The sequence below is a fragment of the Gymnogyps californianus genome, chromosome 5 (genome assembly GCF_018139145.2).
Source record: "Gymnogyps californianus isolate 813 chromosome 5, ASM1813914v2, whole genome shotgun sequence".
In the NCBI taxonomy this organism is placed as follows: Eukaryota; Metazoa; Chordata; class Aves; order Accipitriformes; family Cathartidae; genus Gymnogyps; species Gymnogyps californianus.
The window spans coordinates 36959694-37031782 of NC_059475.1; positions in this window are offsets into that span (position 1 = coordinate 36959694).

A 72089-nucleotide genomic window follows, 5' to 3' on the forward strand; every position below is an offset into this window, starting at 1 on the left:
AAATCCTTGACTTAGTATAAACACTACTTAGCAACAACTAAAAACATCAGTGTGTTATCAACATTATTTTCCTACTAAATCCAAAACACAGCACTATACCAGCTACTAGGAAGAAAATTAACTCTGTCCTAGCTGAAACCAGGACAATAGTACAACTCCAACTTAGTCCCAGTGGATAATTGAATTGAAGACAGGTTTTAAAAGGATAAAAAGGGTCAGATTTTAATTTTTACTGATGAAAGATGATGGGTGAATTCTGCAAATCGAGGAGCTGAACACACAGGATGCAGAAGCTTGCTTTGTATCTTATTTTCAGCTAAGGAGCCTAGAAATAAAAATAATGCTTCTTTCTTCTTTTTTTGAAGAAAAAAAAGCAAAACAGCTCTATTTTCCTCCTAAGTTATGCATTACTATCATACGTGTCTTTTCTTTGTTCAAAAAAAAGGCTTTTGCCTTTTGCCTACATGCCTGATTTTCAGTGCCATATGTCAAAATCTTACAGGCAACTTTTGATTTTATCGCCTATTCAGTACACATGAGAAAAACAGCAATTATTTCAAGTACAGGGTTTGTGGATTTTTTTTCATTTCCATTTTAAAACCTTTTACTCCAAATCCAAGCCTTCCAAATTTGGCAACACATTGTATTTTCTGATGTCTTGCAATTAAATCATTCTGATTTCATATTGTTGTGAAATCAGCCACTTGGAGGAAATATGTAAGAGTCCTGATTTGCCTTTCTGAATCTATTTTTCACAGTTCCAAAGTCTGGTCAAATAAATTAAATTACTGCAGCAGTATGTAACTAATTTTATGTAAATTAAGGTGTTAATGTTCTGAATCGCATTCCTGAAAATGGTCTGTTTTCTCTTGCAGCTTTTCTTCATTAATGCCACAATGGAAATCTAAAAATTAATTTCTACAAGATTAAGTGTTGCTCCCTGACCTCTAAAAGAATTAAATTTATAGATAGTCTTAATGGTCAGCTGACACTTCTCAGTAGCCCACCCGAAGAAATCAAGACCCCTGCCTGTGTGCCAACAGAATGGTCTAACACGAATTCAGGTTTATTTAAACATCAGATGATCTATGCAAGTTTTAGTCATGTTGCTGGGTACGTAATTATTGTAATCTTTTAACCTCTGTTTATGGCAGTCCCCTAACACAGGCAAAACTGACGCTTCAGGTTATCAAGAAAATACAAGATTAGCAGAATGAAAATAAGCATAATTGGAAGCTGTAGGAATACAAAGTCAGAAACAGCCTTATTATTTGACTAGGAAGGTTAAAGTAACAAATATATTCAGACAGACACAGGAGAGGCAAATTTAAAAAAAGGTAGCTAAGACCTCAATTTCCAGCTACCAGTTTCCACACTTTGTCTGTCATCATGTCAGATTAAACTGGGAGAAACCATGATTTTTTTTTTTAATTGTTCTTGCAGGCAGGTACAGATTGGTTCTATGTTAATTTCTTTGAGATATATTATAAATGATCATCTGTAGTGTTAAAATAAACTGGGTCATGTTCTTCAAACATTGGACAAGAAATTATATTGGATTAAAGAAACACAATCTCTGCTGCTGCAACTTTTCTGCATATACCTATGCTTTACACAAACAGAATATCGTATACAGGAAGGTAATTTTTCCAACTTACTCCATCAGCTTAATGCGCACCCCTTGCATCATCACTGTAAAGGATGAAGAGAGGAGAAGAGACACTTGCTTTGTATTTCTAAAAATCAATTTTCCAAAGAAATTTTCCTACCCCAGTTATTTCACCTACACAGGACTTGTTTCTCCACTTGGCACAATCTATGAAAGTTTAGTCATTGGCCTCAGTGAAAAATCTGATGGTTTTGCGTAGCCACATACCTCTGAGAATCTCACAGTATTATATAGTAAATGTTACCAGTTCTCAGAAAAAAATTGTGTTCTTCCTAAAAGGTCTTAATCTGAGATTAATATATGAGAATCTAATTCTTTTAAAATAAAAAACATAAATATTAAAAAGTCAAAATCCAGACTGCCAATACAAGGAATCTTGAAGAATTTTTTAAAAAATTGGAAAAAAATTTTGGCAGTCCAGATTATTTTTTGTTATGTAAGTGTGATTAATAAAGTTATTTGTATTTTACAGTTATGTAAAAAAAAATATAAAGAAGATATAGTTCACTTATTTTCCATAGTGTGCAGATATTTAGGGTGATTGACTTGGGCTTGCCTGAATTCCTAAAGATCTGTACCTCCCTTTTATCCAGCATGACTTCAAAAAAGAGGTCTTAAATTTTCCCAAACAAGTCACTTCATGAAACTGGCTGAAACTTAAGAGTGACTTAAGTCAATATATTCTAACAGCAACAGTTATGCTTCTGAGCCTTACAGGTTAATCAGTTACTACAATGCATCAGCTGAGCTGTGGTGGCTGTTTATTCATTCTTTGTTTGTGTCAAACACAAGGTAAAACACATTAGGTTAAACTTTAATGAAAGAAGGTTATGCTAATGCACTCTACTTTGGATTTGCCAAAGGCTAAGAGTTCACATAGTAGCTCTTAAAGCAATGGTAACTTGATCAAACGGCTAAGCCCTGAATAACAGAGATTAGAATAGAATCCAGTTCCCCTGATTTCTGGTTCTCTGTTGTAATCATTAAACATAATTCAGATTCATAGATTTCAAGGCAATTTTTATTTGTGCAAGGAAGTATGTTGTCAAAAAGTTGAGTAGCAGTGAACTTCATTCAGTCTGTAAGTACAGTGAATAATCACCATCTCCCTCCTTATATTATTTCTTTAGAAATCGAGATCTGGGCCTTCATCCACCTTCACATGCGTGTCTAGACTTTAAATAAAAATAAACTTCTTCTGAAAGCCAGGGCAATTGAGCCTTGTGTATATAAGCCACTGGAAGGGAGGCAGTACTTGTTGCAAGGTGATATGTGAAAAGGAGTGGCTGGAAAGGCAAAAATAAAATAAACTAGAGAGCAGCCATAAATAAAGGTTTCCCTTTGAAAGTTATCAGCTGTCCTTCTGAGAAATAGAAGACAAATGGATTAAATCTACTCCAGAACGGACAAGAATTCTGGAGGAAAATACCCTTCTTGCCAGCATGGAAGCTTATATATCCTTCAACAGGGAGGAATGGGAAAAGCTCACAAATTCATAATTTTTTCTGGAAAAATTAAAGAATTTTCAAAGAAAATTTCTTGATATGAAAAGTTGCAAAAGTTGTCGAGTTTGGCTTTAACATATACTCTACTGTCTGATTTCATTTGAAATATTATTTCTTTCATCTACTTTTGAGAAAAACTGTTTCTTTATATCAGAAGGTCTGACGAAGTCCATTACTAGATTTCAGGTCCACCTCATTTATGCATACTCTTCTAAAAGTCAGGGAGTCAGCATAACCACTACTAAGTTAGTATTGCAAACCTTTGTTTTAGGCATATGATTATCAAAAGTCGCAACCCAATCAACATTGAAAGTCAAGCTTCATCTCCTGGTTTCTGATTCAGTAGATTTCTTGTACAGCTGAAGACGTGTAAGGTATTCTCAGCCAGGCCTTTCACGGAATCACGGAATGGCTGAGGTTGGAAGGGACCTCTGGAGGTCATCTGGTCCAACCCCTTCCTGCTCAAGCAAGGCTACCTAGTGCTGGTTCCCAGGACCATGTCCAGACGACTTTTGAATATCTCCAAGGATGGAGACTCCACAACCTTCTTGGGCAACCTGTGCCCATGCTTAGTCACCCTCACAGTGAAAAAGTGTTTCCTGACATCCAGATGACAGGAACTGTGCCTCTTGTCCTGTCACTGGACACCACTAAAAAAAGCCTGGCTCCATCCTCTTTGCACCCTCCCTTCAGGTATTTATACACATTGATAAGATCCCTCCTGAACCCTCTCTTCTCCAAGTCAAACAGTTCCAGCTCTCTCAGCCTTTCCTCATAGAAGAGATGCTCCGGTCCCTTAATTGTCTTAGTGACCCTTTGCTGGACTCCCTCCAGTAGCTCCATATCTCTCTTGTACTGGGGAGCCCAGAACTAGACACATCACTCCAGGTGTGCCCTCACCAGTGTTGAGTAGAGGGGAAGCATCACCTCCCTCAACCTTCTGGCAACGCTTCTGCTAATGTAGCCCAGGACACCGTTGACCTTCTTTGCTGCAAGGGCTCATTGCTGGCTCATGTTCAACTCGCTGTCCACCGGGGCTCCCAGGTCCTTTCCTGCAAAGCTGCCTTTAAACTGGTCGGCCCACAGCATGTACTGGTGCATGGGATTATTCCTCCTCAGGTGCAGGACTTTGCACTTCCCTTCATTGAAATGCATGAGGTTCCTGTCAGCCTATTTCTCCAGCCTGTCAGGGTCCCTCTGGATGGCAGTACAATCCCCTTTCTCTTACTAATATGGCAAATCTTCCTCCAGATCATTTTCCTAACCTGGGATTTCTTACAAGTACTTTTCCCCGCAGCCCTCTCTCTCAGTTTCTGCCTGAAGGGAAGCTGAGCGTAGCAAAGGGTGTTTTTGAAACCAAGATTCTCCAGGGGCCAATTCATCCTTTGACACCAAGTAATAATATATGTGTAGTCATACAATATATTCAATGCAGTATAAAGTAATAACGTTTGAAATTGTTTTTGCATCTAGTGTGAACAAGCCAGACCCTTGAAACAGGTATGAACTTAGGAGAACTAGTGCAGCAACCCTTTTTTTTTTTTAGGTGGCAATGCAGAAATGCAGTTTATTGTAGAAGGTAAAATCTTGACAATTGAGGTCCTGTCTTCTCTATAACTCTATTGGACTTCGCACAGCGAGTTTCAAATGAAAATAGATATGCTTCAGCATTCTTGTTCAGTATGTCCCTTCTCCATAGTGCCTTATTATTATTACAATTTAAGGTAGTGGCACCTAACTGGCAGAGTCAGGTTATACTCCAGTGTGCTAAACAAACATAATAAATGACATGACAGTCCCTGCCACAGTACATGGGCTTCACCCTGACAGGGCTAGATCCAGTGAAGGAAAATGCAATGATCTATTCTGACAAGATTCTGAAGGTATTTAAAACAGATGGAAAACCCTAGACTCTGTATTAATGTCCTCCTTAACCATCTTGAATCAACATGAGGCAGTTTATTTCATACAGATTGCTGTACAGAGCCAGACCAACAGCATGGATTTCCATACCAAAGTCTCATGGACAAGTATGTAGATCCACATACTATGAGGCAGCATAAACACTTATTCTCAAAGTATTTGACTTGCCTGGTTTTATACTTTTAGTGGCACTTCCTGAAGTTCACAGCTAAGCTGTCTGTGCTGTCCAGTTTCAAAGTCTGTCTAATGACAAACAGATGTGACCTGGTCATGCCAAACTTTTGGTTGCCTTTGGAAAACAGATACAGAAATTATGGCTGCAGAAACCAAAGGGCACACTCTAGTATGGAAGCAGACAGTCCTTTCCTGGTCTGCTGAAGAAATAATCACATTTCAGACTGCTATAGTCTTTAACCTGTGATTGCTATTTTCTACTACATAGAAATAAAATTAAAAAAAAGAACTGCTATAAAAACATCTTTAATTAATATGCATATGCCTTGCCCTACTTAGAGCCACACCATGCACAAGGATGTTCCCTGCTTCCATCAATATGGATAGTCTGAAAACCCAGCCTAATACCAGTATACAAGACTTGCTCTGTATTTCTTCGTATTTTCTTGTTCATGTTCTATGTACGGTATCCAGCTGGTCATGGACAGACTTCATAGTCTTAAAATGTGGGACATTATTTGTAACTGACTATAAGTGTAAAGCACTGCTATTACTACTTGTTAACATTAGGGAAAATATGTGTTTATGTCTTCATACTGATGCATTTGGTAAGTAAATATTACAGAACATAATATTATATGCATTAATATTATATAAGACCAAGAATCTTTAATAAATTTGCCTGCTTGGATACTGAAACAAAGAATTGCTATTATGAACAAGAGCATAGCACCTGCATTTTTCACTGAAAAAATATTTTGCATAATGAATTCTCTAGATTCTGCTATTGTTCAGTGAAGTACACTCCCATGCAGAGAACTGCAGGATGGAGATTTCAATAGGAAACTAAGTTAATTTATGACAACAGTTAAGTAAGAAAAGAAAGGCATATGAAAAATGTGGTAAAACCGTGTCTGAGCACCCTGGCTTTCAAAGACATGAGACTACAAGACAGTATAATGTTCTGTGTTTACGGGGATTCTGGTTATGGTGATAGGCACTAGTGTAAAAAACCTACATTAGTCTTGTCAGTTATGTTAATCTTACATAAGATAGAGTGTGCACACTCATATTCTTATGGATCTAGATACAGTTCTATGAAAATGAAGCCAGGTTCTGCTCCATACTTGTGCAAGACATCCTTCCCCAATGAAACCAACACCATACATTTTTAATTGTTCGTAGTAGTTACAATGGGTTATAAACCTTAAACTTTGTACAGACCTTAAATGTCACCAATATTACTGAATGCAAAGTTAAACCAGCTTTCACACATGAGAAATGCCTTTAGAATAGCAGTAGTGGAATTTATCCCACCAGATGAATTCCTGTTATATGATTGCAAAATGAATCTATTTTTTTAAACGGGTAAAGGGAAGGGACAGTCAGTCTGAGATTTACACCTGATTTGTGTTATAGTAATCTTTGAAATTAAGAAGTGTATCCTTGCATTTCATTAAATTCTGGCTAATGAGATAACTGTCTTCCCAAGGAGGGAGTGATGAAGTACTCATGCCATAAAGCATAAATTAATGCTGCAAGGTTAAACACTGGAACTAACTCATGTTTCAACAAAAGCCCCTACCAGCAGTTAAATTAACTGACATAAATACCATAAAATCTGTCTTTATTTTAGTCTCAGATGATGCTTCTTTTTACACCCCTGCTTTCAGTTTGTATAACTCATTTTTGCACATTATTGCATGCATCATTTGCCGTTTAAAGAATCAGCTACAACTGAAAAAAGATTTAAGGAATCAAATACTCAGGGAAAAGAACATGTAGGTATGAGGAGTACCCCTATCATACTGTATTTTGCTAGTACTCTCTAAAGAAAATACCACAATAGACAACCACAGTTCAAAGAAACAGTTAATTATGTTGAGAATAGACGAAAGAAATCTACTTTTTCAGCTTTTTGATAGACATTTTGAAAAAAATGCTAAAGAAAACCTGTGGTGATAATAGGTTTGATATATATTCTGGCAAAAATTATATCACATTAATGAGGTGGCTTAAAGGGCTCATGCATTTTGTAGGAGGCATTTCAATGTATTAGTATAATTAGCAGTGATGAGAAAACTGTTTGGAACTGAATTACCTCTCACGAGTTCATTTGAGCTATATGAAATTACACCATGCAAGAAGGAAAATTATGGAGCCATCCAGAGAGAGTTCATGCCTGATTTGATCATAGCCACTAATTGGATGATCATTTTCGTAAAGCTTTTCAAATGGTTGACAGTTTCTGCCTCTCATTTTTTTAATGGACTAGCTCTTTATTTCTTGCACTAAGCAACCAAACATACATTTGTTCAAGATTTTGGTGTTTCTACAGGGACCTACAGGTGTAATTGTCACAATCTGAGCAACCTTTGTCCCCTAATTAGCTGCTTTTTGGGGACCCCTGATGAGAGTTGCTGTTCTTGTTAACAATCTTAGAGAATACCTGATGAGTAAGACTCTCCAAAGTCTGATGCATGTCAGCAGACACCATATGACAGCAATTTAATGAAGTTAAAAACTGACCTGATTCTGATGGCTGGAGTAGCATCTGTGTTGTATAGCTTTTGATTTCTGTTGGTCTATTTTTTTTTTAACACGAATTGGGTGTTCTGGTGAAGGATAACAGAAAGGTGAAGGATACAGGAAGGAAAGCTTATTAATGGAAATACTTTATGAGCTCTCTTTCTGTCCTTCCTAATATCCAGTAACACTGAGCAAATTGAAATGGTGCTAACCTTCTTCATATATTTTAAATGAGATGCCTAATATATAAAATACTTGATTTGGGAGTTGTTAAGCATTTAACTCAGATCTGTTTTACTGGTTTTTTACTAATACTCTTAGCAGTTTTTCTGTTGGTTTTTTTTTAATTATCCTTTCCCTTTATTTAATGCAAACATTTTGCAGTAAGATTTAGACTTGGTGTCATCCCAAGTGTAAATTATTACTTAAAAACAGTACTTTCCACAAATAATACATCTGGGTTGCAAAGTCAGGAAGGAAAACAGAAAAAGAAGGGCTTTCCAGTTTCTTAAAAGAAAAATGGAACAATAAGCTTAAGAATACTTTACCTCAATGATAAGGTATAATTCAATGTGGATAACCCTTCTGAACTACACAAGTTCATATATAGTATTTGTGTGGACTGTTCCTGGAAATTTTTGTGCAGCCTCTTGTAGGAACAGAGGCTCTTTCTGACTTTCTCTATTTACTAAAAATTTTCATAAGCCTTCTAGCAAGCACTTACGGAGAGAACACTAGCACTTATTTAGAGGTTATCAGTAGATAAATATAGATTTAAGCAAAAATGTTATCATCACATAGAGTATTCTATTTTCATATAGCTCTCATGTTCTATCAGACTTTACAGAAAGATATACAAAATATTATTTAATACCTTTAAACTTTATTACATTCACTGAATTTTCCTGCAGTGAAGAGATGTCTTCACAAAAAATCTGAAGTCTCAGAGAAATCTCTAGAAAAACAGTGGTTCATAAATGTCTCTTAATTGAGTCACGGTTTGAAACACGATGTTTACAAGAATTTTTAGTAAGAGTCTGGTTAGCAGGTTACAGATTGCAATCATTCAAAAGTCTAGAAGAGACTTACCACTGATCCAATACAGGAAGAACATACGTGTTCAGAAGTATGTTTGAAGAACATATACACTATGCTAGTGCTCTCACAGTAAATAGAACAACAGCTGGCAGTGCAAATGCCTTAGTTTATGTTGTTCCTCCCTCTAATCCAGCAGACAGTTGTTCTAGCGATGCACTCCATAATCCTTTGGCCACATTAATGTTGAATGTCACATGGAAGACAAATGCAGCATGCCCTTTTACATCTCAAAATAATTAATACAAGGAATTCACAAAAGTTAGAAATATGGAGAAGTACTATTAGATCATTGAGGTCAAATGCAGTGTAGAGCCTCCATTTCCAAATGAAATCGTACTCTTAAAGGACACATGTCAATGGTAATAATATTATAAGAATGTTCATTTAAGTAACTTTCTAGAGGGTGTTATCAACGTAAAGTAAAATTATTGTCAATGATAAAAGATTATTTTTTTAACTGCAACCTCATAATAGGGCTGGCAATTTTTATCCATTACACAGCAATTAATCAAATAATATTAATATCATGGAGTTTTACAGAAACTTGGCAACATGATACAATTGCTCCAAAAAGCCACTTAGAGATTATTTCCACTTCACAGCCTACCCTCCATAGACATTCATATGGCTGCTTCACTGCAGTTAAGTTGGGTTAATTTTTCACATGCAAGAATCTTGTGTCTTTTTGCACATGAAACTAATTGTTTTTTCTGAGGTAACTTTCAACTACCTGAGGGTACAGAACAGCATTGCTTTGCAGATACTTTATGCAAGAAAAAAATCAGCTGAATCAAACAGAATATTGAAGCTAAGGTTTTCCTAATGGGAGAGGTTTATATGTTAAGCAAAACAAATGAAAGCTCTATGACAGATGTTTATTTCATTAAGAAATTAAAGCTGGCAGGTCTTCAGTTTGATCATAGCTGTATTGGTGTAAACTCAGTTTCTGTAAGTTATATTACTTCAGCTTTTATCGTTGTAATACAAGAATTCTGCAAAGATACTTCTGCTCATCAGTCTCATTCTGAATGTCTCAAGTACTGTGTACACATAAGCAGTTTGGGAAAGAGTTGTCATTGTTTTATATTTGTAACCCTGGCTATTTATTCTTATAGAGAAAACATACCATAATAATAATGAAGATAATAATTAGAATAGCAATGAGACAGAGTGAGGATTACAAAAGCAGCAGGCTCAGACACTGAAACTTCAGAACTTTGTTATTAACCTCCTTTCTAAGAAGTGACTTGATATATCAAAGTGTAAAATGCACACAGAAATCAAAGTTAGGGAAGGTTTGTTTATTTCTGAAGAACAGTTTAAATTCTTCCCAACGTTCACACTGTGAAGACAGTGTCATTGTATCAGGAATGGGCTTAACGCAACCTTTGTAGTCTTTCGGGGGGATAAAATGAAATCAGTAGGCAGAAGTGGGGCAGAGGCCTCGGATGTAAATGATATAACTATACTTCTAAAATACAGATTCAAAGGCGGTAGAACCATGGCCATGAAAGAGGCATATAGTTTGGAAGATTTAGCACATCATTTCTCTGAAGTACATATTGCCTATGCCATTTTTGTCAATGAGAATTAAAGTACCGTAATTCCCTTTAAAAGTTAAAAATCAACACATGCACATTTGTTGGAAGATATACCAACAAATCAGACACTGTCAATACAGTCCCCGTAATCTATTAATATAAGGCATTGGAGCGCTCTAATTTGTGTGAAATAATAGAACTCCCCAAGGACGACAGTATGGCCACTGCAAATGTGTGAAGTACACCGTCCTTTGTCCAGGATTTGTCCTTTGCTGGACTTCTGGCTAGCACTAAAATCTGCACAGTAATATTTAAGTAAAATTTTTAAATGTATTGCTCAAAATTTGTCATCCAAAGATTATGAATACAAAGATCTTTTTAATGATATTTAACTTTTAGCAGTTACTTATTCTTCATGATAACGAGCTTCCCTGTTTCACAATTTTCACCAGAAATGCAACTTGTTTCATTGTTATCATCACAACTCTAAGGAATGCAGAAATTAATAGGAACGAGATGGTAAATGGCCCTCAGAACCAATCCGTCAGACTTCAAGTCATTTTATTTATGGGAGATCTTTAAATAAACCAGAGAAAATAGTATCTTGCTCCCTGGGAATATCTTTCTTTTACTGAGAAAATTATTTGCCTTTTTTTTTTAATCATCATATTTAATGGGGGTTGGAGGGTAGAAACAGATTCCTTGAAGTCAGCAGTAACTCAAAGAAATATTCCTGAGAAAGACTTCGAGGAATTCCCTAAGCAGCCTGACCCAGGATATTAGCCCTGAAGGTTTTTGCGCAGCCACCGGTTTCACCACTAGTGGAGACAGCTACACTTCCAGATGTTGACGTTGGAAAAAATCTGTTCCCAAGACTCAGCATCTGCTTCCTGAAATCAGCTAAGTCTTCTGTGAATTGATAAGAATATTCAGCAAAAGAAAGCAAAGAATAATATTGCTTTTTATAGAATAAACCCCACAATACTGGCGTTTATACAGCTTCCTTTCAATGACAACGTTTAATTCAATGAAAGAAATACAAAAGACCTCTCAAATTTGCAAAGAATGTCACCTTACAGGTATTAAAACATGGGTATAGAAATTAGGCCGAGAAAGTCTCAAAGATATAGTTGTATACTTTGCAGATGCTTTTTACAACTTAAAAAGCTGCATTTGAAAACTGAATTACTGAATATATGGGATCTTTTGCTAAAGGAATACACTTTCCCTTTTTAAGGTTAGGCATTTTAAAACCTCATTGAAGTGAAGAGGTGGGCAAAATGGGTATGTTCATTTTCCAGTCAGGAAATTTATTGGATAGATATTACCTGTTCCCAGCCACTGGTCAATTTTATAAACTAGGTACTTGACTGTTTTTCTAAATAACCAGCAAATGTATTCATTTCACCCATTTTTACATATAGAAAATGGCCTATCACTACTTTTTCCAAAGATTCTGCTACTGGAGACATTATATTATCAAGTCTAATATCTTCCTCACTGAAAGGTGCATTACATTTAGCATACTAATCAGAAGGAAAAAAAATTGTGCACTGCATTATTTTTAGCCCAGCCAGTGAAATCTCAAAAATTTGTGAAATCTAATTCTCACAGCATACAAAGTCAAAAGTGATAAAAGACAACATTCATCCCCATTAATAGCTCCAATGACTTCAATGGAATTACAGCAAGAACAAATTTGGCCCAGTCTCCTCGGCACGACAGACTGTTCACATGTGCTGCAGAACTCCTTCTGGGTCTGTGCCACAGCTCTTTTTTTCTTTTTTTTTTTTTATGTAGACAAAAACTTAAAATGAGGAAATAAGAAGTGAAGGATCTACTCGTGATCAGGTATCTTTTTTACACATTAATTAGAATATTCTTCTCGGACAACAGAAGGAAACAGGGACTATGTTTAATTGCGTGCAAAATGCCAAATTCTAGCAGTTTGAATGTTAGCGTTCATGGCACCTATGAACATGTTTGCAGAAGACTAATCCACAGAAAGAAACAACCATGGTCTTCTTAATACAGATGTTATATTATTCTGCTCATAATATTCCAGAGCCACTTCTGAAAAAATCTCAAAATTCCTTTTATTAAATAGAAAGAAAGAGGATTTTGCCTTTTCATCTCATGCAGTTTGTTTGCCCCATGTATAAAGCCTTTGCTCAGAGTCATGTTAGATATTCTACAACTGTTATTGATCTATGGGTTAAACTTCTTTATTTATCCCATCTGAATGTTTTTATGCTAACAAAAATGCCATATTGCTGAGCAATGACCATAAAAAATTGACCATCACCCCAAGTGTTTCGCTTTTCAAACATTCATTAGCTCTCAGTGTTGATCTAATATTGAGTAATGCCAAGATCTAGTCAAGAGGGGAAAAAAATTGTAAAAATCACACACTTCTAAACCTGCATTATACTTTCTTTAGATATTATTATACTATCATTATACTATTATAGAGTAGTAGCCATTCTTGCATAAGCCTAGATGCAAAGATTACTGAAATCAATTGTATTTCTATTGATTTTCACGAGCTTTAGAAAAAGTCCTTAAGTAGTCAAACCTTTATCATACAGTTTTTAGTAGAAGTTAGTTTCATATGCTAACTGCTACAAGGTTTATTCAAGCAAAAAAAAGTCTTTTTGCAAACATGTATTAGCTACAGTCAAGAATAAACTCTTTCCTACTCCAACTACAGATCAAAAACCCTACTCAATTTAAAGCCACAGGAAAAGTAATTAAATGTAACATACACTGCATCTTCTCTACAAAGATACAAGCTATGCTCTGTGAATTAGTATCCTTGCAGATGTGTCATTTGACTGTGCATCAGTTCATACTTAAGCTGATGTTTATATGTGTGTCTCACTTTGTCTTTTGCTCACCGTGTATAACCACATCTGCGTTGTGGAATGTTTGTTTTAAAACGTGACTATATAGTGGGATATCGAGTCCCCATTTTATGTAAGTTTATTTAGAATCTTTAATTAATTGTATAGTGCTATATTACAACATTTTAATGGGTTTGGCTCTTGGCTAATAACATGTATTCTCAAAGTAGCTTCTGGTAAGATGCATGTCTGAAAGCTCAAAAATAAAAAGGTCTAGTGCCAATGTAATAGAAAATAACTGCATTCCATTGCCAAGCTTGTTTTAGATCTCTTCTTCCTTTTGGTAGAACATTGTTGGGCACAATATCAACAAAATGATCTGATCGTGCATGAAAATCAGATTGCATTTAATCTTTAGACAATGTTGCACTCATTGCTCTGTCAATTCAAAGGCTCATCATGGTATCACAGAAGAAAACACATACTGGCATTTCCATTAAGGATTGCGAATGCTGGGTCTGACTGTGCATTGTTGCATGCAGTTTGTGATATAGTTGCCCCGTTTGTAACTTCTCTGTGCTTCTCTACTTTAGCACTGTAGGGTGGCAATATTTTTGCTATCATATGTTAAAAAATATTTTACAATGTCTACGTTGATTAGAACAATTTATAAAAACAATACTGGGAACTATTTGAACAATTTTAAGTTTGGGGGAAAAATTTGTGCTCACACTGAAGTGATATTGTCATTCAAAGCCTCTGACATTGGACTAGATGAAGGGGCTTCTTTGTTTTCCTTCCCAGAGTCATCTCCAAAATACCATAGACAAGGGACATTTCTAAGCCTGGACAGAGCTTCCACTTCAGACATTTGACCAACTAGCACTTTCTAACAGAGTAACTTCAACTCAACATTACTTCCGTTATGTGACAAAGAAGATTTACAAAACTAAGCATTATCCATTTTTAGTCATGTAGGCCACTATGTGCCTTCTTAATTTTGTTTCATTTTTCTCTAGGAGTGTACCTTTGAGTGACATTTGGCTCTTGGCTGATGTGATGTATACTTGTTTCACTTGATTTGTTCCATGAGACTTTAGAATACCTGCCTAGCTGAATATTTTTTTGTATCTTTGCAAGTTTTGGGCAGTACCTAAACCAGTCTCTCAATATTTGCACTGAAAAACAGGAGCTTCCTGATATATCCTCCAACATAAACATCCCTGGTTTAGTCTTCCCTTGACTCATTACCAGGGCCTTTTCTGTCTCCTTTCACTGTAAAGGAAAGCAGGAGATCTCCTTCATGGTCCAGCAATGCATCCTGAGAAAACTATTTCTTCACAAGCCCATTTGCAAACTCGGCTTCTGCCCTTTTCTTCTGCTATCTTTTCTGTCCTGTTGCTCTCAAAAACTGCTCTTCAGAGAACTCTCTTGTAAGTTGGAGGATTTTCCATTCATTCTCTAAACAGACTCCCAGCAATTGCTTCCATGAAATAACCATACACATACATATGTACATGCATAAAACCAATTCTAAATCTTTAACACTTATTACTTTATTTACTAATGCTATTCAATATTTTTTACTCTTTCATAGTGAAATGAGGACCTTTACTCAAACAAAAAGTGTGCTTATGAATGGACTTTCAGTGTCATGGCAAAGACTTCCCTCTTTCTTTTCCTCAGCAGTAGTAGCAGGACTTTTTTTCAGTCTCTTCACTTGGAAAAGACACCATTACCTAATGAGAGGGCACCGACAAGAATTCCACATTCCTACTGCTAACTGAAATCTGCCAAGACTGGCTTGCTTCTTCGCTATATATTCTCTGCCAGAATTTTCCTGATTCTTTTTCCAATTCTTCATGAATCTATGGTGAGAACAAATGCAGAAAAAGCAGCATAAGGAAGACGTTTCAGCCTTGCTAAGATTTGGCTTAATTATCATGAGTTTTCCTTTTTTTCATTTACCCTCCTGCTCCTTCTCCCCAAAAGTACAAGTTTTGGGTTTTGAATATCTCTCTATCTCTGAAAATATTTCGGATCAGTTTCAAGCTCCTCATAACAGTCATAAGAATTAGAAACTTTCTTTTTGTTTCTTGAACTGAGAACTTCTTGACTTCTTGAGGCCACCCTTCAAGCTTAAGCGATGCTCTCCACACTGGAGCTCAGTCGCAGTAACTGCAGAGACTGTGGTTTTAGCAGCACTCTGATGTTTTACCATGCTAATATTTAACATCTGCATATTAGCAGTGCTGAAAATACAGGGCCTACCTATAGATTGGAACCAAGTGAAGGGCTGCTGTGAAAGACATACCACATTTTCAGACTCAAGCAATTTCATATAACCTTAACCCTCTGTAATGTTACCTACATAGAAAGGTACAATAATAAAATAAGTCACAGACGCTTATAAAAAGCTAACATTTTCCCAATATTCTGTTAATTTTTCATTTCAGAGAAAGTATTTTTAATCATTAGAAATACAAGCAAAAGTCATGGGAGTAGAACAGAAGCAGAGTCCCCAGAGACATCTAAATGACAGGGAGATAAAGTATTACTTGTACTGAATATTCTCAGTTCACTTGGAAGACAAGGGCCACATCCTCAACCTATGTAAATAAGCATAATCCAAATGAAGTCAATGGTGCTACCGCCATTTACACCAGCTACAGCTGTAGCTCAAGATACATTCCCCAATTCGTTTATCATATACAGATAAAACCTCCTAATGTGCATTTGTAACAGGAGGTAAAAATCAATAGACACTGTGACACTAACTACACACAAACACTGATAATGCAATATATTTCTTTTTTCTGCCTGGAAGCACTTAAGAGAAAAAGGAAAGCACTTAAGAATATTAATCATTTGTGGACCATTTCATTACACTGCAAATGTTATGGTGAAGTGACGTGTGAGTAGCTTGAAACTATTGCATATTATACAATGATTTACCATAACTATGCTCATATTCTATTTCATTACTCTCTGCTTTCATAAGCATACATTTTTAAAAGGTTTACAGTGTTTGATTTGTATTTAAAAGAAAAATCAAAACAAAGCATATGTCTCTTTGTATTTGCATGTCAACAGTACTATCACAGCAGAAAGATTTGTGCCCAGTATTTACTGGATGGTGTCACATGCTACTTTAACTTAAAACATCATGTGCGTTTAGCTGCCAGAATCAGTCCTTTTTATCTAGGTGCCATTGCCACAGAAGTATAACAGCAGGAGCTTCAGCTATGTCTCAGGCTAGCATATTCCAATAAATAGTAATACTCCAGTAGCATGGGTGTCATTCTTATCTGAAATTTAGGCTGCATCTCCATGAGGAATATTTAATGCCATTGATATTCTGGTTTCAGCTATACTGTTGATAGCAATGGTGAGAACACCTAATCTTTCAGATACAGAACCACCTTTCAAGCACAGTTATTACTACTAAGGCTCATTTTTTATTCTGAAAGAGGCAAAGCAGAAATCTAGGCATCCAAATCAAGCAATGTTTGCATAAAGTATCTGATACTTTCATGAGCACCTTTACAGTCGTTCTGTGCCTGCCTTGTGGTTACTTGTCTGTCATGTCCAAGCAGTTTGGTCAGAGCCACTGCTTTAACTTGCCTGCTAGGCCTCAGCAAATCCCACACAAATTTCACTCAGAGAAGATTTCTAAGCGGGGTAAGAAAGGTAAAATTGTAACATGGTATCCCTATTTGTAATTGAAGTAATATGTTAGCCTGCACTTGCTATACTAGACAATAAAGACAATAATATTTTCCCTAGAGAAAAGGCTAAATTTAGACAATGGTAACTCATGCATTTATTTACATTTCTACAAATCCAGTTCTTCAGGTATCTTTATCTTTGCACTGCTCTCCAACTTAACCCTGCCGAATACCAATTCTGTGTCCACACTGTTAGACAGACATGCGCTGGTGAGGAAATGACTCCACATACTGACCGGTATTTAACAGAAAACTGGAAAAATTCCCTCTTTCCCCTGTGTGCTCTTGGATTTCAAGTCAGTAATTAAGCAACAGTAGTTGGAAAGATGTATAAGAGTAGACCATTCAGAAGTTTTACCAGGAACCTAAAGAGGTTGCACACATTAATGCAATTGCTGAATATCCCTGTTTGGCCTTTTGCACACTTGGAGTCAGTATCAATAGAGCTATATCACCTGCCGGTTCAAACCTGGGTCAATGTGTCAGGCATGATATGAAATGCAAGGAATCAGTGCTTTTTTTTTTTTTTTTTCTTTTTAAGAATTGTGTTGAAAAGAATACTGTGGATACAGGAATGCAAGAATCATGCAGCTGAGAAAGGCCCCACACAAAAGAACTGGGCAAGAAGGAAAGCAGTGCTGTAGCACAATGTTGAAGAAGTGGGAAGTGGTGATTTGTGTTCTTTCTTTTGTTCAGCCCTTCAGTTTCAGCACCTGGAAATCTTTAAAGGTGAGTGATGAAGTACTGCTACTGAGTTTTTGGTATCAAAGCTGACTGAAAAAGTAGGATTTCTGAATTGTTTTCCCACCTAAGCTGATAATTAGAAGACAGCTGATTTGGAATACAGTAGTGGTATTTAATTTTTAAGAACTCAAGCCTCTTGTTGTGTTTCATCTTTGGTATTTAAAATAAACATGCCTCATCTGTATGTGGCATTCCACCACTGCTACTAACAGAGGGATAAAAATCAGCAGCAGAAATGTAATGATCTGAAATTTAAAAGCCGACTGTAGAAAGGGTAGGATTTTGCACAATGTCGTATATTTAAATATAAAATAATTGGCATTTCAGTTCAATTACACAGCTTTACAGTCTAAGAGAGCACAACATCCACAGGAACCAAGCAAAATACTTATTTTCTCTATCTGAAGGTCAAGTTAAAAACCCTGACTGCCATTATTTTGATTTTAAACACCTCCTTGCCCCCAAAAAACCTCTCAAGCAAACAATTATTGTACATTTGTGAAGTTTTTATTGCTCAAAACCTTATTTACATTTCATTATGGTGAACACGAGCAGCTCCTTGAACATGTGCTCTCTGAGATTCCATTAGATTATAATTCATTTAATAGACTTTTTTTAAACAGAGTGAGATAGTTTCAACATTTGTTATTTTGCCCAATCCATTGAAGACTCTGCTGAATGAATGGGGTGCATGACAACAGAAAGCCAAGGTGACAGGCTTAGATTAAACTAATACACCAACAATAGTATAATTAGTCAAGTACTAACAGCAAACCACACTTGTATTGAAACCTAGAAATAGCTGAAAGTAAAAGGAAATCCCATAACAATGCATTGGTTTGATAATAGCAAAGAATGATTTAATGAAAGAATAAACATTCAATATGCATTCACATTTCATGTGAAGTGCTCTTGGCTGTTAAGAGTCAAGAGCTCTTCACATGAAAGTAACATGTTTCTAACTCTTTCAGAGATGATCAACTGAAGGAGCCTTATTAATAGCTATACAGGGCTGTTGCATTGTCCTTCTGAGTCATCTATCCACTTGAATTATTCTCAATTGACATATAAGTCTGCATTTCCCTGCTGCTGCATTAACCAGCCTGAACACAATGGGTCAGATGCTCGGCTGGTGAGAAGCAGAAGCCAGTTTACACCAGCTAAAGAACTGGCCCATAACATTCAAAAGCTTTTATTTAGTTAACTATAAGTATAGAGTTATTTAAATACAATTCACTCTTCTGGTATAAATTTTAATGCTATCTACTGTTCCCTCTCAATGCTGAAAACACTTTCATACAGGTGTGGAATAAATGCCGCAGAAGGACTGCATGAAGTGATAAACATGATACATTTTACCTGTAACAGAAGGTACCCCGTAGAGAATTTTGTCAGAAATGCATCAACAGTGAGATGACAAGAAACAGCTTCCCAGAAACTGATCATAAAAGGGGCAACCAGTTAGCAGCCCTTTGCAACCCTCTGCTGTTTATATTCCCCAAGACAACTTCTCACAGGTTAGTACGCCATCTTAACAGAATAGCAGAAGCTGGAGCCACTGTATTATATGAAGGTGACAATTAGGTACATTTATACCCATTAATTCTGATTTTTTATGCTTTCTTATCAGCACTGGTTTTCAATTCTTTTTTCTCTTACGGTTAGTTTTAAGGATCATGCATCAAGGGCCAGATTTTCATGTATTAGACTTCAACTTATAACATTAACTTCAACCAAGCAACACCAGTTTACTCTCCTCATAAGGAAGACATACCAGACATGCGGTATAGGTGAACCTTATAAATAATCTAGATATGAATTGGCTAGCACTTTCAGTTGCAAAAAACGCTGTGGATTCTCTTTCTTTGCAGCTGGCTTATGATATTTGGCAGGGAGAAACTCCTCAGGCTGCAGACATGCCGCCCCTATGTCCCACTTAATTTCATTTAGTTTTAGCTGACATATAAAATGATAAAAAGGAAAAAAAATCACCATTTTCCTTTCCTTACTTGCATTAATAAAGAAAATTCTGACAGTCAACCAAAGTCACTGAAAATCCTCAGTAAGTTTTCCCATGCAGTGGAAGGACATTGCTGGGAATTCCTAAGAGCAAGCAGAAAAGCTGAATAAGAGGCAAAAGGAAGGTCTTCTCCTGATAATATCTGCACATCCAGCACATGACTTCAGCACCCTAAGCCTGGAGGCAATATGCAGGACACAAGCATCCACAACTCTTGGGTGTAAGGGGCAGAAGAGAGAACAGGAAGCTACGCTGCAGTTGTAAACTCCAAGATCAATAGCTGTCCATGTCTTCATTTCTTGCCTGAACATTTCCTAAAGTGTTTGAGCTTTCAGTGAAAACAAACCAACCAAACAAATACAGACTTCTGAGACAGAATTTGGTTTTCAGGTTTCTGCTTTTCATCCTCTGGATTTAGTGTGTTTGTGCTTTAAGAGGAAATCAGATGTATTTAGGAAAAATAGACAAAAATCCCTTTCATAAAGTTAGCAGAATGTTTTAACGGCAGTAATAACAATCTTCAAAACTCCAATTACATACTGCTTTTTCCACCAGGTCCTTGCCTTATGCATGTCATAAAAGGGCCAAGTCAGTAGATCTAGTATTTCTCTACACAGAAACTCTTCATTTTCTTACATAAATAATATTACCTCTGTATGTAATACTCAGATGAGTGCATTGTTTTGAATGTCAACAAATTCTGATGCCTACAACAGGGTCCTTTCCATTCTTTTTCCAAGGTTTTATGGGTCCTGCCTACACCACAGATCTATAGGAAAACTTTCCCATCACTGCAAAGATTGCTGCAACATTATTAATTGCATCTTTACTATAGCCTAGGTTGTGATAGTTTTTGACACTTTAACCATGGTATAGCTCAGAGCAAGGTTGCTATTAACAGCCAGGAAATACTGGATTTGTAACTGCAGTAGTGTTTTTACTCTTGCTGCTGCTGGTAGTGGAACAGCAGTGAGAATTTTTTTGACAGAAAGCTATAATAGGCATACACCTAACAAGAGCTGGTTCAATGCCTTTATCAAGTCTTAACCCTTGCTGTGTGGCAGTTGTTTCTGAAACAAGGCTATCTATGGGAACATTACAGTGTTTGCTAGAAATATCAGATGCCCAGACCAGGTTTAGTCCTTTGTTCTGGTTCTGACCATGAAGACTTCCAAGTGCTTCAGGAGAGGTATAAGAAATCCTGTGGTAGAACGTGATAAAAGAATTTGCCAGCATGGAAAATTCTCCCTAATTCCAATGAGAGTGGTGTACACTCTGAGATATGCAGATCTAGTTATTTGTCCAAAAGCTTTTCGATTTTCTTTTCTCATTTTCCACCCTTCTAAACCCTCTTTTTCAATAATTTCAAATTGCATCATTTCAAAGAACTATTTCTAGATAGTAAATGCATCTAAATAAATTTTTAACCAACATAAATCTCAAACACTTTGGGAAGTAACCAATGCTTTTACTACAACATCAGATCTTTGGAAGAAGAGCACAGAAGACATTCAGTTCTATCTGATTTTTACATATATGCTGTTATTACATTTATAGAGTTTATATTTAAATATTTATTTTATATCTTTTTAAATTTTTAAATTATTTTTTTAAATCCACAAACATATTCAGGAACTGACTAAAAAAAATCTGCAAAAAGGGAAGGACTGAATATCCCAACAGTTTCATATTGCTAACATAATGCAATAATTAACAATCACAGAGAGGAAATAAAATGAAAAAAAGTTAAGATAAGCTATAGAAGTTATTTTGAAAGAATTGTGTCAATTTTCCTCAAAATGAAAAGAGCTATTTTTCTGTAAGACTTTTCTGGCCGTAACTGAAATGTATATATTTTATAGGTTTACTTTACTTTCAGGGTGAAATTGCTTTTACGATTGCAGGTGCATGAAGATGAAAATATGGCCCAAATCACATGCCAGTTCTTGAGATTAGTGCATCTTTTCATGGACCGTTGAACTTGTCTTTCATATATATATATATATATATATGTTTTATAGCAAAGACACAGGGCACCTCCATGTTATATTCTAAATATTCAAAGTGTTTGCACAGATAGTGATCTTTTCAACTTCTATTAAATACAATCACAGAGTCACAAAGCTGAAAGTGTAAAATGGATCTGAGCTTTCATTACTGTTTTCTATCAGAGGTTCTTGGTGCCAGACATTCTGCAGTACTGCACTTGCTTCCATGGAAATAGTTTTCCGTATGAGGAGATGTATGTCCTATACAAACACCTCCTGGGAATTTTCTTATTTCACAGATAAGAATTAGGTACCAAACTCCTCTTTATTTCATTGATCAGACTTACTGAAAAAAATTAGGTGAATCTTAGAAAAAATCTTCAAGCCCTAATCTGATAATCTGTTGTGCATGATTGAATTCAGCAGTAGGAAGGGGAGGAAAAGAAAGGTGCTTTTAGCTAATCTTAACAAACATAGCAAAATGCTGTTGAAGAGAAGATAGTCTGTAGTTTTTGCATGTCTCTACTGGCCCCAGAAAAGACTAATCTATACCAGTGGATTTATGTTAGTATAACAACAGGAGGTGGGAATCTTTTTTTTTTTTATTATTTCTTAGAAAAAAGAACAGCTTTGTTTTTCTTAAATATACATTTCACTGTACACTAGCTAGAGGGCTAATTTTGAAGGCCATGGAAAAGAGGTGCAGAACATCTGCATGGGAACCTGGTCTCTCTCTCTTTTTTCTTCCTTTTCCCTAATTTGCATCATGTGCAGTGGAAATACAGTACAGTGGAAGGCTTCCTTCTGGGAAAATGAGCAAAGAGTCTGTAAGTGTGTATATCCAAAGGCTATTTTAAGAAGGTTGTAGTGAATGGGTGCATTCTAAGACCATCTGAGAATAACCCCAACATGAATTAAACATGAGAAGTAGTTGTTTAAAGTTTTGCTGGTATTGCAACAGAATGTGAATGATTGCTGAGTAAAGTATAAAAGGACAGCAGATTATTGAACACGAGCAGGCTGGATAGACCCCAGAAAAAAATACTAAACCTTATGAACAACAACAATACAGGCAGATGGTAGTGGCTGCAAAGCACTTTCTAATCAGTGATAAGACTTTCATAATACTGCTATGTATATTTAATGCAACTCAGAACTTACAATGCTTTGGCTCTGTCATGTTTCCCTGTCTTTATCGTTTGACTCCCTTTCTTTTACTATTCTATACATATAAGTAGCTGGTCATAATTTTTCCTGTCTTTGATAGAAAAACAAAGATTAGATTTCAAACAAGACTGCAGGTTACAATGTTAGAAACCAAATTGTGTCTCAAATCTTGAAAGAACGTAAATTGGTTACACAGGCAAGAAAATGACTATCACACTATTTCAAAATGATCTTGCATTTCTCTACAGTTAGATCTTTCAAAATATTAAGAAACTGTCTGTGCATTTTTGTTACATCTGAAAATACAGAGACGTTCAGAGATGGAGGTGGAGCAGAGGTACCCTTATGCATGCTTAAATAGACTTTAGTGATATGAGCAGTTGTAGCAACTCACTGCAAAAAGAACTGTGTCCCCATACGGGCAAATAAAAGGAATAAAAACATGTTTGCTTTGGCTGCTATTTAAATAAAATAAGTTTAGATGTATTAAAAAAAGGCAGAAGCTGAAAAATATTTGCATGTCAGTTCCATATGTAGGAAAAAAAAGTCATTATACATGTACTATCTTTCTCAGTTGTATTATAAACTTATCATAAATACCCACCTACCCAACACACTCTAACCAGTGTATTACTTGCTCTTAATTTCTTGATGCATCTAGAGAGAGCTTATTTTAATTTTTATAAAAGAATTCTAACATTAAAATTTACATATGTAAATCCTCCCCCAAACTGGGTCAAAACATGTTGACTCCTAAGAGGTCTTCTGCTTCATAAGAACACCATGAGAAGTATCCTACCCTTCTCCAGACCCAAAGTATGGAGGCTGAATATGAAATATCCCACTGGTGGCAAGCGACAAGGGTAGAATGGGCAGTATGTGGAGACCTGGCTCTGGTTGCTTCCCCATGCTGTGGTAGGAGAGCAAGGCCTAGCCAGAATATGTGACACAAAGAGCAGTAAGGAGGACAAGGTCCCTTGAACTTCTTCACATTAATGTGGATCTTTCTTGTGTTGCAGCTGGACAGGCGAGCAGGGAGCAGGGGTTAAGTCCAGTTCTTCCTTCTGCCTGCAAATGTCAGTGGCAAAGAAAAATAAGCCCAAAGGAAACTGGTGAAAAGAAGCATGCTATACTCAGAAGGAAAAAAACTTCAGGAAATCATTCTCTTCCCCTACCATCCCAGTCTTTCTGAATTTCATGATGTGGCTCTACTCTTCTGTAATGCTTTTTTCCAGGGCAGCACAACTATTTGCCTTGCTATAACCTCACAGTAAACCTAAACTGAATACAGGTAACTGTTACTACAGTAAACCATGTCAAAATAATGACACTTGCAAAAGCTGTGCCCGGGTGGAGGACCTCCTGCAGCAGGTGGCTGAGCTGCAGGAGGAGGTGAGAAGGTTGCGTAACATCAGGGAGGCTGAGAAGGAGTTAGATAGCTGGTTCCAAGCGCAGTCTACAGTGGACCCACAACCCACAACCAAACAGCCAAAAACTCCCCCACTGGCACACACAGAAGGGAGGGGGGCCAATAATGCAGAAGAATGGAAGCTTGCAACAGCAAGGACCTGCAGGAGGAAGAGACTTCCCCCAAAGCCTGAGGTGCCCTTGCAGAACCACTTCACCACTCTGCAGACTGAAAAGGAAAGACCCGTCACATCAGGAGAGACACTGGAGCTGAGTAAGGCCGCCCAATCTGCTCCCCGTGTAACAACCAGCGCAACTAAGAAAAGACGACAGGTGATAGTAGTAGGCGACTTTCTTCTCAGAGGTATGGAGGCACCCATTTGCCTACCTGACACTCTCTACAGAGGTGTGCCCCTTACCGGGGCTCGTATCAGGGATGTCACAGAGAGACTACCAAGCCTCGTACAGTCCACTGCCTATTATCTGCTGCTGTTGTTTCACGGGGGCGCCAGGGATACAGCCAGGAGCAGTCTGAGGAGTATCAAGAAGGGTTACAGAGCCCTGGGAGCGGTGGTAAGGGACTCTGGAGTGCAGGTAGTTTTTTCATCAGTCCTCCCGGTCAAAGGGAAAGGATTTATAAGGGCCAGTCGAATCTGGCAAATCAACAAATGGTTACGGGACCGGTGCCGCAGCTAAGGGTTCAGCTACTTAGACCATGGGACTTGCTTTGAGAAACCTGGTCTACTGGGGGCTAATGGGGTCCATCTGTCAGAGAAGGGGAAGAGCATCTTCGGTCATAGGCTTGCCAAGCTGGTGAAGAGGGCTTTAAACTAAAGTTGCCGGGGGAGGGGAACCTCAATCCATCCCACTCCTACCAGTTTGATGCCAGTGCCAGCAATAGATGCCCAGAGCCTGGAGAGGGATCACAGGTCAGCTGGAGAGCACCTGAAGAGCAGCACAAAGGAATTCCAGCTACTCCAGCCAGTAAGTCAGCTTCATCGGGCGCCCAGCTTAAATGCGTCTATGCAAATGTATGTAGCATGGGGAATAAACAAGAGGAGTTAGAGACGTGTGCACGCCTGCAGGGTTATGATCTTACTGGCATCACGGAGACGTGGGGGGATGGCTCCTCTGACTGGAGTGTTGGAATGGAAGGATACAGGCTCTTTAGGAAGGACAGGCAGGGGAGACAAGGAGGGGGTGTTGCCTTCTATGTCAATGACCAGCTGGAGTTCATGGAGCGCCACCTGGGGATGGATGAGGAGCCAACCCAGAGCTTATGGGTCAGGGTTCAAGGGAGGGCAGGGACAGGTAACATTATAGTGGGGGTCTGCTACAGGCCGCCCGACCAGGAAGACCGAGCAGATGAGGCCCTCTATAGACAGATAGGAGCAGCCTCACGTTCACAAGCCATGGTCCTCATGGGGGACTTCAACCACCCTGATATCTGTTGGAGGGACAACACAGCAGGGCATAAGCAATCCAGGAGGTTCCTGGAATGTGTTGATGACAACTTCCTTCTCCAAGTGATAGAGGAGCCAACGAGGAGAGGTCCTATGCTGGACCTTGATCTTGCTAACAAGGAGGGGCTGGTGGGGAATGTGAAGCTCAAGGGCAGCCTTGGCTACAGTGACTATGAAATGGTGGAGTTCAAGATCCTTAGGGCAGCGAGGAGGGCACACAGCAAACTCTCTACCCTGGACTTCAGGAGAGCAGAGTTTGACCTCTTCAGGGATCTGCTTGGTAGAGTACCATGGGATAAAACCCTGGAGGGAAGAGGGGCCCAAGAAAGCTAGTTAATATTCAAGGGTCACCTCCTCCAAGCTCAGGAACAACGCATCCCAACAAAGAGGAATTCAGGCAAAAACGCCAGCAGGCCTGCATGGATGAACAAGGGGCTCCTGGACAAACTCAAACACAAAAAGAAAGCCTACAGAGAGTGGAAGCAAGGACAGGTAGCCTGGGAGGAATACAAAGAAATTGTTCGAGCAGCCAAGGATCAGGTTAGGAAAGCTAAAGTCCTGATAGAATTAAATCTGGCCAGGGATGTCAAGAGCAACAAGAAAATCTTCTATAGGTACGTTGGTGATAAAAGGAAGATTAGGGAAAATGTGGGCCCTCTCCAGAAGGAAACGGGTTACCCAGGATATGGAGAAGGCTGAGGTACTCAACAACTTTTTTGCCTCAGTCTTCACAGGTAAGTGCTCCAGCCACACCACCCAAGTCACAGTAGGCAAAGGCAAGGACTGGGAGAACGAAGAACTGCCCATGGTAGGAGAAGATCAGGTTCGAGACCATCTAAGGAACATGAAGGTGCACAAGTCCATGGGACCTGATGAGATGCATCTGCAGGTCCTGAGGGAACTGGTGGATGAAGTGGCTAAGCCACTATCCATCATATTTGAGAAGTCATGGCAGTCTGGGGAAGTTCCCACTGACTGGAAAAAGGGAAACATAACCCCTATTTTTAAAAAAGAAAAAAGGAAGACCCGGGGAACTACAAGCCAGTCAGTCTCACCTCTGTGTCCAGCAAGATCATGGAGCAGATCCTCCTGGAAACTATGCTAAGGCACATGGAAAATAAGGAGGTGATTGGTGATAGCCAACATGGCTTCACTAAGGGCAAATCGTGCCTAACAAATTTGGTGGCCTTCTATGACGGGGTTACAGTGTTGGTGGATAAGGGAAGAGCAAATGACTTCCTCTACCTGGACTTGTGCAAAGCATTTGACACTGTCCCGCACGACATCCTTTTCTCTAAATTGGAGAGACATGGATTTGACAGATGGAGCACTCAGTGGATAAGGAATCGGCTGGATGGTCGCACTCAAAGACTCGCAGTCAACATTTCGATGTCCAAGTGGAGAGCAGTGACGACTGGCATTCTTCAGGGGTCGGTATTGGGACCGGCGCTGTTTAACATCTTTGTTGGCGACATGGACAGTGGGACTGAGTGCACCCTCAGCAAGTTTGCAGATGACACCAAGCTGTGTGGTGCAGTCGACACGCTGGAGGGAATGGATGCCATCCAGAGGGACCTTGACAAGCTTGAGAGGTGGGTCCATGCCAAGCTCATGAAGTTCAACAAGGCCAAGTGCAACAAGGCCAGTTCAACAAGGCAAACATAAGAAGGACACGGACCTGTTGGAGAGAGTCCAGAGGAGGGCCACAAAGATGATCAGAGGGCTGGAGCCCCTCTCCTATGAAGACAGCCTGAGAGAGTTGGGGTGGTTCAGCCTGGAGAAGAAAAGGCTCCGGGGAGACCTTATAGCAGCCTTCCAGTACCTGAAGGGGGCCTACAGGAAAGCTGGAGAGGGACTTTTTACAAGGGCATGTAGTGATAGGACAAGGGGTAATGGCTTTAAACTGAAAGAGGGTAGATTTAGATTAGATATAAGGAAGAAATTCTTTACGATGAGGGTGGTGAGACACTGGAACAGGTTGCCCAGAGAGGTTGCAGATGCCCCTTCCCTGGAACTGTTCAAGGCCAGGTTGGATGGGGCTTTGAGCAACCTGGTCTAGTGGAAGGTGTCCCTGCCCATGACAGGGGGGTTGGAACTAGATGATCTTTAAGGTCCCTTCCAACCCAAACCATTCTGTGATTCTATGATTCTATGATTGAATTGATAACTCATTCTTACAGAGCATCTGATATTTATAAGTAAGACTTAGATGAATTCAAGTTATCTATATTTAACAATCAAAAAGATTTTGTTATGTGTAATGTGCCATATAGTATGAATCACAGATTAAATTACAGATGCACATGGCATACAGTTTAGACTAGTCACCACAACAATAAGTCTATGCTCACTTTTTATGATCAATGAAAATGAATCACCAATCCACTAAATTTCAACTTCTAGCATGTAGTAAGATTGTAATTAAGCTAAACTAATTAACATTTTATCCTCATAGTAAGAATGCATTCAGTCTGTTTATGTGGGATTATATATATCTATCTTCTATAGAACATCTGCAGGATCTATTTTAAAATTTAATCTTTGTTTAAGAATATTTTCAGTAATAAATATCAAATTGCTTTATAAGACATTATTTACTACTTAAAGAAAAAAATCTTCTGAGGAACAAAGAAAAATTATACTCTCAGCTAACTCCAGCCTCCTGGTCCAAGACTGATAATTGTTTGCAAACCATATATTTGATATCTAAATCATGTTCAGTGGCTTTCATTCATGATTGCAGATTGATACAGTCCTCTCTGAAAAATATATTTATCTTTTGCAACACTCATCAAACACTAAATACCTAACTAGGTTGCAAGAAGAATCTTTAATTCCATCATTTTGCTCTGGTAATTGCTTTTGCTTCCTTATGTTTAACTAGAGTAAATGAACTATAATTTTAAATTTCTCTTGACACTTGCTATCTGACATTGTATAAAACACGAACAAGGTTGTGAATGCTGAAAAAGGTAACTGTAACAAGAGGAGATTAAACTACAAGAGTATATTTTAAAAGGCTGATGCAAATTCAGAAAACAGTCAGAATTTTATCCCTAAATCCGTTTCCCAGTACTGAGGTGCCTTATATTGTATCTGGATATTTGAATAGTAACAAAAAAGTTATTTTCAAATAAAGTGAAAACTTCAGCATGACTAGAAAAAATGTGTTTCCTCCATCTCTTGCTCTTAGCAGAGTCCCACACTGGGAAGAAGAAAAAATTCTTCTTCAAAACAAGGGGCAAGTGACTCTTGTCTCTATAGAAGACTGTTCCTTTTTAAAATGCCCATTGCTGACATAACATATACCCTAAGAAGTTAAGCATTCTCATCTGACTGACTTTTTTTAGCCTTTAATTTCACGGGATTTATGTACTGGTCCCCTGAAATGCGTGAAGTGTTGAGGGTCTGAGAAGGGAAAGCCTTTGTTTGCGTACTCAAAAGCAGCTGTACACATATGTTTTGAACACTATCACCTGCATATATAGTTGCTAGAATTTACACTTGTGGACCTCATTAGGCCAGGTGTTCTCACACACAAAGGGAACCTCTGCAAGGGTTATTCTGAAATCAAGAATATGGAGGTTTACCTGTGAGAGTTTTAAATGCTGGCAACAGTCACAACACTGTGTAGGGTACTAAAGAATTACCTTCACCGGATCTCAACAATAGCAAAAAAAAAAAAATTATCCATTTTTGTCAATATTACTTTTGTCCTAAACAACCTATGCTTTTAAACAGGTCTTGGGGGGGGGGCGGAGGGAGAAGGGAGAAGGGGAAGGATTCATTAGTACTTTGAAAATGAATGAAAGAATAAATAATTAAAATAAATACTACCTACTCTTTCCACCAGCTTCTGTAAACAATCTTTTTAACAAGTTTAAATGTATTCTGCCTCCAACTGGGATGAATATTTACTGCTTGATTTTAAAACACAGTGCCGAGGGATTATATTCTCTTCTAAGATACAAATGTGCAGCTCCCACCCTTTACAGCAGAGCTGGCATACAGAGGGCAGAATACGCCCTAGAGGATCACAAGGATCATTCTCTGTCTTTACTGGAGGCTTGCAACAAGGAATAAAATACCTAAAATCAGTCTTAGCTGCATAGGTGAAAAAGGTAACATCTGGATATTTACAAAGCCTCAAAGGAAGTGACCTAATTTGACCAACGGTAGTGTAATTATGCTCCATACATACTTAGAGAAGACAGCAGGCATTTTCTGAAACTAAGTTATGGACTACTATTACTAATTAATATTGTCCTTCAGGCAATAGAGTTCTTACATTGTAATTTTTTCTAGGTAAATATTCATTATTAATGTTTGAAACTGCTTAGTCCATACTGAAAACACATTTTTAAATAAACAAATGGTATCTACATTATATTTTTACTGAGACCTTCAAAGTCAATATCTCTTTTTGTGTTGCATGCACAGAACAACTGTGGGGCATGATTTTGATGTTAAATAATGTATGTTATTCATAAACTGAAGTATTCATATGATAATTAAGGTTCTATGCATGCTGCACAAGAGGAAAAGCAGAATCTTACAAGTGTGTAAAGTGTTTTTGTTTATATGAATGAATGAGAGAGGAGATAGAAAAAAAGTAAGACGTGATCTCTGGAAATATCAAGGAATTCAAGGGATTTTTTTAAAAAACTAAACGAATATTCATCTTGCTGTTTCAGGATGAATACAGGAAGAATTGTATCTCTGAAGAGGAGTCCTAAAGGGATAAAGGTACTAGGAAACTAAATATTGCAGCATCTAGAGATCAGTTCACTGGGTATTTTGAAAGCACAGATTAGATCAGTTCTTAGTAGATCAATGTGAAGGCTCACTTAGTTTATGAATGTAAACTAACCTGTGTAAAATTTAGACATTAAGCTGCTCAGGCCATATTACAAGTGTATTTTCCAGCACATAAGTTGTTACACAGAAATCCTGAGGGAGTCTTCTTTGGCTTAGGTATCCAAGCACAACTGAAGTTTAGCTCTCAAGATCCTCAGTTACTGACCAGATCACCTTCCTTTATGAAAAACTCAGAACACTATCTGTTGCTTAAGGCCTCTCCCTTTTCATGGTACCAAAACTCATATTCTCAAACCCAGAGAAACATTAGTCCAGATCAAAGCTTCATCCTATAGTAGCTGCTTGCTAGCTCCCAGTCTTTGATCTCCTGAGCCATTGCTTACTCTTTTACACATTAGAGCAGGCAGGAAGCATAATGCCACTCTTTCCTTCAGGGACCAGCCCAGACACTGTACTGGAAAAAGCAGAGGACGCCTGTGTTTCACCCTTCCTATTTTCCCCTAATTGTCGCTGTGGTTTCCCACACTGTTCTTACCCCAACATCCCAGGAGCACATCTCATGACCTTGAGTGCACCTAACAGAGGCAGCCAACAGACACAGCAGACTGTGCAGCAGTTTCCAGGCTCTGCTTCTAGATCTTGTAGATCTTCTGGGAACATCTTCAGGGATCAATGACTCCTGTGAATCCTTTGAAGAAACTGAGGGTGCCTCCTGCTGCCAGGAAAGGATAGCTCCATGCGGGCTGTCACTTCAAGGAAGCTCTAGCAGCTTCTGTCAGGTGTTCTTGATGAAAGGCTGTTTGAGCTTTTGTTCTCTGTAAGGCATGGTCCTCAGCACCTGCTGGGTGCTGGCACATGAGAGGCCTCAACTCAGAGCTCCAGGAGGATGCAGCTCTCCAGGTCTGGGGAGGCCAGGGTCCTCCTGCAGAGGCTGGGGAAGGGAAAGATGGTGCCCTTGCCTGCAGGAGGTGTATGTTGGTGGTGGGTTTATTGCCAAGTAAAGGAGCTGTGGGAGGAGGTCAGCAGGCTGTATGTACAGTGTCAGAGATGAGGAAAAAGAGATCAGTCAGATTTTCTCTGAGACCCTGTAGGTACAAGATCGTCAACCCCCAACCTGTACTGGGGAAGGGACAGGCAAGGTCTGTCCTTACTAGACTGGGAAACGGAGAGTCCTGTGATGGCAAACACTGGAAGTTTGTGACTTCTGGCACCAGGAGCAAGGCTCCTGCTCCTACAGAATAGGTTTCATGCCCAGGTAGCAGACAAGGGCCTGGGAGCGATGTCCAACAAAGCATCTGAGCCTGCAGAGCCTGAGCCACACAGGAGCACTAGGAGAAAGCCACTGAGTGATGGAACTGGAAGAGTCCCTGCTGCAGGGGATGAAGGCCCTGTCTGCCTACTTGACCTGCTGTCTAGGGAGGCTTGCTGCTTGCCAAGGGCTCAGATCTGAGATGTTACAGAGACTGCTGAAGCTTGTCCGACCCTTGGGCTATTACCTCTGCTGCTCTTCTGCATGGGCACCAATGGTATTCCAGTGTAACCTTGAGCATATGAAGTGTGACTACATGGTTCTGTGACCATGTGTCAAAACCATTGGGGCCCAGGTAGTTTGTCCTTGATCCCGCTGGAAGGGGTGAAGAGCTTCAGGAGAAGTGAGCACACTGTGTGAAGTCAACAATAGGTTGCTCAGGTGTTGTTGACAGGAGGGATTTGGCTTTTACAACTGTCAGGGCCCTCTTTGAGGATTGAGAACTGCTAGGAAGAGATGAGACCACCTGCCCAAGTGGGGCAAAAGCATCTTTGCCAACAGGCTGGCCAACCACCAACTAGGTGCAGGAGGCCTGCATGGAGGAACCAGGAGCTCCTGATAAAACTGGAACGCAGAAAGATACCATATAAGAGGTGGAACCAAGGACAGGAGAAATATAGAGACCCTTAGCACGCAGGGATAGTGTTAGGAAAGTGAAAGCCCACTTGGAGTTGAATCTAGTGAGGGATGCGAAGGGCAGCAAGAAAGGCTTCTTCAGGTTCAACAGCTGCAAAAGGAAGACTAGGGAAAAAAATGGGCTTGCTGCTGAACGGGATAGGGGACCTGACAACAAAGGACATGGAAAAGGCAGAGGTACTCAGTGCTTTCTCTGCTTCTCTCTTTACTGGGAACCCCAAGTCACAGAATTCTGGCTAAATGAGGACCTCTTCTTTGTAAAGGAGGATCAGGTTGGGGAACACTTCAACAAGCTGCATGTATGCAAGTCTATGGATGCTGATGGAATGTACCCAAGAGTGCTAACAACGGAGCTGCCTGATGTAATTGCAAGGCCACTCTTGATTACCTTTGAAAGGTCATGGCAATTGGTGGAGGTTCCTGAGGACTGGAAGGGAGAAAATGTCACTCCTGTCTTCAGGAAAGGTAAGAAGGAGGATCTGGGGAACTACAGGCTGATCAGCCTCGCCTCAGTCCAAGGGAAGGTCATGGAGCAAATCACATGGAAGCTGTTGCCAAACATATTAAGGACAAGAAGATGACTGGGAGTAGTCAGGATGGATTTATGAAGGGGAACTGATGCTTGACCAACCTAATAGCCTTATACAATAAGATGACTTGCTCAATGAATGAGCAGAGTGGTGGATGTTGTTTATCTCAGCTCTAGTGCAGCTTTTGACACTGTTTCCCATAACATCCTCATTGACTGACTGAAGTGGTCAGTGAGGTGGATCGAAAGCTGGCTTTATTGCTGGGCTTGAAGGGACGTGAAGAGCATTACGAAGGTCAGCTGGAGGACAGTCACTAGTGGTGTAGCCCAGGGGTCAGTACTGGGGCCAATACTGCTTAAAATCTTCATTAATGACCTGGATGATAGGGCAGAGGTGCTCAAACCTTGAGCAAGTTTGCAGATAAGAAGTAGTTGATATGCTAGAGTGGTGTGCTGCTCTTCAGAGGAACCCTGAGAGACTAGAGAAATGGGCTGACAGGAACTTTGTGAAGTTCAACAATGGGAAGTGCAAAGTTCTGTTCCTGGGCAAGAATAACCCCACGCACTAGTACAGGCAGGGGGACAACTGGCTAGAAAGCAGCTTTGCAGAAAACACCCTGGGGGCCCTGGTGAACAACAAGCTGTCCATCAGCCAGCAATGCATTCTTGTGACAAGGAAGGCCAACAGCATGCTGGGCTGCATTAGGAAGAGCTTTGTCAGCAAGTTGACGGAGATGATCCTTGCCTTTTACTTGGCATTGGTGAGAAATCTGGAGTGCTGTGTCCAGTTCTGGGCTCCCCAGTACAAATGAGACAGGGACATACTGGAGCAAGTCCAGTGAAGGGCCACAAAGATATTAAGGGGTAGGAGCATCTGATATATGTCAAGAGAGCTGGGACTGTTTAGCCTGGAGAAGAGAAAGCCAGGGCATGGAGGAGCAGGCAGATCTTACCAATGTGTATAAATGCTTGATGAGGGGGAATAAAGAAGATGGAGACATACTCTTCTCAGTGGTATCCAGTGAAAAAACAAGAAGCAATGGGCACAAACTGAAGTATAGGATATTCTATTTAAACAGTTTTACTATGAGGATGGTCAAACACTGGAGCTAATTGCCTGGAGAAGTCATGGAGTCTCCATCTTTGAAGACATTCAAAGCTCAGTTTGACAAGGCCCTGAGCAACCTGCTGTAATTGACCCAGCTTTCAGCAGGGGCGTTGGACCAGATGATTTCCAAACCTCAATTATTCTGTCATCCTGGTCTGAAGCACCTACCACTTTCTTGAAAGTGAGCTGACATCTTTTACAGTGGCAGTTTTTGCTCTGCAGTGGGGTCGCAGCTGGGAAGGCCGTCATGTCTTTCACTAACCCTTTCCAACTTGCTGTTGGTTGGGGTCAGTATTGCATGCCGTTGTGGCTTCAGATGGTTATCAACATCTTACTAAATGAAAGAAACCCTCAGAACAGAAACAGCCGTCTTAAGTTTTTTTCTTGATTTAAATTCTCCTAGTTTTTATAAATGGAGGAAATCTACCTTAACATTCTTATACTTTTTATAAATTTCCAGCAGATGGTGAGAGTGGGTGTGTGTTTGATAAAAACCACATAATCTATTTGAGAACAGCGCTAAAAGAATAGTGTTGCAAACACCTAAAAAGCCTTAGGTTAAGTAATCTTACTCTTAAAATGATCATATGGGTGTTTTATTGGTTGAGGAGTTGAATGTTTAAGCTAGAAAAGTGACATTATCATCATTAAAATTATTTTATTTTAATGTAACAAGCAGTACCATTTTGAATGGGATTTGAATATTTCATGAAGCCCTGTGTTATTGAGGGAGATATTCTAGTTATCATCTAAACATTAATAATCTGAAGAAGAGAAGATTATCCATTGTCTTATTACCAATAATTTGAGCAAACTGCCTGATCAGCACTGAAGATGTAGCTGTAATATCAACCTAGAGCTGGGAGTGATTTGACCCTCCCTGTATTAGTTATCCAACTGAAACAGGAAAAAGATCTATTTGCACAAAGGCTAGAAAACATCTTTTTCTTCCTGATGTTACCTTAATTATCAGGTTGGTAATGAATTTAATTTCAATTTCATTTTGATTTGTGTAGATGTGAGGATATTTCCTTATTTACTTCAATCCATCAAGCAACATAAAATTGGTAATGTATGTTTGAAGTGACTTCCCCAGACATAAGAGTTCAGAATTAGAGGTGCTTAGAGGTAACTGAAGTCAGCCATGTGCTGCATGTCATGTGGTCCATAAAATTGTTCCCTGTCATCTTCATATCTGAGCTGAGGTTTGCCTCCCATCACGAGCACACTGAACAGATTATTCAAAGGGCCCACAAGTCTTATACGCTGTCAATGCTTCTAAGCTTTTGAGTTGCAAAAGTAATATGAATCTTGTTTCCTCATTCACTTCCTCGCATACATGTGTCAGCAGTCAGGTTCTATGGAAGTGGATAGAAAAGAAGTGCTGGAGAGGTAAGTTCAACACCAAGAAGTACAAGAGGTAGCAAGAGGAATCTGTGAAGTAATATACATTGTATTTTGTAGTGCTCAGCAGAAAACAGGACATTTTGTTAAGTTATCCAATATTTTCCTATTCTAGTTCTATCAAACTCATAATATAAAATCTACAGTTAGGATTCATAGAAGGTTTCTTTCAACAGGCATTTCTTATACTTTAGAAACAATTCATTCAGGAAAGAACGTCAAGGGAGCAAGTCTTAAGTGATATTTATCACTTGCTGGTGGCTTAGTGTTTTGAGCTCTGTATGTGACAAGGGAAGTGATACAAGTACTATCCTCAGTGAATTACTTGAGAGGAAAAACAGAGAGCACTGTGGGAGGACAGAGGGAGAGAGCCTTTTTTTTGCTTTAATTGAAGGGATCAGATCCTCAGCTAGTCCATTAAGTCAATAAAGCTACTCTCATAAACAACAGCTGAAAATGTTGGCTTTTGCCTTTATGATGTGCCTTCCTATTCTGTAGTGAGACATGTACTAAGAAAAGGCTTGGAAAAGGTTGGCTGAGTGAGTCGACTCAAGAAATTGGAAAGACACATGGGAAAAAAAACCCTCAAAAATAAGAATAGCAAGCACACTGAGCAGATGATAAGAGATTGAGGAGTGGGCCTTGGCTAGAGCCAAGGAAAGACTTAAGGATGAGGAGCTGAGGTATGCCCAAAATACAAGCTAAAGCGAGTGGAAGGCTTTGTAAAGGGAATTGACGTGATCAGAGTGAAGAAATTTTTTTATAGAGTAAAATCACTTCCGATTTCAGCTGCTGTTTTTTTTTCTCTTAAAACGTTTTGCTACGGTATGCTTATTTGCTGACTGTTACAGATTTAAGGTTGTGTTTCTTTCTACTGTGTCCCTCCATCCATCAGTCAAGCAGTAGCAGTTGTGAGACAGAACCTGGGAGAGGGAAGAAAAAAAAGCAGTTTCCTCTTAGACAGCAGAAGGGGCAGCAAAAGGGGCACAGAACAGATGAGAAAACAGCCAACTCATTTACAGATTTTCTCATTTGAGGTTCTTGATACAAAAACATTCCTGGTTCTGATGTGCAGACTGAGGCTTGTCTATATATTTATAAAATTAAGTGAAGTGCAAATCACACTAGAAGATTTATGCTAACGGTGTTTCTAAAACACACCAAAATGAGTAGAATGTATCACCAACTGCTTCTTGCAACTATATTTCTTCCACAGAAACATTTTTAATAGTTAAGCAATTAAAATAAAACAATAGTCCTGTAGCTGAACCTAAGACTTCTGGGTCCAGTACTGTGCCTTGCCACCGGCTGCCTTCATGACCTCAGTTAGCCGCCTTCTTCCCCAGTTCTCACAGAGATAAGAGAGACATCTAATTCAAAAACAGTGTTGCTGAGAACTCCTGCCTAGCTGCTTCTTAACCCTCAAGGTGCCTGCAGCACATGAGCGTGTTACTTTCTGGCTTTAAAGGATCTCTGGGTGCCTACATTTGTGATTTTATGGTGTTTCCAAATAATAGGGCTGAGCAGCTTGTCACCAATCTTGTATTTAAGCCTGGCTGGAATACAGAAACTAGAGGGTCATCCACCTAAGATGACTGGAAGGCTCCATCTGGTTCTGAGAGTGCATCTGGTACACAGACAGAAGAGCGATCCTCACCAAATGCAGCTGCAGCTGCTATTTTAAAGTACAGAGAGGACATGCCCCCTTTATACAGTAGTCCAGTGGTGAGGGCTCTTGTCAGGACATGTGAAACACAGATTTAGTTTCTTTCTCTTCCTGAGGGAATTCAGCCTCTCATTTCCCACCTCTCAAGAGTCATTTAATCTCCTGGCTAGAGCTTATTTTGGGTGGGAACATTCTTCACCTCTTCTGCTGAAGCAGTGCTGCCGTGCAGAAAAAATTCCAGAGCCACTGCCTGTGGAAGACAAGAAGGATGCCTAACTCCCACGTATGCTTTAGGGAATCCCATTCGCGATTCTGGAGCATACTGTGGGAAGCAAATCTCTCAGCATTAGGCATTGGGGGGGGGGGGGGGTGATGACAATTTTAGCTTTCTAAGTCCCATATTGAACCTGCTTCAATTGTACTTTACCTAAAAGAGTCGTCGTGCAGATAAATAAACTGAGAGTTCAGATACTGATGTAGTGAATGCAGCGTATTTTGAACAGAATGTGCACGTATGGGTTTGAATTTTATGATTCATGCCACAAAATTATGAATATGCATGGAAAAGTAAGTTACTGTTTATAAGACTTGCAATACCAATAAAAAGATACATTCATTAATAAAACATTTTGAGGGGGAAATCAAGTGGATTTGACATTTTTAATAGAAAATGGAAAGTTATTATATATTCATTTAGCCAGAGCATTTTACAACAGAAGAAATTTGGATTAGGTATCGACAGAGTGTCACCTGATAAAATGTGTGGTGAAGTTTGAACAGCAGATGTCTCACCCAGGGACGCTTCCCTGAGGAAACAGCAGGAACCTCCTGTACACTCACTTTGCCTGGCATTCATCTCCCGACCAGCTGCCAATTTTAAACTATAGCAAGTCTCTCAGTTTATAGTCCTTTCAAGCTAAAATCTGTTACATTTGGGGAAAAATAGCAATACTTATGTAAATCAATAATTGCATTGTATGTAATACAGTAAATCCATAACATGCCTAGAGTGACACTAACAACATCATGCACGGGTGTGCTATCAAGCAACACGTACAAAGCGATTCATATGCATTAGAGTCTGAATATGTCTTGTTCAAGTACTCATTTTGTTTGGCACAAACAGCCCTCTTTTTGCAACCCAGGAATAAATATCGCTTTGTTTCATCACTTTTTTTCCTTCAATGGAACTATTTGCTAAGGCTAAATCCTAGCCTCCATTCACATCACAGTTCTGCCTACAGTTTAAATATACTACACAACGATGATTACTGATGTCTGCTATCTTTCATTCTGAACTGCAGAGCACTGGTCAAGCAGCCATGCAGAAGTTGGTGAAAATCTAGTTTCTTCATATTAATGAAATTTTCAAAATTAGAGGCAGATTTGAGATAATAATAGAAAAGAAAATACTGCATGTCTGTAGAAGTCACTATGAAAAGAGCCTTAAATTAACTACCCTTTCATTCTATATGCTAGTCTTCTGGTTTTTTGCCTCATTGGTGCTGGGGTTTCGTCCTATGTGTCACAAAATGTTCCAGTGCTGAATACAGACACAATTTTTACAGCTTGTTTTGATGCTTCTCTGGATAAATCAAAACTGAAAATATTCTTGTATTATTTTAAGTGAAATCGCATGAAAGATGGCAGCTTGGTCATCGGAGGGAACTGAGACATCTGAGAGCCAAACAGGTGCAGGTAAAGTCAATTGTTACAGCTGCTTTGTGATGTATACTCAAGCACTTCCCACTGTCAAACAGAAATAGGATTTCCAAATATTTTTTCACAGGCATGTGTGAGATTTTAGCTCTCAGTAATAGAAGACTGACCTGGAGCAGATATTGAAACTGGCAGTGCCAATATGCAAGTTCTACCTTTACATATGGAAATTATCATTCCTATGAGCTCCCCAAGATAAAAGGACCTTCTAAAGGAATCAAAGTTAGTAATGTACGCATTTGGTACAATTTTACAAAAATGTAAGGAAACAGTGCTAAATAAGAGAGGGATTTGGTCATATCATTTCTAAAGAAACCACAACTCAAATACCACTTTCATATTGGAGACTGACAAAGATAACGGGATGCCCATTTGGCTCCATTTGTAATTTGGCTCTATTTGAGTAGTATCATGCTTAATCAAAATTTAGAGCCTGGGCTCTGATTTCTGGTTGCCAGTTTCTGGATGACTCACATTTTTTCCTTTCATTTTATTTGAAATATGAAAAAGATCTCTGCCACTCTTGGAATTGTGAGGCACCTCCGCCTCTCAACCACTCTTAAAACTTCCAGTTCTCCATCTTTGAAGCCTGGCAATATTGCTGCCATTTTGTTAGTTAAATGTTGAGTTAGATCCCCTCTAAATTTAGCCTTATTGCTTTCCATCTGAAGCAAGACATTTCTACTGAAGAGCAAAATTCACATAATCTCTTCTTTTTTCCACATTCATTAGCAGCACTTTATGGTCTTATTGGACCATTTCTATTTGTAGTAATGTCCTCTGCCTTTAGTACCTCAGATTGCTGCCTAGGAAATTTTTACCCTCCATCCAATAACTGTGAAAGTGAGAAGACAATATTTTGCTACAGCCACAGCAATTTCTTGTCCAGCAGAACCATTCAGATGGAAGGCTGTGGTGAATGTGACTTGCTTGACTTGATTTTAGTGCTAATATTTTCTTCCTGCAAGGCATTTCACATCTATTTTCTTTATTTTTAAATGCTTCAATCTGCACTGATGAGATGGAGCAGAGTCAAGACAGGTTTGAACTGTGCTGCTTCCTTGGTTGAGTTTCATCCTTTTTCTTAATGAAGTCTTAGAAATGCTAAGGGAATTACATCCAACTATCTACTAGTTGGATCCCTGCCCTTCACTACTTGTGAAAAAGCGGTGCTGAAATCTGTCTCCTGTTTTGCTGGAGGTATTTGGGAGGTAATGTTAGAGTAAGTTTGGTCACATTTTGATAATATAGGTGTCTCTGATTCCTGCCATGCTGTTTTAAGCATGGATTTTGTTACAGTTATGGGATAGCTATGATTAATGATCTCTTAGTGATAGGTACAGACAGTGGTCATGCTGTCTTTGTTAAAGCTAGCTTTTCCTATCTCTAACCACAGGGTTTTGCTCATTAGAATGATTTAACTTGCCTTACTGGACAATTTCTTTCCTCTCAGAAGTATGAAAGGAATATTTTTCTTCTCAAGGACCATGACATGTAGCCTTCTATTAGGCTTCACCTTGCTTCATCCTCAGCATATGAAATTATTTAGAATGGAACTATTGAATGTTTGGTATTCCCCTTCTATTTCTATATTCCACCCAAAGAAATTTTTTTAGGTAGAAAATGACAAAGTTGTCCATTTGGCTAGGATTTCTGGAGTCATTGTGTGGGCAAGGGATAATTCCAGTGGGTGTGCCCAGTGTCCCAGAGTCCTAGACAAATGGCCATAGTTCATGTATGATGATTTTGGTACACTGTACTCACTGTACATGCATTGTAGGAAAATTTCTACATTGAAAAGAAGATTGCCTTGACTTTACTATCCATATATGAGCCATTTTTGCAGCACTTTGGTGGTAGGTCTTCCATGTCCAAGATGCAGCAAGATGCAGCCTCATTGCACAGCAGCTGTGTAGCATATAAACATATATTTCTGGCCAGGAAAGCTTAGAAAACATTACAGGAGCTTGGATATGTTTTGCAGGAGGTTCAGCTGTTCATGTTCCCTTTTCATTTAGATAGTATGCTCTCTCTACTTTCTATTTTTCTGACCAAGGAAGAAAATATGAGGTAAATACAGTGAGTTCAGCCCAGTGAAGACGCAAGTAAGATTGGAAAGTAGAGGAATGACTGAGAGAAACGGGCAGTCCACTGAGCACACCTCTAATGGGATTTGTCAGTTAGATATGTCAGTTATAGTTGGGCTTCTCTTCTAACTAAGTCAAACTCATGTCTTTCCATAGCTCTTTGGAGTCTTAATGTAAATATAGTTTGCTTTACTTAATTTGGCATCATAATTTGTATATATACTGGGAGATTATGAGGAAACATGGAATCTGTGAACCCACTGTTACTGTTGAGACTGAGGACTATAAATGTTCTACAAAAGTTTTTGCTCCTACCTGAATCTCTTGAAGTGGATTAAAGGCTGAATGACATCCTTCCCACCCCCGCTCTGCTTTGGAATAACAATGGGAAAATGTTCTGGTTTGCATTTTTCTATCACTTTTCCTCTAATTACTTGTTTCACACATGAAAATATGCTTGCTGGTTTTATTTGCCCTGGAGGCTGCCTTTTAATACATTTATCTATTGAGATTATTTATTTTTACACATCACTACAGAAGAGTCACTCTGAGTGCCATATTTTCTAATATCAAAAATGTGTATGCTTTGAGTATCCAATATCTTCACATCAACAAGTAATTTATTTCAGTAGGGACAGAGCTACAGAACATATCTCAGTTTCTATGTTTGCATTTTGATATACTGATATATATTAAAAGTACATGGTAGTTCTGAGCATGGGTGGATGACTTACGTAGGTCTATTTATATTCCATTACTGACCAAAGAATAGAAGGCAAACTTCAGCAAATTAGATGGAACCTATTAAAAAAGATTATCAGGAGCATTTTTTCTAGTGAGGGTTAAAAATCATTTGACTTAAAGCTCTTTTCCATTGTCTGTACTTTATTCCTCAGGATATAAATCCATTTTGTAATTACTCCCTTCTTCTTATCTCAGAAACTTTGCCTGACACACCATTCCATATGTTTATGATTCTTTGAATGAAAAAGTGTTCCCTGACAACCATTCAGATTTTTTTCCTTTAATTTCCATTTATGCCTTATTGTCTTATAATGTTCAACTGAAAATATATGTTGCAATATTGTGTGACATTATCTGTATTACTTAAGATTTTATATAGCCATACATCAACCAAACATCAGATAAATCTCATGCTTCTCCTTTTTTCCTACATCTTCCCTTCCAGAGCTGTATAGGTAGTAGATTCAATTTAGTCTCTATGACAAGTTGACTTTAAGCATTTCTTACAAACCTAGGACAGAATACATCTGCAATTTTGTTTGAGTCACTTTGAAAAGTGAACTGTATATATATAGTTTGCTAAGCCTTCTCTGCAATCAGAAAAAATTAGAAAAATTTGTTCAATATTTGCATTCAGCACTATGCAGTATTGTTTACAGAACTTCATAGATTTACTAGCATTTGCAAATTGAGGGAATAATCCAGCAGCACACTGAATAAGAGCTTCAGGACTGGAACACTATATAATGTTACCTGACTAATTTCCTGGACTTGCTAATAAATAACTAAGTTACAGAAGAAAGGTATTCAGATGATTTGTAATGCTGCAATAATGGCTTCTAAATAGTTAAGATTACACTGAGAGATGAGAACCTTTTTCCCCTATATGCCATATACCAGCAGGGGACAAAATCAATCTTGTGAAGGCTCTGATTACTTGTGCTGCAAGTTTCTTGTCAGCAGATTCAAAATGTGCAGTGGAATGAATCTTCTGCAAGGTAGAGGTGCTGTCTATCAGCTGGGCATCTTTCCTCCCCTCTCTCCCTCCACCTTAACTTCCTGTGGAATATGTGGTTGTGATAAATTAGAAGAAGAAGAGAAAATACAAGATGCTTCAGCACAACCATTTTAATCCTCTACTGTCAATGCAGAGGAAAGGTAACAACAATTTTAGTGTCTTCCAGGTGAAAAATGTACCCTTGAAGTGGGAATGTGAGGAAGTTAAGGAACAAATAAAGGAATTGCTTTTGTCTAAAATATAATGCTACTTGAGTGTATACAAAAATATTGTGTTCAAAGGATGAGGTTTAAATCCATTAAGGACTGTGATTTAGTCTGAAAAAAAGACAGTGAATAAAATTCAAGCTGAAACACAGCACTTATTAGAAAGGGTCTGGAAAAAAACTAGGACTAATGCAAGCATTTTGGGAGGTTGAAAATCCAAATCATGATCTGAACAGAAAGTCAGAGTCAGCCTTTACCTTTTCAGTAATCCAAACCAAATCCGTATGTGGTCTTTGCCAAACTTTTGGGATTCTGTAGCAAAGATTTTGGGGATTTCTGCCTGAATTTTGATCAACAGAACTGTAAAAAAATCCTTTGTGTTTTTTAATGAAACTTAAGTTACTTATAGCAAGCTAAGAAAGACATTTGGTGTTTGGAAAGGACAAAATGTATCATGCGTTTTGACCGTGTTTTCTGTCAGTGCTATAGAAAAGGAGCTTGTGCCATCTTGCTGCTTTGGTGAGGAGGAGTGTCAGTTTTGCTGCTTAGAGGTCTAATAGCCAGATCCAATTTGCAACATGTGGAATTACTGCTTCCTTCTCCCTATCTTCAGCACTCTTCAGTAGCCTCGGAAAGGAATTATAGGTTCCAAATAAATATTCCTAGAGTAATGCATCCTGGAGAACTTGAAGAAAAGATTGCAAAATTGGGAACTAAAGATCATTAAAAATCTGCTTCCACTGCAGAATTGTGCTATGCAGCACCTAACATCTTGCACAGTCTGTGAGAGCATTATTTTATTGAGTCTTCCAATAATCGCAGTTAGACAGACAGGTGGGTTGATGAAGAAGTATCATCTTCCCATCGTGTAGACAGAGAAAGGCATAGAGGAAATGGTCCAACAAGGACAGAAGTATGTTAGTCCTGTTTTCCACTTCCAAATTCTACCCGTCCAACCATTTTGTCTCCCAAGATTCTTGCCTCCAGTGTTATTCAAATTTATGAGCCAAAATTGCTAATTTTATAACCAGAGACCTGAAATTCTGTTTGAAGGCAAAAAGCCAGGAAATATTTTGTTTTAGCAGGCGTGTGGCTGAGAGTTTTATTAGTTGTCAGATTAGTTGATATTTTGTTCTGCATGCTAATCAAATTCCCAAAGACCTAAATTACTCCCAACACTCAGTGCTCACACTGCCCCTCACAAAGCAGAGACATACCACTGTCAGCAGAAGTAGGCACTCACTCAGTAGAAAAGTTAATGATCTTCAGAGATCTGCATTTGCAACTTCAACTCCTTTCCTGCAGGAAACCCCACAGCAGGGAGGAAACAGACCACTGCAATCTTCAGACGGCTTTGAATTGGCTATTTCATCAATCCTCCAGCTAATGGTTGAGTGCTGTGGGAGAGGAAGTGAGAATGACGATACTTTTTCATCTTTTCTCATGATCCTTGGGATGTAGCACTATAGATGCCATTGATTTCAGGCCAAAAAGGTGATCCTGCTGTGTTTGTGCTTCTGTCACCAGCAGCAACATAAATCAGCTGTTTTCCATGCTGTCAAGTGCTGTCTTCTGCCCTATGCATGCCTATATCAATCTTAAGTAAAAAATCATATACGGAAAATTACAGTTTATTCAAACAAGCACTAACTTGCAATGAAATTGCCATCATAGCATATATGCCTAAGAGACAGTTTTCTGTTCCTCAGATCCTCCCCCAGCCTCTTACTCTACTCCTGACAGATCAGAGCTGAACTCAGGCATTGCTGTTTGAAGCAGTGCTCATTATCTGAAAGGATGAAAACTCTTATGAGTGGTAGCCAGTCATTGAATATGGTATCGTCTCGTGCAGGAAACTGCAGTCTTCATAAGATGCTCTGTGGGCTTTGGGTTCAAGAGCATTGCTGAAGACCTGGAAGAAATTAAGAGAGTGGCATTTCAACCACCTCCAGCTAAGTTCTCACCAAGGTCCTGTAGGAGTGCCTAGGTGGGAAAAGGATGGAGGAGCAGAGGCACCAGGTTCGCTCCAGACATGATGAGGTGGCATTCAGGGGCCTGAGCCAACTGCACAGATGAATTTTGTGGCAGTGCTGTTTAGACAGAAGTTGCCCCTACACACTGTAGAGAACAAGTTAGAATAATCCTCGTTACGCTGCCACCAAAAAAGACGAATAGAAATGAAGGCACAGTATAGATTACAGTAAAGGGAGACTCAAAGTTGGCCACGGCATTTGAATTGCAAAGTAGCAATCAATTAGTTTATCATTAATCAGATAATTTTGGGGATTGTGAATAATATGAAATGAAAAGAAGAAATAACTAGCGGGATAATTTTCAGGAACCATCTCTCAGCTTTATAAACTAATCCTCCTCTAATGGCCCTTTTTAATGTAATTTATAGGTTCATCATTACCCTTTTTGTATTAGTAATTATTTCTAAAATACCAAAGAACCATCTTTTTTTCAAGGTCCTTCTATGTGCCTGATTTACAGCTAGGCTCGTGTTGGACTCTGTCTTTCTGAGGTTTGACATTTCAAAATATTTATAGCTCTTTTACATTAATGCCTTTCTCATGAATCTGAAGGTGACCGTTATTTCTTTCATCTTGTTGTAATTAAATGGATCAACTATAGCTTTATTATTTCCACTATTTATCTGTGCAGTGCATTAAAACATTCAGATTAGCAAGTGATATTGAACATTATGTGAATTATAACAAACAAATATTTCCTAAAACATAGGTTACACTTGATGCATTGGCTAAGAAATTGTTCCAAGCGAAAGCACAAAATCTTTAATATTTTATTGATCAGATCTAAACCTTCTGCCCAAAGTGGCAATTAAATTTCAATTAAACTGACTGAAAGCATCATATTAAATTTCAGCACTTTACGAGCTATCAGATAATGCTGCAGGACAAATCTTTAGTATGATCACACTCTTTTCAAATTATATTATCCTGTTCATTCACAATAAAAGTGACAGTTTTAGGTATACTTTCAATATTTCTTGAATATAAACCCTCTAATGAACACATTTTATTGCCTTTAAATCAATTATTATTGGATATTTTAATAAAGTGAATTGAGCACTTTGTTTTACACACTGCTTAGAAGTTATTATATTTTGCAGTCAGCATAGCAAAGAACAGTAACAGTATGACAGAAATATCCAAATACCTAACGTTAAGCTATAAATTTAATCAGCTATTTACAATGATGAATATGCTACATTCCATTTCACAACAGCTACTGGTACAACATGTTAATTAATAACTGATTACATCTTCAGGCTTTGGGTCTCACTTCCTTCAGCACAGTGCTTCTGTAAATGAGACAAGCTTAGGTTGACATAACCAAAATTGCAAGAAGACACTGAAAGCACTTTTAAAGTATTGTCTCATACGAAGACCTCAATATTTTACTGTTGCCTCTCCCTTTGTTCCAGTGGCTCTACGTGTGTGTCGGTGTTTAGATTGTCCAAAATACAGCCAGTTGCGGATAAATTTGCTTAACTCAGAGGTCATTATCACTCAGTCTCCTTTTAAGTTACACACATATACATATTTAAGTGTAAATAACATTAACCAGATTTTTTTCATGAAATATAGATTAGGCATGAGGCAAATCTAACACATGACTGAGAGCAGTCAAATTCATTTCACTTAGCAGGTGTTGGGGCATGTTGAACTGAATATATTTACTGCCTTTTGTAAACAGAAATCTATATTCTATATTGATGTTAAAAAGTAATTGTGTTCTTATGGATGGTTACCTGAAAATAATTATCCACAGAAGTAGTAGATAAATTCCCAGGTGGACTTTTACAGTCCTGTACAGCCATTGTGTGGGGGAACCCTTATATTCTAACCCCCATAAATTCCCTCCTTCTGCAGATGCAGATTTCAAAGGTAAGAAAGCCAGGTAACAGCTGTTTTGGGACAAGGCTTCCTGTGAATTCATCATCTACCACTAAGTGGTCTCTCATGTAGTATCTTAATTCCTTAAAGCTAATCATCCTCTAGCTCAGGCTTCAGGAAGAGGAGAATAGCAGGCTAAAAAAAAAACGCCTGCAGTAGAGTCCAGTGACCCCTGGCTGCAAACAAGTCCATCTCCTCTGATAGTCAGGTGCCATTACATTCTCTCTTCCTTTTCATATCATGCCAGTTTTTCAAGAAGAAAATGTAACGTTTTGTTGCATTTGGAAAGAAACAAAAATCAATAAAGGCAAATACAGAGGGGGGAAAAGTGCCTTTGTTTAGAGGAACATGGGTTTTGTACTTGAAGTACAGAGTTAAAATTCTGAGGCATGTCTTTTGCTGATACACAACACAATGTTCCAGAGATTGCATTATTTCATACGAATAAGTATGTTTTGTTTATTTTTATCAGTAAACACCTCTTTTTCATTCTACTATTCTTCTCCCTTGGGAGCAGAGTGAAGAATTAGGTGTGTAAGGAAATAGGAAAAAGAGACTTTTGCAAAATGACAAAACTACAGAAAGCATTCATTTGAAACCAGTGCTCTTTTTTATTTTTCAGTACAGGCCGTGATGAGAGAAGTCCTGCAGAGGGTCAAACAGTGCTTAAGTAGCTAAGTAAAGGAATTGGCCTCCAGAGCAGGTGTTCATGCTGTCTCAGCAGGCAGGGATAGTATATGTTGCATCAAATGCAGTTCGCTCAGCATGTGTTCACACCTCCCCTGACCCCGACACTTCCTGGCTTTGCTGCCATGAAAGCCTCATGAGAAAGGAGGTGTGTTTGAAGGGAGTGTGGGTGGATCTTTTCAGCAATCAGATGCTCTTGGCTGCACAAACAAGTGAGCAGCAGCCATTTTTTAAAACCAGGATCTTCCCCTGCCCTCGTTTACAAAAGGTCCCGACCCAGTTCCCACCAATGCCGGTAACAGAGCTGACTGTGTGCAGTGAGCACACTGCCGGAGTCACAGCACACCCTGACAGTTCCCAGACTGCTTCCTAATGTTGGCCTGACCAGGGGATTTTGCAGTGTTTCTGAAGGCTTGATTGCCTTAAACAATGGCTCTCCGTCAAGGTACAGAGAGGGAACCCCACATGGCATTGATAGGCATTCACACACCATATCAGTGGAAGTCAATAGATCCACCCAGGATACCATTCAAAGCACTTTGGTTAATCACCTACAGGGTAATAAATTGGAAATCACCCTAGGTTTGGGTCACTTGTGCCCAGTCAACCTGTATCTGCTGTGGCTGGAGGGACATTTTCCTTTGATTCACCAGCCTTCCTTCAGACCAACCTGCTCCGTGTGGATCAGGTGTTTGGTACAGCAAGGATAGGGGAGGTTAAATTGCTAGGGAAAAGTCTTTTCCTCTCATGCTGCCTGAGTCTTGACTATTTGTCAAAGAGCAGGATCAGGCTCAACGTGAGGAAAAGCTATGTAAATGTTGGATACCTTCTAAATATATTAATCCCTAGACATGGTCCTAAGAATAATTTTAGTTGTGTTTTAATGGAGCTATTGAGTGATTTTTATCATTGAATTTTATTTGACTGCAGTGGAACTCTGCAGGAAGCTGCTAAGTTTATATGGTAATGGGGAGAGAGAGAAAGGAGGTGGGGGGTGGATAGACGGCAAAAGCTTGCCTCAGTTTTAAGGTAGTTTGCATTTTATTCAATCCTTACAATTTATTCTGGTGTGGCTCTTCAAAAAGATGAGCAAATCTTTTCGAATCTATCATAATAATCAACTTTTACAGATTCTTCAAATACATTTGAAACTGCTACTGAATCAGAAAAGCTGAACTGAAGCCAACTTCACTGTACTATTCTTACTCATATCTAGTGATATGCTGGATTTATTCATAATGCCAAGAAAAAAACCTATGAATTTTGGTCAACTGTATACATGTGAATTTACATTTGTTCTCCAACGTTCATGAAAAAGACTGGCCTGCCGTTGTGGAATGCGGAAAACAATCTATCAGGCTTTCAATAAACTGGAGAATATATATGTGGTTCAACCTATCTAAAATGAGATGCAGCACTAGCAATATGGAGAGGCCCAGCAAGGCTAGCAATAAAAGTAGATATACAGTATCTGACATCAGATTGTTTCAAGCTTAATTTCAGTAAAGTAATAAGGTCAGGAAAAGAAACGCTCAGTGATGCACAGATTGATGCTATTAGATAGAAACTATGCATTGGCATCAAGCAAACACTTTTTTGTCTTGCTCTCATGGACAGAGCACAAAGATATTCAGCATAATCGCTACAGATTTATAACCACAAGAGTGGACCGAGCTTAGCAGACTGTGGTCAAGAACAGTACTAAAACTAAGCTATACAGACGTTTATTAACAACACCGGAGGGTATTACATTACTTCCTTTTTCCAAAGTGAACATAATGTATATTTCCACCAACACACACCAGGGGCTGTTGACACACTATGGACAGCTGTTAACTCCTGAGAGAAAGATGTTTAAAAGTATCCCATACTGCAGCTTTGTTGCGTTTTTTATACATCTACCTATAGGATGAGAACAATACGTACCATAACTGAAGGCTAGTTCTTTTGAAGATCGAAAATATTTTCATTTTTAAATACTCCAAGAGAAATAATTTTTTGTTTATGAGCATTATGTGTCAACTTTTGGATATCACTGAAAGGAAAACACCATCTTATATCACCATTAACTGAAATTCTAATACTTTTCAGTTTGGCCTGACCAAAAATGAACACCAAAAATGTTGAGAATTGATAGTACTTGGAACAATACTTCCCATACTTTGGCAGCTCCTGAGTCTTTTGACCTCTCTTTGCTTTGCCACCAAGAGAGGTAAAGCATGGGTCTGGGGTGAGCCAGGCGCAATGTTGCTGTTCATGTCGCTATTTTGCTTTGAAACATAAACAGGAAAAGCAACTCCATTCAGCTGCTGATGAAATATCACATCTCAGGACTCCCTAAGAGTACATTCTTTTCAATTTAGGAAAGATCCAGTTTGAAAGGTGCAGTCCTGACTGCTCGTCTGATTACCACAGTTAGAGGCTGGTATAGTCCCATTGATTTTGCTCGAACTATTTACGATTTTCAGATGAGAGAATCCAGTCATTTTAAACATACGAGGTATTTTAAGATAAGGGCTACAACCCTTTGCCATGAAAAAATACATCCTTGTTTACAGGAATACTGTATCTGATGAAAACTTAGGTAAAAGCATCTATTTTTCTCACATAGTTAAATGATTACTTACAAATTAACGTTCTTGTTATTAATAGCTACATCCTAAAGCCATTTTTGGAGGGGGGAACATTACACTTTCCTCTATTTATATCCCATGTGTCTGTCCTCTGTCATTCTCTTTCTCTTTAATCTTGTTTGAGTGTACGGCTCACTCGTCCTTATTTTATTGACTCAATCACAGGCACACTGTCACTTTTTATAAAACGGTCACTGCAGAATCACATCAAGCAAATTCTTGATTCTGCAGTCAGTAATTTAGTGCCTTTATGGAATTGCAATTTCAGGGCTCACTGCTTGTTTTTCTAAAATGTACTTTAGGAATTAGTTACTCCAGCCACAAATCAGTTGAATTTATGCACAGTTGTAATACAGTTTATGGCCTCATGGTACATTGCTTCAAAAACAGCAGATGTGAAATTATGATAAATATAATGAGTGTTTTTTTGCCTGATCTACTGGAGTAGAGAAGGATCTGGAGCGTGTTTACCTATCCCATACAGTACATTTAATGTCTTAGTCAGGACTCCTGACAAAGGCTGATTAATGTCCTCATCTCTTTTATTAAAGATAAGAGTAGCACTGCAGTCAGGAGATAGAAAGCACACCATAAATCTTCGTAAAATGAGCAGTCAAATAATCACTCATCAGAAATAAAATCTACATACATTAACACTAACACTCAGCCTACCGTGCACACAGCCATAAAAAAAAAAAAAAAAAGATAGAACAGACGGATTTCCGGAAGTTTTAATTTCAACTAGTTCTTTAAGTTTAATGTTACAGTTCCCGTAACCTGGATGCAAAAGCTGGCATTTAAAAGCACATGTGAAAGGACCAGATGCCTCGTCATTACATTAAGAGCATGAAGCAGGCAACAATTAAGCGATTCACTGGAAAGACATAATGCTGATCTATGCTAGCAATTAATCACAGAATACATTAGACAATGATGGGTGACCTACAAATTTTTGACAAAATAATTTTTCATCATGTTGGCGATTTCTTAGCCTAATATGCCTGCAAGGCACAGAGTCCAAACCTGTCATTTATTCCATCTCTCCTTGACAGGCGGCAACCTGTCTTCCAGACAAAATGAACATTATCTGTGCTCACTAGACATTTAGTGCAGGGCTTAGCTTATGACTAATGATAATAGGCAGACAGAAATGTTAGAGTCTGAAATAATGTTCTCTTTGTTAAAGAAATTTCTTGAGGTAGAATTTTTTTTCCCAAAGACACATAAAGATGAAAACTGTTTTTACCTGATTTTTAATGCAACTTTAAAAAACAACATTTCATTTTCTCCAAAATAAACAGAAAAAGAGCATGTCTTTTTTTTTTTTACTTGCATCCCTTAAGAATTCATGCTACAAATTGCTCACACAACAGGGATGTGAAGTAGGAATTTCAACAGATAGAGGATTACCAAACAGCCTGACTTATTAGCCATTAGTTTTAGTTATCTTATTTTTGTCAGTTTTACATAAATGAAGTAGAAGAAAATAATTCTTTTTTGCCTGATAAAAATGTAACCAAAGACCCTGCACCTTTTTTTTCAACATCTTTAGATGTTGATGGAGCCTAAATCTAACGTGATAGAAGAGATTTTAGAAATGTACAATGATGAAAATTGGTGGTCTATCCACACTGAATTTTAGTCTTCGTTAATATACCAGCGTTGTACACTTTAAGATAGCTATCCACTGGGAGATTAAAATCTAAAATAATTAATTATTTTTGGTCCTACCAACAGTTTTTAGAATGGCAAGCCCTAGCTAACATGGGACCCAAGCGCCAGGAGCAAAGGAGACAGCAAACAGACCACAGGGTGGTTTCTGTCTGTAAGGTGAAGTTTCAGAAGCAAAGTCTTGATTGAGCACTCATTCAGTTTTCATCACACAAAGACTCCGGTCATGCTATTTCGTGCTGGGTTCTGTGCAAACACATGCTAAGACACAATCAACAACCCAGAGGATTTAGTTGAATGAACTAATCTTTTGCACCTTAGATTCAAGTTGGGCACACACTTGGGGTTTGATTAGATTCCCACTGAAGCCTCTGGCAACCTTTACACTGATAACTGGATAAAACCAGCTGAGAGGAATTTTTTATAGTCAGTGGAATGTAAAGGGAAAAATAGAGTTGGTTATAATGTCAGGAGACTAAAGGTGAGTTTAAATAATACATCATTGTAAATAATTCCTTCTATAAAAACTAAATTTGTATAAAGTGTGATTGTAATTTTAACCAGAAATGCATCCTCTTAAAAAAAATATTTAGTTGAACTCTGATATAGTTCAACATTACTTATGAATTTGGAAAGGGACATTTATGAATTCTGCAAAATCAGTCATCTTCACATAGAACTTCACTATCAGGCTGGAAACAACCCTGTGCAAATGTATTTTGCACTGACACAAGATTTTTTCATTTCAGCAGGCAAGGATGTACAACAGGACAAAACTCATTCTATTTCATACATTGTATTCATTATTCTGGTATTCCAAAGAGTGTGATATAAGTAGTTGTCATGGTTTAACCCCAGCCAGCAACTAAGCACCACACAGCCACTCACTCACTCCCCCCACCCAGTGGGACGGGGGAGAGAATCAAAAAAAAAAAACCTCGTGGGTTGAGATAAAGACAATTTAGTAGGACAGAAAGGAAGGAAAATAATTATATTGATGATAATAATAATAATAAAATGACAATAATAATACTAAAAGAATTAGAATATACAAAGCAAGTGATGCACAATGCAATTGCTCGCCACTTGCAGACCAATGCCCTGTTAGTTCCCAAGCAGCGATCCGCCCCTCCCAGCCAACTCCCCCCAGTTTATATACTGGGCATGACATCATATGATATGGAATATTCCTTTGGCCAGTCTGGGTCAGCTGTCCTGGCTGTGTTCCCTCCCAACTTCTTGTGCCCCTCCAGCCTTCTTCCTGGCTGGGCATGAGAAGCTGAAAAATCCTTGTATAATCCTTATACTTAGTATAAACACTACTTAGCAACAACTAAAAACATCAGTGTGTTATCAACATTATTTTTCTACTAAATCCAAAACACAGCACTATACCAGATACTAGGAAGAAAATTATCCCAGCCAAAACCCAGTGGTTAAGGACAAGAATATTTTGGCTAATGTTTTGGCTTTGACTGGAATTGCTGTCAATTTTTTTCCTAGAGGTTGACATTTAGATTGTTACTCAAATGGCAAAAAGTTGTACTAATTACATGATGTCTGAAAATTCAGTAAATCAAGTGAGTTTCTTTTACTACTTTTAATCAAATTACAGAGGAAGCATGTGCAAGGTAACTTGCAATCTTGTGAAAAAAAAATGGGAAAGTTTTCTCTATTTTGTGTTAAAATATGTTGACTGAAACAGAATGAGTGAATTACATTTTCATGTTTTAAAAAATACCAAAGATTTCCAGCTGAAGTATTAAGGTATGCTGACTGTGAAAGCTTATACTTAAATATCCATCTAATCTTTGGAAACCAAATAACTTTAGCCTTCAGTGGCTTCAAATCCCTCATATTTTCTGAGCATCCATTTCATGTCTTCAAATATTAATATGAAAAAATTATCACATAATTTTTTTCCCTGAAATGATCTAGCATAATTTATTTGTATTGATTCATCAGTCCCAGCTCTACAAGCACCAGAAAGGAATAGCCAAAAAGTACCTCAAAATCATTGCAATATTTATAAAATATATATTTTTTTTATCAGTATGAATCCAGTGAGAAATTCTCTTTTTGTTAATGCAAAGTTGATCCCAATTGTTGTCTGTCTCCTGATGGGAAGCAACATGGACATCCTTGTTGAGTATCACTATCTAACAAGCTGAAGCCAAAGTCTGCATTGGAGTCTATCATTAAGGGACTGTCAACATAAAAATACCTTTTATAAAGCCAGTCTCACAGCATTCATCAATGTTTGTGAATCTGTGTTATGAGCTGACTTGGTAATTTTGCTCTTCCCCCAAAACACGTTGGTATTTTATGTCATTATGATCCTTTTAATTTACTCTAAGGAAGGAAGAGGAGAGGCCTTGTTCAAATGCAAATTTTATTGACATACTTACGTAAGAGTCAGAAAATACTGACAAATGTTATCCACAGCTGCCATAACTTAACTAGTTCAGATATCTATGACACTATAGGTACTAAGCCGACTCACTAAAGCAATAAAGAAGTATATTGTTTAAAGAAATGGAGTGGTCAACTTATAAGTGATAGACTAAGCAGCCTTTAGGTAAATAAAATGTATCCTTGAGAGTTCATCTATTTGAGTGGGAACCCATGATGCATAGTCTTTAGAGATAGTCATTTCCAAGCAAAGGACTAAATTTTGACCTTGTAAGAGTCAATATAGAAAGAGCTTTCTTTTTCCCTGTGAGAGTGACTTGCTTTTTTTATGATAATTTTAAACATTCTACTTTCTTTTGCAGCAGTTATAAAAATTTCCAGCAGCTTTTTGTGTCTCCTTTCACTACCACCATTTTGAAAGGTGGAATCATTACTTGACTCTGAATTTCCTGACTACTTCTACTTCAAAGTCAAGATTTTCCTGACTTTTGTGAAGCTAAAATCTCAACCTTTTAATGCTGCGTAAAGCTATAGCTCCCTCTAAAAAGTCTATTCAACTTCAGGAAAATAAAGTTTAGCCCTGAAGATGAATATGGTGTTTCTAGAGTCTGATCTCTTCTACTATACCCTTTGATCGATCAATGAATCGATCAATCGATCAATCAATCTATAATATATATAATGCCCAAGTCTTATAGCGCATAATTGGATGTATCTTATCCAGACACCTCTTCATCCCCTTCATTTTTCACTTGGACACCAAAGTGCACTCCCACTTCTCGCTATACTGAAACTATGTGCTCTCTGGATGACAGCCCAAAGGCAGCACACTTGCCAGTTGCCAATGCCCATTATGTTTTTTTTTCTCTTGATATGATTCCATAAAATCTACCTCACTGGCTTCCCTGCACTATGAATGCTTAAACTAATCCACTACTTGAACTGCCTCAAAATCTCGACATAGTCTGGATATGTTCTCTCAAGCCAATCATAATGCTATCATGTGAATGCTCAAGTTTCTGATGCCATTCACCTAAGAATAGTAGCTTTTGAAGGTTAATATAGATTCATTTCTCATGTAATTACAAAAAATTTTTTGAGAGAAGAAGTGGAGATACAATCTTACTAGCTTTGTGTATTCTGATTATCTGAAAATGAAGTAGAAAATCTGTACTAAGTTTTAATTTTGAATGCAGATGGAAAGAACAAAAACTAATTTGCTATTACATTTCCTGCTTTTACATCAACACAAAGTAAATTCAATTTTTAATCAAAAGAGCAAAATAACCTTTACCCTCCTTAATTACTGCACAGAGATAGAATTTTAAGTACTTGGGAATTTTCAGACAATGAAAGTAGATTGTCAGTAACTGATGATAATGCTACAAGCCTCATTCTCAGTTTGCCAAGATTGCTCTAGGAAAAGAAATAGTCACTATCTATCCTGAATATTAAACCATATAGCCTAGTCCCTATTTAAGTTCTTCTGGTTGAGATTTTCAGAAGAATTGAAAGGAGTTTAGCAAAAAAGTTAAAGCATACTGAATTTCAGTGGGATTTTGACACTTCATTCCACCTCTGACTATATCATCCCACAGATCAAAACTGATATTGATGTTCTAGCTAGAAACTAGGAAGCCACTGTAGCTCAGAGAAAATTAGGTAAAGGGTTGCTCTCAGAGGTATTCCAGGTGTGAGCTACAATATTTTGTGGGCTGCTATTTCAAGTTAAGATAAAGAACAGCTCGGTATATGACACGCTGGAGAAACCAGCAAAAAGATGGAGTGAGTAACCATATCCATGTCAGGAAGAAATGGATGTCATCACTCAGATAAGGTGAAGGAAAAAAAGTAGAGAATCCCTGGACAAGGATGCTATTTGACTGTGAATCGGCTACCAAGAATCCAACGATTCTCCTCCCGTGTGAGCTGACAAACATACAATCGTTCTCATTATAAAATTGCTATTACTTTCGCATTTTGTTGATCTTGCCTCAGTCACTTTCTACTGAACTCCAGCCAGCTCTTATTCATGCCTTCCCCCTTTACAAAAGCTGCTTGCACATTCAGTAGCCTGTCCTAGTTTCAACTGGGATAGAGTTAATTTTCTTCTTAGTAGCTGGTACAGTGTGTTTTGGATTTAGCGTGGGAATAATGTTGATAACACACTGATGTTTTAGTTGTTGCTAAGTAGCGCTTATCCTAAGTTAAGGACTTTTCAGTTTCCCATGCTCTGCCAGCAAGCAGGTGTGCAAGAAGCTGGGAGGGAGCATAGCCGGGGCAGCTGACCTGAGCTAGCCAAAGGGGTATTCCATACCATGGAACATCATGCCCAGTATATACACTGGGGGGAGTTGGCCAGGAGGGGTGGATTGCTGCTTGGGCATCGGTCAGTGGGTGGAGAGTAATTGCATTGTGCATCACTTGTCTTTTCTTGGGTTTTATTTCTCTCTCTTTTTTTTTATATTCCTTTTCATTATTATTATATATTTATTATTATTATATATTTATTGTTGTTGTTATTATTATATTTTATCTTACTTTAGTTATTAAACCGTTCTTATCTCAACCCATGAGTTTTAGCTCTTTTCAATTCTCCTCCCCATCCCACTGGGAGGGGGGAGGAGTGAGCGAGCAGCTGCGTGGTGCTTAGTTGCTGGCTGGGGTTAAGCCACGACATAGCCCTGGCAAGGTCAGGTGCAATAGAGTTGTAAATATGGGGCCATCACCAGGCTGAAATTTCAGCTGTCTGTGCTTCCTAGCAAGAGGGTAAACAAAATGAGAGCCCTTGGAAGGCTATATGATGGACCTTGAGGGAAAAAAAATAAAATTTCTTCATCAGGCTCCAATATATGCTCAGTGAGGAAGGAATGGAGTCATGCCACAGACACCAAGACTATTTCTGTGAGATCTATAAAAAAGAGAGAAAAAATCTCATGACCGACGTGTCAAAAGCAGATGAGAGATCTGACAGGGCTGGCATGGATGCACCCGAAGTTCCGCTATTACTACCATCATTATATGGCTTTTTTATGTAGTTACTCTCAAAAGGCAATAAATAGGTATCAGATACAGATCAGAAAATATTTAAGGTAGCTCTGTTTGGGCTATCATGATTTGTATATTGTTGGAAGAAAAATTACATCCTTTTTATGAATGAAGAATTTGTTAATTCTGTGATTTCACAAGTGTCTTGATTTATCATATTTTCTTGCTTTTCTCTTTATATTCCTCTAACTTAGGTTGAAAGATGAAAACAGTATAGATGAAAATGTAAGGATAATTTTAAGAGAGCTGAGAGAGTTCTGCAAAGAACAATGTAAAAGCTGAATGTGTAAAATCAGGCAGAGGCTAGAAGCCTGTTAGCAGCGTATGCAAAGATTATACGTGCTTGTTATCATACCAGTGGAAGAGCAAATCAAGGACATCTTGCAGACTACGAAATAGCTGCGGTGGCTGTGGGCCAATCATGTCATAAACATGAACCTATAGAACCTGAACTGTCATTTATTTTATGTCAATTCAAGTTCTTACTTATTTATTTTCCAGACGCGACTACAATGGAAACAATAAAAGGAAGACTCAACTAGCAGAGGTCTCACCTCTATTTTGTATAATTTGCTGCTTAAAAGCTTACAGAGTAAAACATGTAAATATATGCAGACCTGAGAGTAAGACCTCAGTAAGGAAATTACAGAGTATGGCTGAGGAAACTATGGGCCATAAACAAGAAAAGCACTATGGCTGCTAAGCACCTAGAAACCTGCTATAAATTGTTGCAGAGGTTCTGCTTCAGTGGATTTAGTATTCTGGGAGAGGTTGGCTTTTGGCTACATGCGGCGGGGAATTCGCTGGGGCAGGAGATCACAAGGATTCTCACTGTACCCAGCCCAGCTGCAGCTCTCAGTGCTATGAATGGGGGAATCTGTCAGAGTTATTACCCAGTCCTGGCATGCATATTTTCCTTTAGAACAGCATGACTTGAAGAGAGAGGTACTGGAAATCTCATAATGCTGCTGCTGCTTGTAAGATTTCCACTCCAGTGTTTCCAGTGCTGAACAATTTCAGATAAGACATGTAATCATTTCAAGTCAGATCCTCTGTTGATGTAAATTAGCCTAGGTCCACTGGAGTCAATTAAGGTACCTCAATTTTAAAGGATTTTTCCCTTAGCCTTGAGGTGTTTATCCACACCTTACTTTTGAGGTTCTGAATCTTTTAATTTCATTTTTGGATTAGTTCCTCTCATTAAAGGAGTCTGGACTGGGAAAGAATTTTGTATGCTATATGTTCGTTGGAGCTTTTTACATGTTGTTTTGAAGGATACAGAATTGAAGGCAAAGAAGCTTAAATGCCAAACTAAATATGTAGGACGAACGTAGAGAAGTATCGGGTCAGATATTTGAATGAGCTTGGGACCTACTCAAACATCCACATAAATTGGCTGATTTTCAAATGCCCGGAGGAACCAGTGGATGGGGAACACTCTTAAAATGCATAACTTGTTTCAATCAAATTTGAAGTCAAAGAAATTAGGAAGGCTCTCTCTAGTCTGCATCTGTAGAGAAATGGGAATAAATTCCTTTCCACCTTCAATTTTAGTGATTTTCTAGAATAATTTTTTGTTACTGAACTCCATCACAGTTCTCCACAGCACAATTCCATTTTTCCTGAGCCAAGACGATGAAAGGCTGATTAATTCTTTGCAGCTGACTCAGCATTCCCCTGCTGCACACCCCTATTTACAGGAGAGGTAGCTGTGGTCCTTTCTTTGGCCAGAAAGAGATAATTCTTTTCTTTCCAGCCTTTGGCCGGACCTGTATGTCTTTGCTATGCTCCTTTTCACGTATTTCATTGGAGGAAACTATGACTATTTTTAATTCAGAAGAAAAGTTTCCAATAAGCATGTCCCAGTCTACCAGAGGTGTGCTATTCTGAACCTTTAGAAGAAGTAGCCCCCAACATGCATAGCACCCCTTCCTTGTAAAATATAGGAGAATCTGGACTCTGCCAGCTCAGAGCAGCCAGGAGCAGGATGGTACATTTATGCTAAATTTTCATTGATATTTAATTTTGAAAGTTGCCAACCTTTACAAAAATACAACAAAGATAACCTTTCAAGTATGACTTGTAAGCAGTTTCAATGATATCTGCTGACAATCTGAGACAATAGCTCTGGGAAAGGTGTGAAATGCCATACTAATCACAACATAATGCTAAATCTACAACCTAGTGATATTTTAAAAGTCAACAGCATTATTTGGTTACTGCTTAAACAAAAAGAAAGTAGTTTATCTTATGAAGATATGCACAATTAATAATTAGTAAGTTGCTACGATAAGCAAGCCAAATTTGGGAGCATAGAAAACACTTCATTTTTCCTAGCAGCAATATTTTGGACATTCACCTGACCATTTCTTCACAATTTTGGATTTTACAATACTGGGCTAAGCCTTTGTCAGTTCTAACTGACATCAAAACCGACCAACTATGGGACTCTCCTGTCACAAACAAAACCTCCTGAACAATCTGTTGAAGAAAAAGAAAAAACAGCTACTATTTGGTCAACCCAGTGAGAACTAACATAACTTGTGACACGATGCCTAAAGTAGCTTAAAGAAACAAGTGGGTGCCTTGCACATGTGCATGCTTGTCTTGCCTATTTGCATCTTCAAAAAAGACTCTAAACGTTTCCTCTTCTAAATGTGAAGGACAACTATTGCAATACACAACCAAATAAAGGTCCAGCTGTCTAGGCCATCAGGCCCAACATATCACAGAAGATTCCCTTCTAACTGAAAGACATAATCATCCTAAAGGAAAGGCTAGTTTGGAAGATTTCTTTTTACAAGGAAACAGATTTGCCTATCCTTTTTACTTAGTTTTTTCAAGCAGCATATAGCCAACTACAGAAAATGCTGATCTGACAGTTCTGGACTAGAACTATGGCAATCCAGCCTAGCCTGCCCCCCGTGCCTTAGAGTAGCAAGAATGGAAGTGGCACTACCCCCTCAAATTAAATCCATATGAAGAATGTCTCATGCAAAAGGTGGTACGGGCCACCAGCTGGTAACATTGGGGATGATTCTACCAAGGGTTCAGCTTTCTCTGCTCCCACCAAGCCATTTGCAGGCACTCCTTGGCAGGGTTTCTTACCACTTATAAAGTAGTGCCTATGATTTTCATCATAAGTAACACAGCATTTTTTTAAATATATACTACATAAAGGTAAGGCATAATGAGCATACCATACAGATGGACTCACAAATACCTGAAAGCAGCAAGGTATGATCAAATGAGGGGAAGAGCAGTCAATAATATGCAGCCAAAATTCTATTAACAGGATACTGCCTGTGTAGGATACTGAAAATTTTTTGGTTTATATTGAAGGTAGTTGTGAGGTTATTTGTTCTATAGGTGTTCTACAATGTTTCATGCAATAAAAATGTGACTTGTGTAAATTGCTTTGATTTCCTTTACAGTAATTGAGTGTGCACAATGTAATCAGCTTTGATTAATTTATTTCTCTTAAAATGGATTCTCCAAAAATTTTTTCAGAAAAGACATCATTTTCCTAAGGGGTCTAGATTCTCAATGGCACAAAAGGCAAGCCAATCAGACATTATACCAGGCATACAATTACAGGATGTATCCTAACAAAATCCTGCAAATCATACCACACATTATACTGGACTCCTGCATATCTGAAATTCACTGTTACCCAAACCACCTACCTACTGTAATCACAGCATTGTACAATGCGTGGGTGCACAGCATTCAGCCTGCCGAGATCTGTTTCATGACTCCCAATGCATACCAGATACCAGACTGGTAGATTACTATATCTGTGTTCTCCTGCCTGTCACAGTGAATAAATGATTTAATATAGAGTTGTAGGATTAAGGTTTGATTTGTTTTTTAAAAAGGAAAAAGCAGCATGTATCTTACTAAACTTTTATTCATCCCCAAACGCTGATGTCAGAACTATTTGCCTTTCTAAAAATTTTAGTTATATCCTTATGCACCTATTCACAAGAGTAAAAAAAATTTTTCCTGAACTTAATATAAAACAGTCAAGTCACCAATAGTGTACAATCACCTTCTGCAGTGTATCTCAGATTGGATTGGATTGGATTTTTTTGTTTGTTTAGCATATATGTACAACGATGGTAACAGAATGTTCCTGTTGAATAGGCAAACTCTTGAATATGAGAAGAACTAGAATTATTAAGGCAATGCATGCTATGGTAATTCAGCTTTCTTGAGTACATTATGATAAAGGCTTTGATTACAGGATGCTGTCATATTTTTTCCCTGGGACCTCTGCCTCATTCTGTGCACTGTGATGGACGAATGCTCACTTAATGAGCAGTGATCCAATATAGTTTTTGTTCTCATTGTTCAATGGATGGCCTCAAGCTTTATTTACTGCATATTGTTCCGACCCAGATATGAAGACAGAATTATTAATTTCCCCATGAGTTTTTCTGCATCTGCATCATCACAAATACTTACTATTTTACTTTTACAAAGCCTCTGCAAGATAAGTGTGTTTCCGTAGGATTCCTTTTGCAACATATAGAGAAATAAGGCAAAAAGACTAAAGTTGGAAAAAATCCATTATTTTGGATGCCCAATTTGAGATGTCTACAACTTAATGTTTCAGAATGTATGGCACAGAGTGTCCCTTCATGCTGCCAGAATTGCTGCTCCTCTTCACTTGCCTTGCCAATCTAGCACCAGAGTTCCAGCCTAAGTGTCAGAAAATGAGAAAAACACAAATAGTAGCCAGCTGTATAAAATCTGAGTTAAGTGATATAGTCAATGTCCTGGACCTGAAGGATCCAGGACAGACAGAAAGAGAACTATATTGTTTGGATCAGTTGCCTTACTTTTAAAATAATCTTTTTTTTCTTTTGCATTTCTTCATCTCATTCACCACACAACCTATATAGTCAAAGAACCATTCTGCAGAGGATAGGATCCTTAATAACGTAAATCTCAACCTCCCTAGAGTAGGGCTATCTGGCATACTAAATTTCTCTGATTCTTTAGACTCCATCAAGGAGTGCTGGGTACTGCCAAGATTTTCTGTTTCATGACTTCTTGTATAATATATGAAGAACTGCCTTTAGGTCATCTTTAGGGTATCCTTACCTTTTGGACCTCTAAGCCCATCCCTTCTTTGGGAGTCAAACATGCTAGTACATTGCGTGAGACACGGCCACATGGAAACATAGTGGAAAACTGTACTGTTAATAGCTGTATCATAAAGCAGAAGCTTATTTGATCAACTAAGATTGCATAACTAATCTTGGGCATTTCCTAACTTTTGAGTGCCTGGCTTTACAAGACAAATTTTTATGCAGGTTCCAGGTACTTCTTTATAAGTCAATAGAAAAACAGAGGTTTTGTCATATGGCATCATACTGATGTGAACACTGGTTATCAACAAGAAAGCCAGCTTTCAACCTACTCATCTGTCTCATCACCTACTAGTGCAATGGGGGGCCATGACCCATTACCAACGAGAGTTTCTCTGTGATTCTCTGGTCCTCTTCTGCACTAGTAAGTGCTTTGACAGATGCTTTGATTATTGCTCAACAAATATTTGCTGAGAACAGAAATCTGGTAAGGCTAAAGAGTTCTGGATTCATTTTTACATTTTGGAGGGCAGAGTGCTTGAGGGTTCAGACCTTTCTGCCTGTCTACCAAGCCTAATCTCCAATTTGGGCTGTATTTTCTCCTGTTTGTCACTGTGCCAGACCTCTGTTTTCCACTTCTTCATCATCTCAGTATCATCATCCTACTCTCATCACCTTCAGGTGCCCTGGCTCTCAGCTCCACATATTTTGTGTCAGTTCATTCTGTTTATATACAGACACTCTTCCTCTCATACTCTCCAGTCTTCTTCCAAATTACTGCTCCCCAGATTCTCAACCAAATGCAGGTTATTTTTTTAAAACACAGTGGAACAAGTTTCTCTCAAACTTAGAAACAACTAAGCTGGTCTTGCAAATCTTCGGCGGGGGGGGAGGGGCAGGGAATTGAATCTGAAAGAGACAACTCTTCAAGAAAAAGTTTATATCAATGCATTAATGTTTTGACACAGTTCTAAGCAACTGAAAACATGGTAGTCTAAAGGGAAGCATCAAACTAGGCTGCAGGCAGCACTGCTAGCTCCACCTACAATAAATCCTTGTCCCTTTCACATAAAAAAACAGGTCTGGAAATGTTGCTTTTCCATTTACAAATAGATCAGTTTGTCTCTTCTGATCCAGCTTTTTTGTGTCATCTGGCACCAAAGGACCAGAAACTGGGCAAGCCTCCCCAGATGTGAATTCCTTCAGTGTGGGGTCATGTAGTGCCAGAGCACTTCAAATGAAGGAGGTGCCATCGTTGCAGCTCTGCTGCTTTTTGGCTTTTGACGGATCTTTCCTCCAGAGCCGCTATCAACCAGTGCAGTGTCAAAAACAGCCCTGGGGCTGCTTCCAAATATTTCAAGATAACACAAAGGTATCCACAAAGTAAAAGTGCCATTATCAATTCATGTCTTGTCCGTCACTATGGACAGGAATTTTCTTTTTCTCTGGAAAATGTCAATCTGGAGACTTTCTGATGGAACATAAACACACCAATGCCAAAGGTGGAGCTCCTGGTCAAAGTAAGTACAACTATTCTGTAATTTACACACAGTTTTGAACCCAGGTTTATTGTGTATTGATTATATTTGGGTGTATAAAACATGAGACAAAGCTGGAACATGGCAGGAGAAATAATTTGAGTTTGTTCTAATCCCTAATACAAGCACAAGCATGAACAGACTAGTCATAGTCCTGGCTGTGCTTTCCCACTTGAGCCCTCCACACCAGATCCTGCATTGCCTTGCAACGACGCTGCATGGCAAATATTGGGAAGCCAAACTGACCTTTCTAAATGTGCCTGAGTTTATAACATAGACGCACACAGAGAGCACAGCACAACTAAACTGCTTTTAGACAAGGTAGTCAAAGCAAAAGGGAGTCTCACTCAGACCAGAATAGCCAAGGCAGTGACAGTCAAAACCTTTATTCTCAGTCTCCCTCATCACAGGTAGGTGCCCTAAATATGACTTTATCAGCACTTCTGAATCTGCTAAAAATCTGTCTGTGTGGGTGAACAATTTTTTAAAATCTTGAGTATATCCCAGTGCAGAAAGAAAAAAATAATTCTGAAAATCAGATAAGTTTTCCATGTTTTCTACTTCTCATTGTTTCTTTCACAAACTGTAGCACCCAAGTATTTGCTGTTTGAAGGGCGAAATGTCATAAAACTCTCTAACCACCCTAACATATAGAAGACACTTATAGCCCAAGCAAGATGGTCCAGCAGCCATGAGTCTCATCAAAAGCCCTGTACTTGTCATCAGAAACAGGAAAACCAACAAAGTGGCCCAACTTTACCAAAAGCTACTTTTTGGGATAAAGAAGCTTTAAAGTGAGGCAGGGATTCCATAGATGCTGAATCATGGTATCTGAGGACTAAGCTGGTGCCATTTAACTGCACTATGGTATCTGCACCAGAAGAGTTTGCACAGCTAATCAGTAGCAATGTTTCTACTGGAAGATGCACACATTATAAGTTCTACTGGTAAAAGCTGAATCAAGCTCTTTACAAGGGTCTGAAAATATTGCATCCATGCTGCTTCATCAGCATTGTCATTTACCATTGCCATTTCTCCACTAGTTTCATTAGGTGATTTCTGTCTGTACTGTATGTGAGGGTCTTCCCCTTTGATGTATCTGTCTCATGGAGTAGTTTTGCTTTACATGTTTGCTGTACCAGTTCTTCCTTTCAAATCTCAGCTCATTGACTAAACATCTGAGTTTGGCTCTGTCTCTGCCATCATTCATCTGTGTAATCATATTATTTAATTCTGGAATGTCTTTAGGGATACACTTTGCATGAAAGGAACCTTCTAAAGTCTTGAACTGTATAATCGATAGCAGCAGTGTGGTTTTCATTGATAGTAATGCTTTGACCCCTCTTGTATGCCAGATTAAGAGCTAATGCCAGCTGCTGACCTCTTACCTATTTGGTACAGCCTGTCATGATCCTTAAACCACAGCATATACAAAGTATGATAAATACATTTTCCTGAAGTCAAAGTCTGGGTTGCAAAGCACTGTGAAATAAGAAATGCAAATAACAAAGTACAGGATATACATTGTTTAGCATAGCAATACATATGACAGCAATAATCACATCGCTGTCAGAGGAAATGTGGTATACAACAGCAACTGAAATCTGCCATTAAAAGTCTAAGGAAATGCAGCTCCTAAATCATCTAATTGTTTATTTCTAGGCATGAAATCATATCTCAGCCATTGACCTAATGAAAATGGAAAGGGGTTTATAATTTGACTAAAACACTTGCTGATGATGAATAATTTATTCATTAATAAAAACTAATAAGCTGACCCCCACAGCAAACAATTGCTTTTAATTTTTCCTTGTGTCACTACTGTACAGAAAAGAAAACACAGCTTTTATGAAGTTGTTCTACTCCATCATTATTTTATGTTTATGCAGAATATCTCACTGATCATGTTTTTCATGGCCTGCATGTCTTGACTTTTTATTTCAGTAACCAAACTAAACTTCATTTGCTAAATAAACTGGAATATACAATTAAAATAACAGCAGAGTCTGACAGAAACCTGTAAATGTCATGAAAGTCAAGGTTAAAGCCATTCTTCCAGCCTCTGGTGTTGGGGTTCTCAAAGAAAGGAGAACTCACCCTCTCTGACTGTTCAGATATTTTAAAAATATACATCTGTGTTAAGGGACAAATACTGACATTTCTTCTTCAGTCTGTCCCCTATTTAATCCTGCTTGAACTTAAATGCTAAAAATATTCCTTGTGCCACTAAAGGCAATACCTTGAAACCAGCATGAGGACTTACTGTATAGATCTACGTAGGAACAATGCAGGTAAATCTCTCAGCATTGCTTTCCAATTTGTGGCCTACTTTTGAAAGACGTGCTTAATACTTTTAAATCATAATCTGTATGCGTATCTTGTGTTTTTTCCATAAAAGTAGCTATGCACACATACAGCCATTTTGTTTTGTGCGTACATTGATAGCCTGAGCACCTTTGGGACCACCTTTGGTGTGCTCCATCTCTGGGTTGACTCCAGGTGCCACACCCCCAGGGACACGCGAGGGCAGCAATTTTACCAGGCCACGTGCTGCACTCCCATAATCCTGCCCACCAAATTTAGACCATGGAGTCTGGAAGTAGGTTGGAACAGGGGAGTCCTTTGCCCTGCCTTCACTCTAAACCAAAGACATGTCAGGCAGAATCAGGCCCGGATCTTGCAAGCACAAATTGGGTAAATTTCAAATGCTGAATGTACACCTTTGGCAAATTAGCACCTATTTCCAGTCACAAGCGGAAAAACGCATTGATGGAAAAAACCACTGTGTTAAGTGAGTGCAGTTTTAGCAGGAGAACCAAGGAAGCTGTAGCCCTGCCTTTAGTGCCAGCCAATGCACCATGCACTCCCACGTCAAGTGGTGGAATCACAGCCACAAAGCTGCACAGCCCACACCACCCTGCAGGCAGACCCAGGCTAGCCGCATCTTGTGTAAATATGTATCCACATGTGTGCTGAGAAGTGCAGTTTCTCAATTTGTGTGAAAGATACACAAATGGAGTGCCTTTCAGGTATGAAGAAAACATACATGTTTTTAAGGACAAGAGCACCTACTGTTGCTCATTGTATCTGGGTCTGAGACACCAGTTCTTAATGCAACAGATATATGGAACTTCAGAGCCTCGCTGCATAAAGTAGACAGTTGGATTTTAATTTGTTAGCATGGGTAGAGCTCACGTTCTTGTGTTATTTAAAGCTATAGTTCTGTTTGTGATGATACATAAATTGAGTCTAGGGCATGTCTATTAGGGAATGAAGCTGGACAATTGGAAAGACATGAATGGGACCATCTAAATTTTCCTTTATTGCAATAAAAGACTCAAACAGAAGAGATACAGATAGCATCCTCCAGACACAGACGGTTGTTCAAGGTAGGGTATGTTCTAAAAAATTTAGCACTGAGGCTAAGATGCTGGGGAAAATTAATCTCTTAAGAAGTACTGAGGACATTTGAAATAATTCTGTCACCTTTTACAATACTTTTCATATAGTTGCTTTTGTGAAGCACATACACATAGTGTACGTATTTACTTGTGCTTTAGATGCCATAGTTTATTCCACTTGTCTTTCCAGAAAGACAAGTCTTCTACAGATCCTGTGCCATATCTGCCAGTCCCACAGCGATGATATAAAATGGCACTAGGAACCTGTGCTTAGGTAACAATTTCCTTCTCTGGCAGTCTTGTGTTGAATGTCTTGTTTACTCTTCCCTTGAGTAGGACACGTTTCTATGCATCATTCTGTAGGACAATACACTAAGAAGGAAAACGGCTCTCACAAAGTTGTATCCAAATGGGAGTCTTTTTTGGCAGTACACATCCTTAAAAGAGTGTAAAGCCAAACTGCCATTTAACGATCCTGGGAAAAAAAGTTCCTGATGTTTTATCATGCTCTTTGCATCATTTTTATTCAGTAGTCTGAAGAAGAAAATAAATAACGGTTATTAAAAAAGATCTAATTCTCTCGGCATCTTTCTGAGGAGAGTAAGTGAACTTCTGAGTAGACCCTGACTTACACAAATTACACTACCCGCTGTGACAGACCTGTGCCAAGCTTGTTATGGTTTAGTCCTGCTTGATTGAACCAGCTTTTAAAATCACAAATTGTTTCCAAATTACCTGCTTAAGGCTAATTCCAGCAGGTTCTGCTCCCTGTTGCTGCTGTTCCCTGGAGCTATGCTACCAGAACCCAGCTTCCTGGACCTTCAGGGGCTCTTTCTCTTTGCTGTCTTCCTCCTCCTCCTCCTTCTCCTGTTCCTCCACAGCTGTACATCCAGTTGAGCAGTAGCAATACTCCTTAGCCCTGCTTTGATGTTCCTTGCCCTCATTCTGGCGATCGCTTGATATTTCAAAGTCAGCAAGAACTTTGTTGCAGAAGCCACATTACCACAGTGTCCTGGCTATGTTATAGGTATATTTGTTTATTTACTTACTTGTTTGGTTTTAAAGTACAGTCAATACTTTTAAATGTCAACCATAAACAGCCACTGACAACTATGATGGGCAATGAATCAAGACATTTGAGGCTGAGGTGAGCAACATGAGGTCTTCTGACAGAGAAGCTGAGCATCCTCTTTTTAACAAGTATCACTCCCAAAATAGCTTATGATCTGTTGCAGCCTCCTTTGTCTTAAATATTTGTTACATTATAATTATTGGTTTATGCTAATGTAAGGCATGTGAGTACAGAAATAGGCTACTTACTGTTGAGATAACACTAAGTTACACTAGACACTGTAGTGAAGTTAGACTAACCTAGACTAGAAACTCTAGTCACCACATAGTTATCCCCACCTCTAATGGGTCAGGATTATAAGCAGTCGCACCCTAGCCATATAGCAAGGATCTGTAAATACTGACTCCAGTGGTTGTTCTCATGAATCCTACAGAAATGAATGAGGGGCTTGCTATACAGAGGGTATGAACATCCACCTCTCCCTTGAAAATCTTTCTGTAGCAATTAGACTCTGAAAGCTTGATTCTGCAAGATGCAAAATATCTTCACCTTACTCAGAAAAATGTTTTCAGTAAATGTTTAAAGTTAAGCATATAACTGCAGCCAGTAACAGCCAATTTGGTGTTCATCTTCTTAAACACACATGTAAGTCTTTTGGTGGGTTGTGCTGGAAATCTCAGTAGTTTATGGGAATGAGTAAGGGATTATAACTTGAGTGAATTCGAAAGAGTGAGAAATCAGGACCCTGTCGATTAGAATGAACTCCAGGTCTTCTTCCATTCTTTTTTCGCCTAGGAGAACACATCCTACTAGTTTGCTCTGTCCTCCCCACTACAGGTTTCCTAAACAAAAAAAAAAAAATTCTTACCTATTTTGCGTTATTTAAAATACTCCAATAGCTGTTCTTCCACGTCTCCTGTCTATTCAATGCAAGTGAAAACCGTAAAATGAAGTTGAGTAATTCTGGCACCCAAAGAAAGTGCAAGGAGACACTTTTGAACAGCCAGAGGACACAAAAGCACTGCTATATTATACTCTTTGTCATTCCAATTTTAACAATAACAATAAGTATATTAATCACCAGCACCGCTGAAGTTTTGTGTGCAATTAGCATTTCAACGCCCTCTCCCTTTGCCGGGGCGGAGCGGTTCACCTCCATTGTGAGCTGCTCTTAATTGTGGTGCAAGAATGGACGGTTCTATGATTGCATTTTGGAAACTGGTGGCGGTTCAGTTGTTAGAGGCGAGCTCAAGTTTCTTTGTTTGTTTGTTTATTTGTTCCTGTACTTGTACTTCTGCTGTGTTAACTCATGGAAATTGCTCAGGGACAGATTTAAATCAAAACAGACAGTTTCCATTTTTGCTCTGTAACTAGTAAGATTTGTTTAAAAGGCGCTGCTGCTGGAACATAAGGCATGTCTGGAATGTTTGTTTACTTGCTGTTCTGAGCATGTGCCCTTTTGTTAGGAGATAGGGCTTTCCGCGGTGCAAACCTCCAGTGCCAATGGCTGAGCCTCTTTAAATAATTAAAATAATAGTGGACTGAGAAGGGTTATTCTATTTTTTTAAAATAAAGATATGTGTGTGCTATTTAATGCAATGGCTTCAAATATTAACTTCATGCTTTACTGGTCTTTTAAAGACCTCCACAAACTGCACAAGCACACACATGTAAATGGTTCCTAGGATTATGCCTCAGCAACTTGAAAATGTTTGTATTTCTTCTGTGCTGGGTATATTTTGCTTACCCAAGCAGACAAGTCGTTTCTGGTTAATCCTGCCCAGTTCTGTGACTTGCCCATCTCATGGGGATTTGGTGCATGGAGGTTATTTGTTCTATTAATCAGGAGGTTCCTAAATTCTAATCCTTGGTAAAGCACTGGATTGCCATCTGACCTTGGCAAGTCACTTGACCTCCTTTTGCCTCAGTCAATCCAGCTGGAAAATTGGGTAAAAAGCAGGACTTTACTGAAAAACAGATGCTGCATCTGAGATGGGATTCCTTTTGCAAATAATAAAGCAACCAGAGTGAGACTAAAAAGGGAACTTTTGCAAAAGGCAACTTTCTGGACTTTACTAATCTTTGTTACATTTTACATTTTGGTAGGAGATTCATCAAAATGCCTTGTTTGACAAAACAATATATGCTGGTGGATGAATGGCTGATGCAACATTTATACAAGGAGTTTTGTTTAACTTGAAACACCACATAGCTTTCTTCATTTAGTAATTTACATTGGCTTCTTCTTGATGTAGGAGGAATGAGGTAATGAAGGGACTAGACATGGATATCATATCTGACTGAGCCAGCAACATGCCACAGGCCAGATTCTCTGGCCTACTCTGCTCTGCTTCACTGTTCCTATGGGAAAAAAAAAGGAAGAAGAAGCAGCCGGCACTTCTCTCCTATTTGGGGAGGCAAAAATGCATTTTTCTGAACCGTGCACCCTTGAATCAAAGGGAAAGTCTATGCTCCTAAATTCTTCTACTACTCCAGTGTGCATTTTTTACTCTGAATGACTGCTAATCAGTGTACTAATTAAGTGATTGATGCTATCTACACAAATACATCAAATTTCACTGGGCACTGGAGTGTCAAATGTCCTTCTTACAAATCTAACAGAATCCTGACATTTTATATAGAAAATCAAATTCAGCTCAATACAAAAGCTTTTACCTGAAAGTGTAACAAATGGGCAATGGAGACAAACATTATGACTTGGCTGGAACTGACGTCCCAATAGAGGATGAGCGATAATAGATAAGTGAGAAGTCAAGATCATTTGCTCCTGCATATACTTAACACTTTGCAAGAAACTTGCACATTTTTGTGTGTTATGACAATTACTTATGCTCTTATTTACTCTCCCAAAATTATTAAACACCTTACAGCTCTGGATGATTTCGGTGAGTTCAGCATTACTATCAGCTATTTCTTAAAGTCATGATACTTATTTAAATGACTAAATAGGGGTTAGAGCTTGCCTGTAGGTTGCTAAGTTCTGAAAAAGAGGTCCTCTATATCCTTAGAATCATTTAGATTTGAAATAGAAAGTGGAACTCAAATGATGGAGGCTCACCTAAAATGAAATTAGAATAAAATGGTTGCAGACTTTGAAAAGCAGAACTACCAAATTTCACAAAAGTAACTGAGCAGGAATTAATTCTCTTAGATAAAGGAAGAAAACAGTATTAAAGGAAACAATCAAATTTTCATATGATTTTTGGAGTTTCATTTTCTTTTTTCCAATTCTTCTATTGGTCCTTTAATCTTGGTGGCAGAGGGTCATATTTCTTCTTACTAATTCTCTCTGACAATAAGTTGGCAACTTTCCCTGCGAAAATATGTTGGTGGTGTTTTAGGTCGGCCTCACCCTTAGGGAAAAAAGTGGCACGGTAAGTGTCTTTGTTTCTTGTCATAAAAAATATAGAGAGGTATTTTTTCTTTGATTCCATAAGCAAGAATTTCTATTTGTTGTGCACAACACACAGTACACAAAATACACTGTGATTGCGTTCAGATTACTTTTCCATGCTGCAGGTAATCTTTAACTGGTAAATGAGTGGTA